A 70,092-nucleotide genomic window follows, 5' to 3' on the forward strand; every position below is an offset into this window, starting at 1 on the left:
CTTCTTAGTTGCCATGCTTTCTCCTGCTGTGTTGCTTATGGAATTTCCGAGTTCTTTTTATCAAGAACCGGGTTCTTTTGTTCCTTCAGAAGTTACCCTCCCTTTCTTCTTTGAGGATGGGTTGTTCTTGCAGTTATCTGATGGCTCCGCAGTAGTGCTGGATGGATAAGTCTGAAATCTGCCCATTGGATTGTACCGTTGTGTGGATTTGTGCCCTCCGTCGTTTTAGCTGCGTCGGTAAATGGACTGTTGCGTTCTCACACTGTGTTTTAACGGGCCTGGTGGGCCGTTTCTAACGCTGTAAAATTTATTTATAGACCCTTCGTCCTCTTTTTCTTTACTGCCTTTCTTTTGCCTTCAAACCCTAGCTCTTAATCATCCGCCGTCGCCATTGTCGCCGCCATCCTTAGCGCCGCCATCTAGGTTTTCTTTTTTCCTCTGATTTCTTTTTGCCTTCGTTAGTACATGGGCAAGAAGAAAACCGCCAGTAAGTCCCAGTCTTCTTTCATGGACGAGGAGTCTTCACTCTCCTTGATCAAGAATCAGGAGTTTGTTGCCACGAGGTTCGCCCAGAAGTTTTGGCCGGCTCTGACAACCACCAAAGCGTAGCTTCGTGAGCTTGTCAGCGACGGCTTGATCCAGGGCCAGGCTTTTGCTGAATGGAGAGTTCCAGGCGAGCATCGAGTTCCTGTTCTAGTTCCTGGTGAGATCGTTCTTTTTGTCTCATTCATTCACGCTGGACTTTGTCTTCCCGCCTCCACTTTTCTTCACCAATTTCTTGATTATTGTGGGATTTGCCTAAACCACCTTGCTCCTAATGCAGTTCTTCACCTTTCTATCTTTGTTCATCTTTGCGAAGCTTTCCTTGGAATTCCCTCTTCTCTTTCTCTGTTTCGTTACTTCTTTCACCTAAAACCCCAACCCCACTGCGAAGAAACCAGCGTTCTTGGCGGTTGCGGGATTCAGTTTCGCCAGGGTCTTAAGAGCAAGTTCTTTGACTATGACCTGGTTGATTCTGTAAAAGATTGGCATGCCGACTGGTTTTATGCTGCCAATTTGATCCCTTCCCTTGTCGTCCACTCTGGATCTGGTCCTGTGGTGAATGACCGATGGGACAAGAAACTTGAGTCACCTGCTGAGATTCAAGTGATCCAGCCATTCCTTGATAGGATTAGCATGCTGAAACAGCAGGGTTTAACCGGTTTCGGTATTGTTTCGAGTTTTCTTCATCACCGAGTTTAGCCTTTGAAAGAGCGGGAGCACCTTGGCTTCGAGTATTCTGGGGCCGAGGATCCTTCACGCATGGTCCCAGCTCTTGAGCTGACCGATGAGGAGGTACTCGAGCGTCTCCAGAAGATGCTGAAAGGAGTGAGCATTGTTCCTCTTGCTGTCTCCAAGTTCTCTGCCAACAACCCATCCCCAGCTGTGAGTTGTTTATCTCTTTGTTTGGGTACTTTATGTACTCTTGCTGCATCCATTTTTGCTTAGCTTTTCCTTGTCTTGCTATTTTATCCTTTTTCATAGGAGCTTGGGCGGAACTTTGTTGACCCGATCCCTCTTGATGTTCTCCCTGCCATGGCGGAGACTGGGGATAAACTTGCTGAAACTTCCGTAACTAGTAAGTTCCCATCCTCCACAGCGCTTCCTGGAGTTTTTTCCGGATTTGTTGATATATATGAAGAATATGTTCCTCGTCTAGTCCCTCGCGGTCCTCGTAGTGTCCCAAAGAGGGGGCGAATGGATGGGTCTTCATCTGGCCTGCCTGTCTCCAAGAAGTCTCGCAAACCAAGTAGTCTCTCAGGTACTCTAGTTGTTGCTAGCATGCTCTTAGGTGAGCATATTTAATACTCTTTGTTCCTTTGTTTTCCTGTTTCTCTCTTGAACCGAGTACTTTTTATTCTTTTTTTCAGCAGGTGCTCTGGTTTCCTTGGTTGAGGGAGAGGAGGATGACGAAGTACCCCTCATCATGTGGTGGTGAGTTGTTTTCATATTCCTGTTGCATTGAATTTCTCTTCTTTGTCTTGACTTTTAGTCTTGAACTTTTTGAAGTAACCGGACATCGGGTACGAGTTCTTCTGAGGCTCCCACGCCGACTTCTTCTGAAGCTCTAGTGTCGAGTTCTTTGGTAGCCTCGGTACCGAGCTCTACCGCTCCTCCAGTGCAGAGTTCTTCCACGGCTCCAGCCCCGGCTTCTTCTGTGGCTCCGGTATCTGCTATCCCGCTCCCGTCGTCGGGTGGCGGGGACATTTTCGTCGTCGTGGTCCCCCCTGCGAGGCCTTCTTTTGGCTTCGTGAAGAAGAAAGTGGCTGGGTGAGTAGATTCTGGCTTCATCCTTTTGCTTCTATCTTCCTTCTTTTGGTTCTCATCGATGATTTCTTTTATCAATTTTTCAGTCTTTCGTCTTCTCTCGTTTCTTCATCGACTTCTTCTCAGCCTTCCGCCATGCCATTGAGTTCCGAGCCTCAGGACTCGCAACATATTGTTGGTGAAGTTGCTGCGGGGGCTTCGGAGCTACCTGGCGAAGTTGCGGACTTGGCTGCCCCGGAGGTGACTGTGGCCGTCGCATCGGGTCCTTCTGAGGGATTGGCTTCGGCTTCCTGGGAGGTTGCTTTGGTCGTTCCTTCTTCGCCCCAGCCGGCCTCTCCTTCCCCTTCTCTTGCTTCTGGCGGTCCCTCTTTTACCGATGACGTGGTGCAACAGTTCGATGCCACCCATCGGCTATCGGAGTTGACCGCAGCCTAGGGGAGCTTGGCGTCCTCTGTGACTTCTTTTGGGGAGAAGCTTCACGTAAGTTTTTCTGAGATTCTTTCTTAGGCCATTTGTTTTGCCTTCGTCCTTACGCCTTATTTTTCTCTATCTTTAATTGTTTAGACTTTCTCTTGTGACCATACTGGCTTCTTCTTTTCGTCTGAAACCGAGAAGAAGTTGTCCTCTGAGGTAAGTTCTCTGAAGACTGACATTGACCTCCTTCGGGCCAAGTTGGAGACTGAGCGTAAGTCGCATCAAAAAGAGGAAAAGGCTCTCCGTGCCCGGGTGGTAGAGGTAGAGAAACAGAGAGATACTGTTGCCTAGGAGTTGGAGAAACAGAAAGATGCTGCTATCCGGGAGGCTTCAAAGAACTCAGAGGCCATAAAGAGCTTGGAAGCCGTGAAGAAACAATGTAAAGGTATTCTGGGTTCTCTCTATTTCTTTTAGTATTCAAACCTTTCCCTCCTGCTGACTTGTTGTTTGGTGTCTTGTCCAGCTCTCTGAGTTGAAGGAAAAAAGCTCTCGAAGGGCATTGATGAAATGAAGACTCTTGTTCGTACAAGTCATAACATGGCTGAGGAGGTATTTACTCATGCTGAAGAAGAACTTGCACTTGCTAAGTTGATCAGGCGTGGAGCTGATAAAGATCTTGTGCAGGCCCAAAAAACTATTGAAGACTTGTCTGGGAAGCTGGCGACGGCTATAGAAAATTAGAACATTTTGTGGAAATCCTTTCGTTCAGTAGCTGACGTTCTCCGGACTCCAGCGGATGACGGGCAATCTTGGGCTTAGTTCATTCCTCGGATTCCGACTCGTTTCCAAGAGTTCGCGAAGAAGTGCGCTCAAGTATGTACCAAGAATGTGCTGGCCCCGGTCTGGGTCCTTGCTCTAGAGGCGCCTCTATCCAAGATAGCAGAGGAAGCTGATAGCCAAGAATACCTTGATGCCATTGAGAGGATTGGAGCCTGAGGTCGAAGGTTTAGCCAGTAGGGTTGTAGACAGTCTTAATATTGATATTTCCCTTCCTGATGACAATGCCTGATCCAATTGACCAGCCTCTTGTAATACTACACTCCTCTTCAAATGAAGATTCTTTATTTTCATTGACGTATTCTTTGCCCGGGTGTGGTCGGAGTTACTTGACTTGCTGAGTACTTTGTCCCATTTTTCGTCTCTGCCCTATAAACAACTCTGTGCGTTATCCTGACGAAATCCCTCGATTTGTCGAGTACTTTTCTTTTCTTCCTCTTTTGTGATCCGTCGAGTGCTTTGTCCGCGCTATGACTTGTTAGATGTAGATCTTTGTGTTGACAACCTTTCGTCTGCGCTATGTAAAACGACTCAGCATAGAATGTTGCCTTGACAAACTTCGGCATCCGAGTGCTTTCTTGAGTGGCGCTTGTGCTTTTCTGAGGAAAAAGTATTCCTATCTGGATGTAGCCCCCGAGCCTCTTGCTTTTCGGAACGAAGAGCTAGAGGGTCTTTTTAAGCTTAATTTCGGTCGACTAGTTTTAGGTGTTAGCTTTTAGCTACCCTCATCGGCGGGCTCAAGCGTCTTTTCAGCTATTTTGCTCTCGGCCGGGATGCTCAGGCATGTTTTCAGCCATTTTGCTTTTTGTTTTGGGTGTTAGCTTTTAGCTACCTTCATCGGCGGGCTCAAGCGTCTTTTCAGCTATTTTGCTCTCGGCCGGGATGCTCAGGCATGTTTTCAGCCATTTTGCTTTTTGTTTTGGGTGTTAGCTTTTAGCTACCCTCATCGGCGGGCTCAAGCGTCTTTTCAGCTATTTTGCTCTCGGCCGGGATGCTCAGGCATGTTTTCAGCCATTTTGCTTTTTGTTTCGGGTGTTAGCTTTTAGCTACCCTCATCGGCGGGCTCAAGTGTCTTTTCAGCTATTTTGCTCTCGGCCGGGACGCTCAGGCATGTTTTCAGCCATTTTGCTTTTTGTTTCGGGTGTTAGCTTTTAGCTACCCTCATCGGCGGGCTCAAGCGTCTTTTCAGCTATTTTGCTCTCGGTCGGGATGCTTAGGCATGTTTTTAGCCATTTTGCTTTTTGTTTCGGGTGTTAGCTTTTAGCTACCCTCATCGGCGGGCTCAAGCGTCTTTTCAGCTATTTTGCTCTCGACCGGGATGCTCAGGCATGTTTTCAGCCATTTTGCTTTTTGTTTCGTGAAAACAACTCGTTGAAAGTCATGACAAGACATGCTATGGATGAATATCATCTTTATTGATCATGAATATAAACTAATACATATGTTGTCGAGGAATATTGTCCTTTGTCGATTGTGAACGTTGATCCCTTGTGGCTTGCATATCTGTTTTTTCTTGAGTTGTTTTTACGCGTAGAATCTTCTTAGCTGGCTGATGTGCCATGTATTGTTGACTTCTCTTCCATCTTCGGTTATTAACTTGTATGTGCCTGGTCTGGTGTCTTTTGTGACAATGAACGGACCTTCCCATGGACTGAGTAGCTTATGTCGTCCGTCAGTTTTTTGTATCCTTCTTAGCACTAAGTCTCCGACTTGTAATGATCGAGGATGGGTACTCTTGTTGTAGTGTCATCTTAAACCTTGTAGGTATCTGGCTGATTAGAGGGTAGCATTTACTCTGACTTCTTCTGAGCTGTCGAGTTCTAATCTTCTTGTGTGTTCTGCTTCTCCTTCATCGTATTGTTCTATCTTTGGTGATGTCCTAGATCAAATTGGCAGGCAGTACGGCTTCTGACCCGTAAACTAGGAAGAAGGGTGAGTAGCCTGTTGCTCTGCTTATTTGGGTTCGTAGCCCCCATACTACTTTAGGTAATTCTTCAATACATTTGGACCCATAGTCCACTAGTTCTTCGTATAACATTGGTTTTAATCTGGCTAGTATGAGTCCATTAGCCCTTTCTACTTGTCCGTTGGCTTCTAGATGTGCAACAGACGCGTAGTCTATACTGAAACCACAGTCTTGTGCCCAGCTTTTGAATTCTGTAGCTGTGAAGGGGGAGCCTAGATCTGTGATGATTCGATTGGGCATGCCGAAGCGGTGCATAATGTCTTGGATGAACTCGACTGCTTTGGCTGCGCTATATTTCACGAGTGGTTTGTATTCAATCCACTTGGTGAACTTGTCGATTGCTACAAAGATGTACTTGAAGCCGCCTTTTGCTTTCTTCAGAGGTCCTACTTGATCCAGCCCCCAGCAGGAAAAAGGCCAAGCAGGTGGGATGCAGATAAGATTGTGAGCTGGCACATGGGCTTGTCTTGCAAACATTTGGTAACCTTTGCATTTTCTGATAAGTTCTTCTGCGTCTTTCAAAGCGGTTGGCTAGTAGAATCCGGTGCGAAATGCTTTGCCAACCAGTGTTCTTGAAGCGGCATGATTTCCACAGCAACCTGAGTGTATTTCGTCTAGGATCTCTTTGCCTTCTTCAAATGAGACACATTTTAGGAGTACTCCTGATGATGCTGCTCTTCTGTAAAGTCTATCTCCTACTAGAACGTAGTTTTTGCTTCTGCGAACAACTTGGGTGGCTTCTGCTTTATCTGCTGGCAATTTATTTTCTTTGATATAGTCGATGAAAACTTGGCTCCATGAAGTGTTGATTACCAAGATCTGAACGCCTTTAGCCTGAATTTCATGGGTTGTCTCACCGGGTTGTTTGATAGAGGGAACTGATAGCTCTTCTATGAATACGCCAGGGTGGAACCTTCGCTCTGTCTGATCCGAGCTTGGCGAGGACATCTGCTGCAATGTTGGAATCATGCAGGACGTGTAGAATTTCTAATCCTTGGAAATGTTTTTCAAGTTTTCGTATTTCAGCACAGTAAGCACCCATGTTTTCTTTGGTGCAATCCCAATCTTTGTTGACTTGGTTGATGACTACTGCTGAATCGCCGTATACGAGTAATCTCTTTATTCCGAGGGTAATTGCCACTCGTAGCCCGTGGATGAGGGCTTCATATTCTGCTTCGTTATTTGTAGCTTGCCATAATATCTGAAGGACGTACTTGAGTTGTTTTCCTTCTGGAGAAATGAGGAGAACGCCTGCACTGGCTCCGCCTAGTTTGAGTGACCCATCAAAATACATCTTCCAGTGGTCAAATATGGTATTTGATATAGGTTGTTGGATCTCTGTCCACTCGGCAACAAAATCAGCAAGGGCTTGAGATTTGATTGCCTTGCGTGGGGTAAAATCGATATTGAGAGCACCAAGCTCGACTGCCCACTTAGATATGCGCCCTGTGGCATCTTTATTGTGTAGGATGTCTCCGAGTGGAAAATCTGTCACCACGGTAATCTTGTGGCTTTCGAAATAGTGGCGAAGCTTACGTGAGGTGATAAGTAGAGCGTAGAGTAGTTTTTGTACATGCGGGTACCAGATTTTGGATTCTGACAGTACTTCGCTGATGTAGTATACGGGACGTTGCACTTTATACACGCGCCCTTGTTCTTCTCTTTCTATGACTATCGCCGTGCTGATCATGGTAGAAGTCGTCGTAATATATAGCATCATATCTTTGTCTTTCTTTGGAGGTGTCAGGACAGGCGACGAGGTGAGGTATTCTTTAAGTTTTTTGAAAGCTTCGTCGGCCTCTTTTGTCCACTCGAACTTGTCTGTCTTCTTTAGTAGTTTAAAGAAAGGTAACCCCTTTTCGCCGAGTCTTGATATGAAATGGTTGAGGGCCGCCATGCATCCTATTAGTTTCTGCACATCTTTGATACTTCTAGGTGGGCCCATTTCTGTTATAGCTCGAATTTGCTTGGTGCTGGCTTCAATCCCGCGCTGACTGACCAAAAATCCGAGTAGTTGTTCTGAGGGAACTCCGAATACATATTTATTTGGGTTCAACTTCCATCTCCATCTTTTCAAGTTTTCGAAGGTTTGCTTTAAATCTTCAATCAGAGTGTCTGGGTTCTTTGTTTTCACCACTACATCATCCATGTATGCCTCCACATTTTCACCGATTTGATCCCCAAGGCAAGTTTGGATAGCCCTTTGGTATGTGGCGCCAGCGTTCTTTAGTCCAAACGACATGGTCTTGTAACAGTAAGCACCGAATGGAGTAATGAAAGACGTCTTGCTCTGGTCTTGTTCTTTTAATGCGATCTGGTGATACCCTGAATAGCAATCGAGAAAGGATAATAGTGCAGACCCTGCTGTTGAGTCAACTATCTGGTCAATGCGTGGTAGCCCAAACGGATCTTTTGGGCAATGTTTGTTGAGATCTGTGTAGTCAACGCACATGCGCCACTCGTCCGTGTTCTTCTTCTGCACAAGGACCGGGTTTGCTAGCCAGTCTGGATGAAGGATTTCTCTGATGAATCCGGCTGCCATCAGTTTTGTGATTTCCTTTTTAATCGCTGCCTTTTTGTCGGGTGAGAATCGTCGTAGCCGTTGTTTTACAGGCTTAGAGCCTTCATTGACATCGATTCCATGCTCAGCCAACTCCCTTGGGACACCTGGCATGTCGGCCGGTTTCCAAGCGAATATATCTTTGTTGTCCCGAAGAAAGTTGGTGAGCGCGAATTCCTATTTTACCGAGAGGTTGGTGCTGATGATTGCTGTTTTTGAGGCATCACCAGTGCCCAGGTCGATTTGTTTGACGTCGGCTTCTTTTGGTGGTACTAGGATGCCGGGCTTTTTAGCCGGTATCTCTAGCTCCTCTGGGTTTATTTCTGCAGCAACGGTGGCTATTTCTCTTCTACTTTGGTCATCTTGTGCTCTGGCTGCAATCTGGATTGCTTGAACATCGCAGTCAAAAGCGCGTTTCAAGTCACTTCGAAGGGAAAGTACTCCATTAGGTCCTGGCATCTTGAGCAGCAAATAGGGGTAATGTGGTATCGCCATGAATTTTGCTAGTGCCGGTCGTCCGAGAATTGTGTGGTATGATGACTCAAAGTCCGCCACCTCAAATTTGATGAATTCTGTACGGTAGTTCGAGGGTGTTCCAAAAGTGACTGGTAGAGTAATTTGTCCGAGCGGCATGGCTGCTTTGTCGGGTACTATTCCGTAAAAAGGTGTGCTTGTTGGTGTGATCATTCCGGCGAGTTGTAGTCCCATCTTCCTTAGTGTTTCTAAAAGATGATGTTGAGTCCAGCTCCTCCGTTAATTAGTACTTTGGTGACAGTCATACCGGCAATAGTTGGGTCTTGAACTAGTGGGTAATGGCCTACGTTCCCTATGCTAGTCCATTGGTCTTCTCTTAAAATTGGATTGGATATTGTGACCAATTGAGATATCTTGGAGTAGCCGGCTCTGCTGCCATGATGGTTCGTAAAGCTAACTTTTCTTGATGCTTGCTTCTGGAATCTAAGGCCCCAGCGAAAATCAGTGCTACCATCCCTCTGGATTTTTGGAATCCTTTGTCCTCAGGGTTTTCTTCTTCTTTTTTCTGACTGTCCTGTTTAGTGTCCTTTTTGCTATCTATCCCTGTGTATCGCTCTTTGAAGGTGTAGCAGTTTCCGATGGTGTGCTTTCCATTTGGGTGCAGGATGCAATGCATACTTTCAATGTCGTCATATCTCCTTGGCCTTGAAAATTTCTTTGATTTGTCAGCCGTTGCCACCATGTTGTCCGGTCCACGTTTTCTTTCCTGATGCCTATTGTTTCGATGATTTGTCTTGTCCGGGTTGTCTCGGTTGTTCCTTTCTGGGAACCTTTCTTGCGTCTTCTCTTCTGCAGTAATCATCTTTTCTACCGTTCATCTGAATTCTTCGTTGCTCCTTGGGTTTTCTTTGCAGAAGTCCTGAAATTGCCACCTGGCCATGATTCCGTGAGAAAAGGCTTCGATTACTTCTCGTTCGGTGATATCGTGTACTTGAGCACGTAGTTCGCCAAATCGTCGATAGTAATCCCTGAGGCTTTTGCCTCCTTTCTGCTTGAGTCCTTTTAGTTCTGCGTGGGTGATTGGGTGTGTGATGATACCCGCGAAATTTTCACAAAAAGCTCTTTGCAAGTCCTTCCAATTTCTGATCGACCCTGGGTTCAATTTATCAAACCATTGGAGGGGCATAGTTTCGAGGGCCATGGGAAAAAACAAAGTTTTGATGTTGTCATCTCCACCGGCTAGTTCAATCGATTGCGAGTATATTCTGAGCCATTGCCTTGGTTCAGTCTTGCCATCGTACTTGGAGTGATTGGATGGTTTGAATTTGTGAGGTAGTCGTATTGAAGCTAGTCTGCTTGCGAAACAGGGGAATCTATCGCGCGTCCTGGCTTCTTGGTATTCTGATTCAGCACCTCCTTCTTGCCAGCTATTGTCTTGGTGAGAATAGTTCTGCAAGGTTGTCTGTGCAGGTGCTCTGCTTATGGTCTTTCTTGGCTGTTCAACTCGGTGATTTTGGCTATAATCCCTTTTACTTTCTCTGTTGTGACTTCCACTTGGTCCAAGTCTCGTAAAAGCAGATTTCCTCTTGCTTTGACCTTCTTGCTCATGAGATGTTGACTTCGCAGGTGGTCTTGAGCGTGTTCTTCCGTCATGCGTCTTTTGAATCGCTGGCTGGAAAAAATTCCGGAGTTGTTCCTGCCTCTCGTCGGGATGCGTAGTCGCTCTAAGTTCTTCCAGTGCTTCTCGGATCCGATCGTAGGGCGTGTTCGCTGCACGCCTTTCTCCGACTTCTTGTTCAGATTTTCTTCTATTGTACTCGGCCAGGTCAGACTCGTATCTTACCCAAGCTTCCTTGCGCTGCCTGGCACAGTGTTGGCGCCCTTGTTTTAATTTATTTCTTCTTTCTCTGGCTTGTTTCTGACTTTCGGTCTCACCATCATACCCCTGGATAAATGGTGATACGTTGGATTCAGATTCGTCTGATGACCTGACGTTAGGTGCTTCTAGTGGGTCCAAAGGTGATTGCGGACGACGAACCCTGAACACCTCCCGCGTGTGAATTGCTTCGTCATAGGTGTTATTTCCCATGCTGTCACAGTTGTTGATAATTTCAGTAGATGCTTCATGATTACAGATCGAATCCCCTTCTTGATAGGGTAGGATTGCTGTTGTTGTTGTGCCGACTAGTTGGGTTCCGCTATCTTCAGGAATGGAACCTGGCCAGTGGATGATACAGTCTTGCGATGTTATCGTTAGCACGAGACCCTCCTGGGCTCCTGTCAGTGGTATCCCAAGCATTGGATTGAAGGATCTTTCGAACTGTCCCTGATAGGATTTTGCCATGTTGTCGAGCCCAAATGGAAACGAATTCGACTTCTTGAAAGAACTCTGAGTGTAATCCGAGTTGTTTTGGGTTGTGCTCTGGAATCCTGCCAAAAAAGAACTCGGTTTCTTGAAAGAACTCGGATAAAACTTCACCTTGGACACAGAACTTGAATTCGAGTTGGATGCGCGTAGCTGTGAAATCTGATTTGAATCGGATATTATGAGCTGCGCGAATCTTCTGGTGAGCTGATCCGTCGTAGTTGTCGAAATAGGAAATTCTTCATGATGATCCGGATCTTTGAGGAGATGGCCTTGAAGCTTACCATAGTTGTCCGCCTCGCAGATCCATGAGCCGAAGATAAAAGTTGATCCCGTCGGGAAGATCATGTTATCGAGGTCCATCGAGCTCCCGGATGCAAAGTCGTCGAAAGCCCCTACCTGGCGCGCCAGCTGTCGATGTTTTACCACCGATAGCCTGCCACGGGGGTACCCGAGGCAGTATGTTCGGGCTTCAGCATATGCAGAACTCAATGGTGAACGCAAGAGATAAACGACTTATCTTGGTTTGGACCCTCGATCGTTGATCGAGTAACAGTCCTACGTCCAGCTGGCGTTAGCCTCTACGTTGGATTGATTATGAAGTGTCGTACAATTATTGTTCTGTTGTCCCCTTCTCCAGGAGCTCTGCCCTCCTTTATATAGTCAGGAGGCCAGAGTCCTAGTCGGTTTACAATGAGAGTTCCTAGTAGGATTACTGAATAGTACTACTACTAAGATTACATGAGAAAAATCCTAGTTAGACTAGATCTTCTCTCTCCCTTGCGGGGTATCCTGTGGGTCCCGCATCGACAGACATGCTGTCAATATAGCCTCACCCTACTATTCCTTAGATAGTCCCACAGTCTCTAACATGGCATTAACCAAATCAGTTAGAGTGCGGTTCTTTCTCTCTGCAATCTCATTGGACTGTGGTGAGTATGGTGGCATCCTCTCATGAATAATTCCATGCACCGTGCAAAACTCAGAAAATTCATTTGAGAAATATTCTCCCCCGCGATCAGACCGCAAACGCTTGATTTTCTTCTCAAGATGATTTTCTACCTCAGCTTTATAGACTTTAAAATAATGCAACGCTTCATCTTTAGTTTTCAATAAATACACATAGCAAAATATAGTACAATCATCTATAAATGTCATGAAGTATCGTCTACCGCCTTTAGTCAATTCGCCATTCATTTCACATAAATTAGAATGAACGAGTTCTAATGGTGCCAAATTCCTAGCCTCAGCAGCCTTGTGAGGCTTGCGCAGTTGCTTTGATTGCACACACACCTGGCACATAGAATCTTTGACTAAGTTAAATTTTGGGATTAAATTCTGATTTGCAAGCCGCGTGAGACAACCAAAATTAATGTGATAAAGTCATGAATGTCATATATTCGACTCATCCGAAACATTAATATTGTTCACTACTTTGTTACACACATCATCAAGCAAAGATAAGCGGAACAAGCCTTCGCAATCATAACCTTTTTCAACAAATGTTCCATGTCTCGACACAACACATTTATTGGACTCAAGCACAATTTTAAAGCCATCGCGACATATCTAAGAACCGCTAACAAGATTCTTCTTGATGGAGGGGACATGCTGCACGTTCTTTAATAGTACCGTCTTTTCCGAAGTAAACTTTAGAACGACCGTACCAGCACCAAGAACACGCACCTGCTCTCCCGCTACTCCGTGCGCGCAGAGGTATAGGACGGAGAAGCCAGAGGGCTGCTGAGATGTGGTTTCTCTCGAGAGCGGTTGCAGAAGGAAGGACTAACGGAGGACTGCAGATATATGGCTACGACAGGAAGGGAGAAGGGCAGCGGAGAATCCCAGCACCAAGAACACGCACCTGCTCTCCCGCTACTTTGTGCGCGCAGAGGTACGGGACGGAGAAGTCAGAGGGCTGCTGAGATGTGGTTTCTCTCGAGAGCGGTTGTGGAAGGACGAAGGACTGACGGAGGACTGCGGATATATGGCTGCGACAGGGGGGAGAAAGGTACTGGAGAATCCCAGATGACGGAAAGCGAAAGGGACGGTAACTGGCGCAATCAGTTCGCCTCCACCATCAAGGAGAGAAAACTCCTGTAATTATGTGGATTAAGTGGTAAAAGACTGGCCATGCTCGCCCGCTCGACACCCGCCTGCCACGCCACGGCCTCGGCCCGGCCCGCGTCGGCGCGCGCGCGTGACACCCCTTTGTCATTTTCTCAGCTTTCCAATTAAGATGGATAATTTTCAACCATATAAGCTGAGTAAATGTTCAGTCAAAATCTCATACGGTATTAAACCATACAACGCTTAATGTTACGTACCATCGAGTTTTATTTGATTTATTAAATATTATACTGTCAAACCCATAATGGTTGCGTTCGCTGGTAGTTTCAGACCAACCAGCCGGCTGAAACCCCCTCACGCGTTACTGTTCACCAACCAGTCAAACAGTATTTTTCTCTCATAGCAAATCAGCCGAAACAGTGTTTTCAGCCAAGTTTCAGACCAGCAAACGGGGCCAATATATCCAACAAAAGGACGACCTTCGAACGATGCCCGAGGGATGACGCAAGAGAGTTCTCTGGAATCTCAATTGAAATCACCGATGAAACCCAAATCGATCGATCGCAAGCTTTCTCATCAAAATGAAGTTTCTCTATGGCACCGTTCGCGTGCCCTTAAAGCTAGCTTGATCTGTTTCTTTTTTTTTATCCGAAACAGTATTTTTTCTCTCATAAATTTCTTCAAATTCATTTAGATTTGTCTAAATTCCTCTAAAATTCGTCCGAGCGAACGGGTAACCGAGCCGAATCGTCGGTCTAAGCAAAAATTGCCCAGACCTACAACGCGTTCTGATTTCCATACGGCCTCCAGCCTCCGGCAGCAGAACGACGGGACGAGTATGACTGTACGAGGGCACCTGCGCGAGTGCGCTGCTGCCTGCTTGCCATTACGGTGATTGATCGATTGCTCGCCCTTGCAGCTTTCACGCAAAAAGCGTTGACGCAGAAAATGGCGTGCCTGCTCGTTGGGGCTGGGGCTGGGCAGGCTCAGGCTCTCTACTCCGCTTCTCGCTTGAAAAGTTCAAAACCAACCGGCGATCGCGCTGTGGCTGGCCTGTGCCACTCCCACTGTCCCACGGGCCCAGCACGGGCGACAGGGACAGCGATCGATGCAGATGCCGTGGTGCAAAGTCAACTAGAGACGGGACCACCGTCAACCAAGCCTCTCGTGCCTCGCCATGTTTGGCTTTTTTTTTTTTTTTTTGACAACACGCCATGTTTGGCTTTGGCACGGTGGCGCACGCAGCGAGATGTGGGATCCGAGTCCGAGAGGGATTTCGGGTGAAAAAGAACAGAGGGAATGGGACAACTGCCGGCCGCCGGGCAGGTGCAGTGCAGGGCAGGGCAGGTGCAGTGCAGGGACCATGTGAAAACACAGTACGGAACGGTGCGAGTGCGAGGCACTAGACGTTGTGCTCTTTTTTTAATTATTAATTAATTAATGAGCCTGAGCAAACAACAAAAGTGCAGCAGTGCCTGCCTGGCGAGACTCGTGAGAGAGGTTGGTGTGGGCCGCCGCGCCGGGCAGAGAGATTCCCTCCGGCATGGCATGTCTGTCCTAGCTTGGGTCCTGCACTTCGGTGCTGCTTCTGCCATGGGGTACTCTTTTTTCGTTTTCAACACGCCTTCATCGGGCCGTCCAGAAGCGCAAGTGAAATCCAGCGTTCCAGAGCCTTCCCAAAGGGATTTTAAAGTAAATTATATTATTAGTAAAAAAATACTCCCTTCATCCCAAAACAAGCGTACATCTCACACTTCGAGCAGTCAAACAAATCTCATGTTTATCTAGATCTATAGAAAATAGTATTAACATTTGTACCTCTAAATATGATTAATATAAAATATACTATTGATGTGATTAATCTAATAATAATTATTTGATACTATAAATCTTAGTATTTTTTATATAAATTCAGTCAAATATAAGCTTGTTTGGCTCCTCAAAGCACGGGATGTCGGGATGTTATCTATATCTAGTATTTATATCAATGGGCCCGATTGCTTCAGCTACATGAGGCTGTGGCTCAAGATCAAAACTGCATAATACCGTAACATCTACATCTACATTTATATTATATCTATATCTATATATTCTTAATATTAAGGTGAAGTGATTTTTTTCATCACTCTTTTTTACTTTCCACAATACCCATTTTGTCTTATTTGAGACCTGAACTCATGACTCATGCTCATATGAGTTCAAACCGCACACGTTTATGTGTTAAATGATGCTACGGAGTTCAATTCCAATCTATATTGGAACAAATAATATGGTTGTTAAATAAACCTCTGAGCCATAAATTAAATCACGTGACCACGTAATGACATGTACGTTCCTTTGCGAATATATTTGCTAATTTTTTTTTCATAAAAACTGCAAAACTAGCAGTCAGCCGTCCTGAGCTTATCATTGGTGAATGGTGATGAACACACGGTAGTTGCCAATATGTTGTTTGTTTTATAGTAGGTCTAAAATAAAGTTCCCAAGGATCTCCAAAAATCATGCAAATCTCTAAACAAGTGCTAAAAAAACGTACCTATTTTGCTAAGATCTGGCATCATAAAACTTGTGGTTTTGATTTTTTTTTTTGAAATACTATATTTGAGCTTTTGAAAGTTGGGTTTGGTCCTAAAATAGTTTCAAAAAATCTGAGCAAAAACATCTAACTTCATAGTTTGAAAATTAGTATATGCGATCAAGTGAAATCTACAGTTTCTTGACAAAGCAAATACCCAAAATTAGACAGTATAGATACTAAATTAAACGACAAAGTTCCAGAACAAAGCCCGTACGCTACAACATTACACGACAAAATATTGATTGAACCATGATTTCAAATTATTTTTTTCCAAATATTTTGGAAACCATTTTAAGGCCAAACAACTTAACCAAAAACTCAAATCTTGCATTGCAAGAAAAAAATTTAATTTTAAAAATACAAATTATAATACCCAATCTAAGCAAAATATATCCTGCTTGTTTTTTATTATCTACTTAAAATTTTTTTGTGACTTATAGAGATCCTAAGGTCTTTGGTTTTGGACCTATAACAAAATGGGAAACAGATCTAATGGGCAATTAAGCCGTGTTATTGGCAAATAGTAGGGCCGATAACTTGGCGATGACTCAACTATCGGCGGCCCAAATTTTTAGAATTCACTATCTTGTTTTGCAAATTTTTGTTAAAATAAAATACTACCATTTTGAAAAATGAGAATGGAAGTGCTCCCGCTCATCTCCCTCCCGTCCAGTCCTCACAAGTCACAACCGCGGCCACGGAGACGAGCGCAGCCCACACATTGTAACACGGTGGAGAACGCGGAGGAACGGCGTCGGCGTGGGCCGGCCGGCCCAACGGGTCCTTATCCTCTCCGCTCCTTGTATTCTTGCAAGCTGCAACCAACGACTACGTCCGTAACCACGTCAAGGTAAGGGTACTACGCTTCCATGCTTTCGTCGTTCTGTTGAACTCAATGCAATAACATGCGCGCACACTATCAATTCGACTGAATGCTTCAGAGGCTGAGAGTGTGCCATCGCGAATTGGGCTCCAATGATGGTTCCCGTGCCTCTGCCTCTGCTGGAGGGATCCTCCACGCTGAGGGCAACAACACGGCTTTCAGAGTTTCAGTGCCTGCCTCCTTACCACATCTAGCAGTAGCAGGCATACATTTCTTCAAATCGGTTCTTTCACTATCACACAGCCGTGTTTTCGTAAGATGACCAGCACCTCTTCTACCAGGGCGTCCTCTCATCCAACAGTGCCATCCACTGTTTGAGATCGTCTAAATTTCACAGACAAAATGGCCTTGCTGCTTCAGAGTTCAGACCTATATCTGATCTTCAGTGTTTGGACAAATTTTCAGATGACTGGTAATAAACTAATAACTTGTCTCTGTGTTCTCACTACTATATAGCTTTGATTTATATTTTGCAGTAAATTGGTCTTGGCAAATTGTTCTTTTCTGATACAGACCAAACATTTTTATGAAGAACAGATCAGTGAAAAGATTATATCGCCTTGTCTGTAACTGTTAGAAGTCTGGATTTACTAACAGTGACAAAATACAACATGGTTTCTTGCCTACCAGAGAGAAGGAAAAGTGGTGAGCCGAGGAGACTATGCGGCTGCAGCGATAAGCCATCAAAGTGAAACAATGAATAATACATGGTTATGTATATAAATTTAGGCTAATTGACAAGTCGCAGAACAAAGCTGCAAAGTGACAACTGAACACAAATAACTCTCTTTCTTTGACTCATCTATCGCTGACTCAAGAAAGGGGAACAGTGTATGGTTGATGTGTTTAGATTCTTGGGAATACTTATCCATCTCATTTGTGTGAACTTATAATCTATCAGAGTTGTAAATGCTTGAATGGGTATCTCGGTTCTGCGCTCATGTAAAATCAGTTTGATTTCTTAGTGCAGGTAGAAATAATTAGGTTCACATGGAGAGAAAAAATGTAGTGTGCAATTTTTTGTGATTATATTTATAGTGAAACTTTATTTGTATTGTAAAAACTGAAGTATCTGGCTTTGAAACTGTCCACTATGAAGAAATTCTTGTAGGAGGCATTATTGGTTAACATTTATGTTTCTTTTTAATCTTTCTAGAGATCAGTGAGTGTGCAGGAAGTTTCAGTACGCCCTTTCCGTGTCCTATCTGGTGTAGGCGTGTATACAATGGTTGGTGCAATGGTGCTAAACGTTTTCATGGTATGCTGAATGCCGTATGCATTTCACAAGTGAAGACCTGTATCCACCTCTAGATTGCTACACCTTTTTCATGATATACGACACATGTCTGTTGATATATGCAGTAATGAGCATTCAATCTTCTCTGAAGCACATCTTTGTTAGTATAAGCAGTAATGAGCCTTCGCTTATCTGAAGCACGTATGGAACTGACATTGGGTGTGTCTGATATGCTGAGAGAAAAATATGGGATTAATGTTTCTGATTTCAGCTATGCATTTGAGCACAGAGAAGGCTTTATGTAATGCAATGTACCTTAAACCGGAATGCAAAGGGCAACTGCTTGATGAGAGTTGCGGAATGTACAGTCTCTTGAAATCTGCCAAATCATGTCATTTGAGACTGAAAGTTATCCTCTCCCCCGCGTCGCTCCCCCACGCAGGGCGACACGGGCGGACCCCTGAGCCGCCGCCGCTCTCCCACCCCTCTCCTCCTCTCCCGCCGCGCCGCCACCAGAGCTGGCCGCCGGCATGGCCGTCCGGTCGGCCAGGAAGGTGGCGGCGGGGCTCTCCCGCCCTCGTGTGGGCGGCGCGCGCCGCAGAAGGCTGGCAGTCCTTCACCCCGCGAGCTGCGTGCAGCTTCGGTGGGGATGGTTGCCGCGGCTGTGGCGGCGTCGGCTCGTGCCTGCGTAGGCGCAGGGGATGGTGGCGGAGCCTTCCTTTCTCCTTCGCTCATCCCCTCCTCCATCAAGACGACGGCGGCGGCGCCGGCCGGGGCCGCATGTCTGGTGCCCGGGCTGCCGGATCCGGTGCCCGGATGGCCGGTCCCGGACCCTAGGCGGCCGGATCTGCCTTGCCGGCCAGTGGCAGGTGAAGTGGCGGCCGGCGGCGGTTCGGGCGGCGGCGGCAGTTGTCGGGGCTCGTGCAGGCGCTTGGGGCGGCGCTCTCTTCTCTGCCTGCCTCTCCCCGCACGGCCTTGGCTGCTGCTGCGGCGACCAGCCGGGGCTGCTACGGCGGCGACCGAGCCTCTTCTTGGGCTGGTTGTGGCGGTCTGGCGGTCTGGGCGACGGTGACGACAACGGCGACAGACCGGCTCTAGGCGGTGCCGCGGTTGTGGTCAAGTTGGAGGCGGCGGCGGCGACGGCTGGGGTCGCCCGGTTCGGGGCCTGGCGTCCGGACCCGGTGACCTCGGGGCAGGGGGCGGCGCCCGAGATGGTGGCAGCACAAGCCCTGTGGCTGTTGGCAGCTTTGTCGGCAGCGACATTGGCGGGTGCCTGAGCCGACGACGACGATGGCCATTGGCGGTCTCGGCGTGCGGCGGTGTGACGCGAGCGGCAGAGTTTGGTCCGGCTCTATGTGGCCCGGTCAGAGGGGGTGGCCGTCGACGCAGCTGTGCGACTGCAGTGTGCAGTCAGCGCGTCGATGCCCCTCTGAAGGGGCTTCCGTGGGCCCGCGGGAAAGCGGCGTTAGCGGTGTTGGCTGGCAGGGGGTTTGGCTTCGTGACTCGGCATTTGTGCTAGAGGGTTCATGGGCGAAAGCCTTGGCGACGGCGACGCCGTTGGGCGTCGTTTCCCTGTGTGGGGGCGTCGTGTTTAACCCTCTAGTATATCTTCCAAGGGTGAAAACCCGATCCACTTTGGACGTGCGATGGTGGTGTCATCGGCGTTGCTCCCTTCCTAAAGGCGTCGCATCTGGATTATCGTCGTGTTTTCGTTGCGAGTTGACGGTTCGTGCTTGGAAGTCGGAGCTGCTCTTCGTTCGAGCTTGGCAACGATGACCGGTGGTGACCGTTAGCTTCGGACCCGTCGGGGAGTGACTAGTGGGTGGACTGCCATGGGAAGTCGGAGCTGCTGGCAGCTTGGCTTCCATGCTCGGCAACGATGACCCATGGCGGTGTGTCGTGTTTGTGCTCAACCGCGTCGCGTGGGGTGGTTAGTCCCTCGGGGGCCTTTTGGCATCTCGTTTGACTAACCTTCTTGTACATAATACTCTTTCGTCTTAATTGAGCGGCAAAGCTCCCGCCTTTGTTTCAAAAAAAAAATCTGCCAAATGTATAGTTTCTGAAGAAATCTTCTGAATTAAATTTGGATGAAGACATAACATTGAGTGGGCAATTGATTTTCGTTTGATGTCAACTTTGGTTATTGCACAATTGATGATACAGGTGTACATTACTGAAATTTAGATATTTTTTTCTTTGCAAACACCAGCTTACTATAAATTGTGCATCATATACACTTGATCGATTCAGCATGTCAGTTTGGCGTAGACAGAGATGCCCTTGAAGATGGTTTCCAAGAACAAGACAGAGGTCTTTCCCCTGTAATCGATATGTTTTCTTACTCACAAAATGTGATGTTTGAAAACTTGGAACCAGTGTTATGGTTTTACATTAAAGCAGAGGAAGACAAGATTCTCGGTGGGTAAATAATCATGTACTTCATATAGCATTGCCTCAGAGCCTTTGGACCTACTCGCATGAGGCCATGAGCTTCTGATTGGAGTGGCTCTGATGTCCCACGCACCAGGACCATCCGCCCTGTTCGCCGGGTTTATAAGGAGTATTTTTTCAACCAACAAATAATATTTTTCTCTCATAAAAAATAAGCCAACAATATTTTCAACCATGACTAATCAGGCATGCAAACGGGGCAATCAACCTCGACGCTCTTGACCTGCACCCGCGTGATCTTACTGCCTTAGAACTTGCCTTCACAGAGGCGGAGGTTTCGAAAATACTAATCTGCTACAACCCGCGGCACGTACCCACCCTACTTGCAGGCGTCCGATGCTGAGATGAGATTCGTGCCCTGGCCCCATTCTCTAGTTACGATTCAGCAATTAGAAACAGTCTTTAACACATACGGAGTAGGATGCTGACTGGACTGAAACGTTCAAACTATTTAATGTGGTAGCTGGGTTGCGTACTGACTTGTAGCTGGTAGCCAGGTACTTTTGCACTGTTCTCTGAGCGGGGCTGTTCATTTTTCCACACTCTTCCTAGGCCTCGTTTAGATTGAAAGTTTTTTTTAACCTGATAAATAGTATTATTTTCGTCTTATTTAACAAATATTGTCCAATCGTGGACCAGCTAGGCTCAAAAGATTCATCTCGTGATTTCCAACTAAACTATGTAATTAGTTATTTTTTTACCTACATTTAATACTCCATGTAAGCGGCTAAAAATTGATGTGATGAAGGGACTGAAAAAACTTGGAATTTGGAGATGATGTAAACAAGGCCTTATTGTTCGCCGGCACGGCCGGGTGGCCCGATGGACCCTTCCGTGCAGTGCCCTATCGGGCCATGCCGTGCCGGACCGGGCACTTGACCTGCTGTGTGCATGCGTTGACATGGACATGGAGTGTCCACCACCATGGCACACCGTCCTTTGCCTCCACCTCCCCTTCTGCATCCGTATTGTAGATCCTATGCTATGGCTGTGTTCGCTTGAGCTTATCAGCCAAAATGAGCCAGTCAGAAAACAGTATTTTCTCTCACAATAAATCAGCCATACAAATCAGTCGGAGCCAAAATAAGTCCTGCCGAATAGAGCCTATATTGGTAATTTTCTCTCACATCCTCTAGCCAAGCACCATGAAAGCTGCACCGGTTGTTGTTTATAGAGATGAATACAAAAGATATGATAGTATAACATACGCACGCACTTTCACCCTATGAACGCACGCACGTAAACTCTACCCCTATGAATATCTTTGAAGACTAAGCCGACAAATCCTTGAGATTGACACCATTGAAAACGCAACGCTATTAAATCGTGGAATATTTGCTCCCACCAGTAGTCAAACCCAAGACATGCTACCGAGGCTCTCGGCTACATGCTCTTTCGCAAGACTTCATCCAGAAATGATTTGTGAGGTGATTGTTTGGTCACTTGCAGTGTCGATTGTTTTGTGCACCTCTAAAAATTCGTTTTACGCGTCTGTATAAAAAAACTTTTTTTTAACTTTGCAAATATCTTCTATGTTTGTGAAATGACTTCTTGTAATTGTATATTTGTTTTAATAGAACCTACTCATATTGTGAAACAGTACTTGCATAACGATAAGAACGCGTCTTTTTTGGGAAAAGAAAGAAAGGAAGGAAGGAAGGAAAGAGAGAAAAAAAAGGGAAAACGTGTTAGGGGAAAAAAGGGGGACTGGTAGCCAAAGCGTGTTAGGAGAAAACGTCCACACCTTATCATACTGATGATGATCATCATATTGTTGCCTGCCCTGCACCAAGGATATTCTCAGTTCAGTCTTCTCTTTAGTTCTTGACTTCTTGCCCAGACCGCGCAAGTCAACGGCGCAAATCGGCTCAACATCGATCGGGACCGGAGGTTGTTGGCCTCTGCAGATCACTAGTTGCTGGCGGCGCCGGCATGGAGGGTTGGAATGGTGGCCGCGGGTCTTCTTGGAGCTACCGCCAGCAGATTGGATCCAATGTCAGCAGCTCCTCAGGTACCATAGGCTCTAGAATCTCTACTGCCTACACGTCTAGCGGCTCTCGCTTCTCAACGGAGGCGATGGCGATGCACTTTGACTCCTTGGGGATCCACGAGGAACACGACGGCAACAACATGGATGACTGGGAAGAAGCAGAGGAGGAGAAGGAGGAGGAGGAAACGAGGGAGGAGCGCATTAGAAGCCTGGTCCAGGAATTCTTCAGTGCGCAGTCGGCGAATTGCAGCATCAACCGCGATGACATCAGTGTCGTGGAGAGGTGGGTCATTCTCAGCCTCGAAGATGGTGCATCTGCAAGGAAGGAACTAGGATCGTGATGCACGGAGCTGGATCCGGGCTCTCGATCAAATCGCGCAAACCATCTGCCTCACGAGGCCGCTCTTTCCGGATGGCGCAAACCTGCCCAGTATTTGTGAGGAGCAAGGAAAAAATGTGGGTGTCAGGTCTATTCCGGATCGATACCGTTTGGCACTGGTTATCCAAGAAACCATGTTGAAGATCCTCACTTTTGTTGACATTGTAGTTGCTTGGGATCCCAACACGACACAAGAGTTTCTTTCTATGGATCAGATTATGCCGCCACCACCATACAATAAGCTCATTAGCCTGCTGGGTGTGCACGACGCTCTGTCTCAAGCCTCATACAAGATCCTAACGCAAATTCAAAGGTCAACCTCTGTAGAAGTTAGAAGGATAGAGAACGAAATGACCATGCTTCTATCAGCATATAAGAACAAGTTGGGTGAGGCGATGAGGAGCACAATGGAGAAGATTAGGACCAAGTCGATGGAGGATGGTGATGACTCGTCAAGTCCACAAGGATCATCAGACATTCACAAGGTCACTCGGTCCGTAATGACGTACATCAGGTTCCTGTGCTCTAATTACTCGTCGGTGGATGCAGCTATATGTGGTAATGAGTATGTGCCTCATATTGAAAACATACCATCGTTGCACAGCATGACCATAGAGATGGTGTCTTGTCTACAAGAAAAGCTTGCCAACATAGCAGAATCATTTTCAGATCAAGCCCTCAGGTTCTTATTCTTGCTCAACAACTCATACTTCATCCAGGAGTTCCAGTATTTCTATTGTTTCAAACAGCCCATGCTACCTGTCGATTTCAATCACCAAATCGAGGATCATATGGAGAGATATCTACAAGTGTCATGGGCACCGCTGCTGTCATGCTTATCCAATTCTACGTCTCTTTGTTTGGGGAAAAATTACTCTCCATTGTCCAAGTTCGAGTCTGAATTTGAGAAAACCTACACCACCCAAAAGCAGTGGAAGGTCCCAGATCCTGAGCTCAGGAGAAGGCTGCGTGAAGTTATTACCGAGAAAATCATTCCAGACTATAAAGAATACATAGAGGATATCAAAGCTTCCAACCCAAAAATCAGTCCCCTGGAGTTGGAGGTGATGCTGCAAGAGCTATTCGAAGGATGATGAATACTCACAACAAAAGCCACCATATATAGATTTCCATTTGTGTTGCCTTCCGGATGAAATGTTGTTGTACCTTCAAATGACTTGATCGTGGTTGAAAATCTGAAGCATTGTAATAAGCTAGACTTCATCTGGCAACTTATATCTTTCCCAGTTCTCACACTCCCTCGCTGCCTCATATACTTCGAACAGCCGAGAGTTGTATGTACCTTTTCCCTTGCAGGCTTGGATAGGAGAACACAGCAGCCCCCATTGTAACACGGTGGAGAGCGCGGAGGAACGGCGTCGGCCGGCCGGCCCAACGGGTCCGTATCCTCACCGTTCCTTGCAACCAACGAGGCAACGACTACGTCCGTAACCACGTAAGGTAAGCGTACTACCTATTACGCATCCATGTCTTCGTCGTTCTGTTGAACCCAATGCAATAACATGCGAGCACAGTGTCTGTTCTACGGAATGCTTCAAAGGCTGTGGTGCTTGTTTATTTCCAAAAAAGTGCTACAGTAGCCATCACATCGAATCTTGCGATACGTGCATGGAGCATTAAATGTAGACGAAAAAAAAATAATTGCACAGTTTGGTTGGAAATTACGGGACGAACGTTTTAAGCCTAATTAGTCCATGATTGAACACTAATTAAACACGCACTCAGGCAAATTGGACTCCCGGTGGTGCCCGTGCCTCTGCTGGAGCTGGAGGATCCCCCACGCTGAGGGCAACAACACGGCTTGCAGAGTTTCAGTGCCTCCCTTCTTACCACATCTAGCAGTACCAGGCATACCTTTCTTCAAGTAGGTTCTTTCGCTATCCCTGAGCCATATTTTCGTAAGATGGTCAGCACCTCTTCTCCCAGGGCGTTCTCTCATCCAACAGCGCCGTCCACTGTTTGAGATCGTCTAAATTTCACTATTTCAGACAAAATGGCCTTGCTGCTTTCAGAGTTCAGACCTACATCTGATCTTCAGTGTTTGGACATTTTTTCGAATGACCAGTAATAAACTATTAACTTGTCTCTGTGTTGTCACTACTATATTGCCTTGATTTGTATTTTGTACGTAGTAATTGGTCTTAGCAAATTGTTCTTTGCTGTTAGCAGACCAAATATTTTGATGAAGAGCAGATCAGTGGAAAAAATTATATATCCTGATCTGTAATTGTTGGAAATCTGAATTTACTAACCATGGCAAACTACAACATGGTTTCTTGCCTACCACAGAGAAGGAAAAGTGGTGAGCCGAGGAGACACTATGCAGTTGCAGCGATGAGCCATCAAAGTGAAACTAGGAATAATATGCGTTTATGTATATAAATTTATGTGAATTGACAAGTCACAGAACAAAGCTGCAAAGTGCCAACTGAACACAAATAACTCGCTTTCTTTGGCTCATCTATCACTGAATCAAGGAGGGGAACGATGTATGGTTGATGTGTTTAGATTCTTTGGAATGTTGATCCATCTCATTTGTGTGAACTTATAATCTACTAGAGTTGTAAATGCTTGAATGGGTATCTCGGTGCTGAACTCATGTAAAATTAGTTTAATTCCTTAGTGCAGGTATAAATAATTAGGTTCACATGGAGAAAAAATGTAGTGTGCAATTTTTTGTGATTATATATTTACAGTGAAATTTTATTTGTATTGTAAAAAATGAAGTATCTGGCTTTTGAAACTGTCCACACATGAAGAAATTCTTGTAGGAGGCATTACTGGTTAACATTTATGTTCCTTTTTAATCTTTGTAGAGATCAGTGACTCAGTGAGTATACAGAAATTTCAGTATGCCCTTTCCGTGTCGTATCTGGTGTACGTAGACGTGTAGTTACTAGGGATGAAAACGGATCGGATACGGACGGATATCACCGATATTACATTTGTTTTCATATTTCTGTCCGGATTTGGATTCGAATACGGATAGTGTCAACTATGTCGGATAGGATACGATTGGATATCGACATCATAAATATGCGATTTGAATATTCGGATACGGATACGGTATCAGATGTTAGATATCCGGACTCGGATACGGACAGATCTCAACCTCTCTAAACGGATTCGGTTTCGAATACGGTCGGAAAATATCCGTACCGTTTTCATCCCTAGTAGTTACAAAGGTTGGTGCAGTATAATGGTGCTAAATGTTTTCCTGGTATGCTGAATGCCGTATGCATTTCACAAGTCAAGATTCTAAAGTGAAGACCTATATCCACCTCTAGATTGGTACGCTTTTTTCGTGATATCCGACACATGTCTCTTAATATATGCAGTAATGAGCATTCAATCTTCTCTGAAGCACATCTTTGTTAGTATATGCAGTAATGAGCATTGGCTTATCTGAAGCACGTATGGAACTGACATTGGGTGTGTCTGATACGCTGACAGAAAAATATGGGATTAATGTTTCTGATTTCAGCTATGCATTTGACCTCAGAGAAGGCTTTATGTAATGCAATGTACCTTAAACCGGAAGGCCAAGTGTTGATGAGAGTTGCAGAATGTATAGTCTCCTGAAATCTGTCAAATGTATAGTTTCTGAAAAATCTCCTGAACTGAATTTGGATGAAGACATAACATTGAGTGGGCAATTGATTTTTGTCTGATGTCAACTTCGGTTAATGCACAATTGATGATACAGGTGTACATTACTGAAATTTATGTTCTTTTTTTATTTTTTTTCTTTGCAAACACCAGCTTATTATAAATTGTGCATCATATACACTTGATCAAATCAGCATGTCAGTTTGGTGTAGACAGAGATGTCCTTGAAGATGGTTTCCAAGAACAAGACAGGTCTTTCCATGTAATCGCTATGCTCTATTACGCAGAAAATGTGATGTTTGAAAACTTGGAACCAGTGTTATGGTTTTACATTGAAGCAGAGCGAGACAAGATTCTCGGTGGGTAAATAATACTTCATATAGCATTGCCTCAGAGCCTTTGAAGCAGAGCGAGACAAGATTCTCGGTGGGTAAATAATACTTCATATAGCATTGCCCCGTTCGCTGGTCTGAAACTTGGCTGAAACTGGCTGAAAAACATTGTTACGGCTGAATTGTTATGAGAGAAAAACGCTGTTACAGCTGAAAAAGGAAGCCGAACAAGCCATTTTTAAAGACAAGCGAACGGAGAGTACTGAATTTGATCGAAGCTGAAGGCTTGGGTATCATGAAGAATCTGATGAGTGCTACTCTTTGTGTAATTATTTATCATTGGATTATTATTTCTATAGTAGAATAATCACTGGATTTAATATATTTTCCACAATTTATGATAGGATCTGTTTTGTTTAAAAAATCATTGTAGGGTAAAGTCAAGCAGTATATCTGATGTTTTGTAGGAAGAGGAATTGTCGAGACTTTTTTTGGGTGTCAGGAGATGCACAACCTAACCTAAATCTGAATATCCTCTCTTCTGGAGACTCATTTGCAGAAATAGTTCTTTTTGGTCTTGTTATTGGAGAAAACAAAAAATGGGTAGGAAACCCTTTGACTGTAGCGCTATCCCAAATATGGAATGAGTATCTGTATTTTAGGTGGCAGGTGTTGGAGAGCCTTTACAACACTATTATGTGGCAGGAGCTTAAGGGAAGTTAAGTCCGTTTTATTGCCCTGGTGGAACTTGGCCCAAGCGCTTACGGACGTATTGACTGGCCACAAGCACCGATGCCCCTGGCCTGCCCCAAAAGTGCTGAACGATTACTACTCCATCCGTATGTTCAGCGTTGTGGTAGATGAGCGCCAAAATAGGTTGCTGAGGTTTCAAACTCATTAAGGGTTTATAAGAAACATTTCCATTGTAGATCAGTAGATGCTTGATGATGTAGGATATATTCTGTCTTTACGAATCTATCTAAGCCACTTTGTCCATGCCCTTAGACTTCACACGGTCAGAAAGGACAAAATAGCTAAAGAAATCCTGGAACGATAGAAAAAACAAGAATTAGGACTGATTGATATGACAAGCAGGGACAAATTCATTTCATGTACCTTCATGTGATTTATCTTCTGAACAATATCCTCGTCATCTTCTGAAAAAAATTCAATGGCGCCATTTGCTGCTCTAGTGGGTTTGAAAGAGTCGAAGAAATCCTACAACAAAACAGTCGTTTAGGAATCACGCAAGCAGTTTCGAATCAGAGGTCCAAGAGTGTACAGAATTTGGGGTTTAAGAAGAGGAGCTTTTTAGCGGTCCCCACCCCTAAGTAGATAATAGATTTCTAGAAACCTACTCACAGGTAATATGTAGAGCAGTTTTAGTGTGTGTATATGCCACATATATGTACCTTGGCAACATCCAACATTTTTACATTTCCCTGATGATCGGCGTCAAGCTGATGTATGACCCGCTCCAACCTTGCTATTTTCTGTGTCATTCCTTGAGTCTTCTCTACAAGCTGTTGGATTAGCATGCGTTGCTTAACAATCAGGTCATCCGATGACTCAGTATCCTTGGAGCAAGAAGCATCTGTGGTCGCTGCATGCTTGACTAATGTTGTTCCCTTGCTGGTCTCCAACATGGTCCTGAAACCATATTTGTCTTCCACTTCTCCTGAAATTCCTAAATGACTAATACAAACAAATAAACATGTTAAGAAAAATCATAAGCTACCTGAAAAAATGATCAGCAATATGCATTATGAACACTAACCTTGTAGCACGGTTCTGCTGCAACACTGCATCCTCGGTGTGATGGTGTCCCCGATGCACACAATGGGACCATCTTGCCCGCCCACTGCACCAAAATGACAGAACAATGACCTTGAAATTTTGCTGAAACTTATATAATTGTCTTGTAGGTGTAGTATTTATTCAATACCTCGTTCCTCCCGATGACGGAACGAAGTGTGAAGGTTAACCTACAGCTTGCTTAATAAAGTTCTGCAGGGCCATCCTGAGACAAGCGTGCTGGACGCCGGCCGGTCCCTGCAGCCCCGTAGGCCCGACGCCCGTACCCTACACCGGTACACACAAGCGCGCTGCGGCGTTGGGACCGCCCCGCACCCTGCACCCCACGGAGTTGCTGCCCTCGCCGCCTTGCGCTCGGAGCCTCGCAGCCTCGGAGTCGTAGGTTGCAGAGCCCCGCGTCCCTGCGGCGCCCCCGGCCCCTGCGCACGCTGCTCGCCGCCCGTCGACGCCGGAGCCAGAGTCCGCCCTCTGCCTGCAGCCGCCCAGGCGAGCCGCGGCACCGACCCGCTAGGGTTTGGGGAAAACGGGAGAGAGCAGAGAAGGAGCGTCTGAGCGGGCCGGGGCCGATGTGTAGTGCGGATGTTCCTGGACGCCTGATGGGGGAGAAGTTGGGCCGTTATTGGATCGCAGGGTGGGGAGAAAAATTAGTAGGAGAATGTATGTTTTGAGCTGAATTCTTAACAGGATATTCATCATATTAGCTTTCCTCTAAAAAAAATATTAGCTTTAGTTTTTTTTTCTCTCTCTCTAAAAGACAATACATGTATACACTCGGAGTGTAGGAGAAGGTCTGTGTGTTGATCCTTGCTTCCCCCGCATCACAGTTTCGTATTTCCACCCCCACCCCCAAAATTTAACATCGACCGATTTTTGTTGCATCAGGTTGTTGGTATGGCATTATAAAATGTTGTTGCCTTTCTGCACACCAGTCACGAAATTGAATGTCTTTTTCAAGAAATTGTGATTATCTCACACTTGATCAAGCCACAATACAGTGTAGATTTGCACAATTGCTCCGTACTGTTTGTCTAATATTGGGTACTCGCTAGACTCGATTGTTTGTGGATCAGGGAAAGTTCGAGCCTGTACATACCCATGTTACAAATAACAAACTTGGTGAGCCTCCTTGCATTCCTTTCGTGGAAAGCTAGTATTATTTAGGCCTCGTTCGGCTTACCTAGAAAATGACACTATTTAGCTTATTTTTTCAGTCACATCCGTGTTTTTCTCTTACAAGAATTCTACCAGAACAGTGTTTTCAGCCAATTTCAACAACAATTCAGCAAGCCGGGGCCTTAGTAGTAAATAATAGAAAGGATGGTTGCTTTCTTTCTTTCTTTCTTTAGCCTTTAGGAACCTTTTTAACTATATGTATACTTTTAGGTGTCGCGTTATCTAATGGGTTGCAACAGGAGATACTATCAAAGAAAAGGGCAAAGTTCGTTAGCTGCAAAGAGGATAAGAAAAGTGCAAAAGGAGGAGAAGCCCTTCAAACAAAAGGGATCGACACCCCCCAATTTGCTTTGTTCACCAAAATGTTACCATCAAATTGGTGCGTGTTTTCGCACAACGAATTTGAGACAAATGTTTGGGTGGCTCATGTCTAAAGAAGTCTATTTTCATTGCATCTATATTTTTAATGCAAACTGGGGAAAATCATTGAAGTGTCTTGTGTTTTGAATGCAAATTGCGGTTGTATTTGTTGTACCATCATCAATTATGTGCATGGATTGGAGAAAAAATTACATCATAGGAATTTAAACTTTTGAATTCATGATTATTCCTCTGTTATATATGAAATTTATAATTCTTTATTAGATGATATGTTTTTTATAAACACGTGTGTCGCAAGTGCACGACTACTAGTGTATAGCAATAATATACAGTAGGTAGTCCATGTCTTAGATCATAAGCTAGATTTCAGTAAGTGCCTGGTACTAGTATTATTGACAACACAAGAGTAACAGATTATTGATTAAATGAACTTTAGTTGCTTCACTAGAAACTTTAGTTGCATGACAACACTGCCAACTCCACAATTTCTTTGACTTAATGAATTTCTGTGGTGCAGCTTATAAAGGCTACTTTTTTCATAGACACCTAAGTCTCCTTGCATCCCTTTTGTGGAAAATCAGTATGATTTAGTAAATAATAGAAAGCGCGGTTTCTTTCTTTCTTTAACCTTTAGGAATCTTTAACTATCTATATACTTTTAGGCGTCACATTGTCTGATGGGTTCTAACCTAACTGTTTCAAACATATCAGTGTTGCAACAGGAGATACTATCAAAGAAAAGTGCAAAGTTAAGAAAGGTGCAAAAAGAGGAGAAGCCCTTCAAAGAGAAGGAATTTAAGATGGTTCTTTTCATGAAATTTTGGCCCCATAATGTGTGAGGCAGAAACTTCAGAAATGATAATTTAGCTATTGACCTTGGCTGATACAACAAATAACTTGCTAAAATGCTTAACAAGTTTTGCAACTGGTTCTGTCATTTGGCATCCCGATTGCGTTGTTCACCAAAATGTTACCCTCCAACTGGTGCTTGGTACCAGTAGTATTGACAACACAAGAGTAACATATCAGTGATTGAAGAAATAAACTTTATTTGTTCCACTAAAAACTGTATACCATGGTCTGACCATGGAGATTAGGCGGCGGAGACTCCGGTGGTCCCTACAAACCAAAGACAGCCAGCACGACCACAAGTGCCAGCGAGGAGTGGCACCTGGGCATGCCACGTGTGCACTCGGCATCACCATAGCCCCAAGTCACCAATGGGAGGAGACCCCTTATCCGCTGCTCTTATCCTCCGTCTGTGGCCTCCGCTCAGCTGCGCGTAGATAACGAACTCTCCCGCCCTCACAAAACGCCCTTCACGACACGCACCCACCAGAGGGAAAAAAGGCAACACCGCCGCGACGACGACGACGATGGCAGCCTCGCTCCAAGCCGCGGCCACCTTGATGCAGCCGGCCAAGATCGGCGGCCGGGCGCCCTCCGCCTCGCTGCCGTCCCGCCCGTCCTCGCACCTCGCCAGGGCGTTCGGCGTCGACGCCGGCGCCGCCAGGATCACGTGCTCCCTGCAGTCCGACTTCAGGGACGTCGCCAGCAAGTGCGTCGACGCCGCCAAGCTCGCTGGCTTCGCGCTCGCCACCTCGGCGCTCCTCGTCTCGGTAAGCACGCATTATCAGCAAGCTTGCCAGCTGCCTGCTCCTAAGATCGATCGAAGTTGACGACACGTGTGCTGTGTGCTGTGTGCTGTGTGCAGGGCGCGAGCGCGGAGGGCACGCCCAAGAGGCTGACCTACGACGAGATCCAGAGCAAGACGTACATGGAGGTGAAGGGAACCGGCACGGCGAACCAGTGCCCGACCATCGACGGCGGCGTGGAGGCGTTCCCGTTCAAGGTCGGCAAGTACCAGATGAAGAAGCTATGCCTGGAGCCGACGTCCTTCACCGTCAAGGCGGAGGGCATCGCCAAGAACGCGCCGCCCGAGTTTCAGAAGACCAAGCTCATGACCCGCCTCACCTACACGCTGGACGAGATCGAGGGCCCGCTCGAGGTTGGCTCCGACGGCACCCTCAAGTTCGAGGAGAAGGACGGCATCGACTACGCCGCCGTCACCGTGCAGCTCCCGGGCGGCGAGCGCGTGCCGTTCCTCTTCACCGTCAAGCAGCTCGTCGCCACCGGCAAGCCCGAGAGCTTCGGCGGGCCCTTCCTCGTGCCCAGCTACCGTGGCTCCTCCTTCCTCGACCCCAAGGGCCGTGGTGGCTCCACCGGGTACGACAACGCCGTCGCGCTCCCCGCCGGAGGCAGAGGCGACGAGGAGGAGCTCCAGAAGGAGAACATCAAGAACGCCGCCTCGTCGACCGGCAACATCACGTTTAGCGTCACCAAGAGCAACCCGGAGACCGGCGAGGTCATCGGCGTCTTCGAGAGCGTGCAGCCGTCGGACACCGACCTCGGCGCCAAGGCGCCCAAGGATGTCAAGATCCAGGGGATCTGGTACGCGCAGCTCGAGTGATTGGTTCGTTCTAACTGCTAGGCGTCGGACCGTCATGGATCGGACCTTGGGAAAGTGTACCATGGAGAACTTTTGAGAGCAGGGGAGGAGGGATCGTGTATGTACCTATTAATGCAAATTCGGGCTGTTGGTTTTTTTATTTCAGTTTGGGTTTCTTCTTTCTTGTGTTCTCATGAACTCCCTTGTGCAAACACAGAACTAAGAGGCTGTTTGATGATACCAGAGATTAATTGTTAGTTATAAAAAATAGTCATAGAAAAAGTTAGCTAATAAGCTCGCACTAGCTTAGCACAAGAGCTAATAGTCCATTGCTATAAACGTATGAACCTATTAGCCAAGTATCTAAACACACATGGGCTGATAGTCAGCTATCTAAACACACATAGGCATTTAGCTGATCTAAACATGCACTTAAGCCTAAAGCACCAATAAATTCAACCGCAAAGACCTAACCGCTTGAGCCTAAGGTCCTGTAATCTGATTGGGATCCAAACAAGTTGGATTATATGGTAGATTATTATAGTCAAAACCCAAGATTTAGACGTTCTTCTCCGCACAAAACATTTAGATGTTCTTCTTGACAAAACATTTAGATGTTCTTCTTGACAACCGGCAGGAGCATATTTTTTAGATAAAGGGAGTTTATATCATCAAGCAAATGAAAAAAAGTCTCGGTCTCTACATTAGACGATGTAATGCGATAGTCATCAAGGGCCTTTGTTTTTCCTTCTCAAAAGGTTAGTCTATCCCTAATGAGGACCCAAAAGAAAAACTTGTGTTTGCTCAAATTGCTTGAGGACCATAACCAAGAGAAAATGGGGTGAGGCTTCCATGGTCCCTAACGGCAGGGAGTAAGCTTTTTTGCTACTAAATTGAGCTGATCCCCAAGAGTATTGCCAGACATCAGACACTTTCTCATCCCATTGTCTTTCTTGGATAATGGACCATACTTCTAGTTGACTGGCAGCCTGTGTGGAAAGGGGCAGACTAAAAGTCATGTTGTGATCTAGAAAATACCCTGACAGAGCAATTTGGTTTTCTAGCAAAGGAGAAGAGCTAGGGGAAGGTGACTTCTAGGGAGGAACCAGTCCACTGATCTTACAAAAAAAAAAAAGGATTGAGGTGCCTTTATTTGGAACGCGGGTTCTGAAACCCTGGAATTTGCCAAAAAGTTTCATGATATCCTTTCACCAAAAGGATCCAATTGGGCTCGTGGCTTGTGGTGAGGTTTGGTTGTTGGCATACAACTTTGACCAAGTTCGTTTCACCCAAGGAATATCTGCATTGTTATAGAATTTATCCAAGAATTTGAGTAAAAGGCGCTGCTTTGACTTGTCATGTCTATAGTCCCCAAGCCCCCTTCATTTTTTGTCTACAGGCATATTCCCAAGCAGCCAAACAGGAACCTCTTCTGTTAATGTCTCCCCCACTCCAAAGGCAATGCTTGCAGTATTTTTTCTATTTGCATGATGATTTGGGAGGGCAATTGGCAGGGCTGAGAACACAAAGTTCACAAGGATGAGCATTACATGGTAGGATAAGAACTTGCTTATACCAACCCACTTTCCTTCTATCCTGGACAGTAAAGGAGTGAAGTCTTACAGGGCGGGCTTTGTAGTGCAAAGAGGGAGTCCCAGGTAGGTAAAAGGCATAGCACCAACTTTGCAGCGAAAGGTATTATCTAGGTGGAGAGGTCTCTGGTCTGTTAGGTTGATGGGAACCAAAAAGGACTTCTCAAAGTTGACATGAAGCCCAATTGAGTCTGAGAAAGATCTTAGCAGCCCTTTCAGATTGAAAAACACACTAGCACCAACTAAAGTTGCTTTAACTGAAGCTGAAAAAGGTCCCTAAAACCAATCATTTTTCCTAATTGACAAAGAAACAACCCGATAATTTTAACTAAGTGAAGCACCCATGTATATTGCATGAATTGCAGCTTGCTATGCCAAACATTCGAAAGATCACTACTACATAAATTCTAGCTACTTGAAACATACATTTTTTTTAAAGATCTAAAACATACATGTTATTAACATATTCACTGCATGAAAGGACAAAATTCTTTTTGAACATAAACATTTTTTGTTTTGAAAGATGAGGAAGGGCGATCTGAAAGGAAATTTTCTCTCTTCCAAAAGTCAGTTCGAAGTACTTACGGCAGACCAGGTACTTACGACCAACAGCATGTAGGCGGAGTCCAATATTATCGTATACTTGCAACCGCTGATACAGTAATACCTGGAGAACGTAGAGAGAGAAAAACTCGATTATAAAAGAATAATAACTCAACTATGCTGCAAGGATAGCAAATCGGACGAGGGTGGATGCTTACCTCATGGACTCCCCCAGGAGTCCAGAACGTCGTGGATCTCAAAGCAGGAGGAACCCAAACGTGGCCTAACACGAGGGCTTTATAGAATGATGAAATATCCATTAATAATCTCAAGAAAATGGAGTGTTGCACGTGAGGCTATGAGAAGGAAGGGCAGCAGCACGGAAGGAATCTCCAAGGCTGAGACACAAAACGTAGAAAATTTGTCCCTTAGGGCCCGTTCGGTTGGAGATGAATGTGGCCAGGAATCATTCCAGTTAATAAAAGCTTGTATAAATTAACTATCAATCCTGGCCGGAATTTTTCTTGGTAGTCATTCCGTGTGAAACGAACGGGCCTTTAAGGGTATGTGTTCCTTAGGGGCAAAAATAACTTTCCCGACAGCACAATCAATTATTTACAGCTCAAACGGAAGGGGTCAAGACGTGAATACCGATGATGTACAGAGTCAACGGAGACGGGCCCAACGTCAGCCATCAACGGCGATTGCAGGGTAGTGTAGGTGCCAGGGGAGATGTGCGTGAGAAGGAACGGCGCGAGGCACCGGGGAAGTCGTTGAGCAAAACAACGAAAAGGATGCGGTGACTACGAGTGACCAGTGAGGGCGCCATGCGAGAAAGAGGGGAAAAAAGTGGAGGTCGGTGGTCGGTCGTCGGTGCTGGGTGTTACCGTGTGGGTGTGGGCGTGGGCCAGCTGCCACGCCGGGCAGCGCTGCGCAGAGATTCCCTCCGGCGACCGGCATGGCATGGGCATGGCTGGTCGTATCGTATGCATGCGCCGTCTGAGCGCGCGGGCCGGCAGCAGCGCGTCCAGGGCAGGCCGTGCCCGTGCCCGTGCGCACACGGCTAGGGAGGGGGGTGCGTAGGTGAAGGTGTAAGGTCAGCTAACCTACCAGGCGTCCAGGCCATCTGCCTGCCATCGCGGCCAGCCAGTCCCGGGCCTGGGTGTCCACCTACACCACCGGCACCGGGCATCGGGCAAGCCGGTAAGCCCACGCACGCGTTTGGTGGTGGAACGTGGGGGGAGGGACTGAGGGAGAGGCCGTCACATTCGGCTTCGGGGTGGGATGTTGCAAGGTGCAAAGCTAGTGCCGGCGCTGCATCTGCACTTGCACATATGTGGCCGGTGTTGGTGACCATCATCCACTCACTCACCTTGCCAGGTCCCAACTCCCAAGCGGCTAACCACTTGCCCCTCCCTCTCTCTGGGTTTGATGCGAGTAGCAAGTTCCTTCTTTCAGAATTCAGATGCATGCTCTGTAGTGCACGAGCACGACTCAGACTGAAAAGGGATGCACGTTGCAACGGTGGAGGGTGGTCAACGTTTTTTTTTTTTTTTGAGAAACGGAGGGTGGTCACCTGAACCTAAGACTTTCTTTAGAGCCCAGCCCAGGCCCATGACGAGGCCCAGGCTTTTTCCTTTCTCCCTTGTCACGACAACAGCTGGGAACTTTCTAATTTAACACAAGAGTCACCCTTCCTCTAAAACTCGCTGAAAATTTTCTACTTGAAGAAAAAGGCTGCTCTGGTTATTACTACACGCACAAGTTGTACTAGGGCCTAGTTTAGATTGCGAAAAAAAGTGAACCCGATGAATAGTACCACTTTCGTCTTATTTGACAAATATTGTCCAATCATGAACCAACTAGGCTCAAAAGATTCATCTCGTGATTTTCAACTAAACTGTGTAATTAGTTATTTTTTTTACCTATATTTAATACTCCATGCAAGCGGTTAAAAATTGATGTGATGGAGAGAGAGTGAAAAAACTTAGAATTTGGATGGCATCTAAACAAGGCCTAGCGGCAAAAGGGATCCACAAAAAGGTGCAGAGCAGATCCAGAAAAAGGTCTCGCCTCGCCAAAAGTTCAGCCGCCTCTGCCTGCCTGACAGACAGGAGTATAGCAGATTCGGCACAGAGCGTAGCGGATTCTTCTTCTCTGCCAAATGGCAGTAAGCCAGTCGTACGACATAGGATGAAAAGCAGATCCTAAACCTTCCGAATCAGAACCAATCACGGTGCAATAGAGTCACAGCAAAATACAGTACTTTACTAAATTTCCAGAGTCACAGCAAAATTATAATCTTCTTAATTTCCAGTCACAACAAAACAATCTAATGAATTTCCATAGCTAAAGTCCACCGGGGCTTTCGCTATTAGTTTTTTTTTCCAGCCACAGCTGACTAGTATATAGACATGTAGTACTAGTATACTACTAGTATTCAACACAGCAAGAATTTTCCTCCCGTTGGTTTGATCAAACGCCTCCCTTTCAACCAAGAACAATCAAGAAGAGTGCAACGGTATCAGAATTAGGAAACCAAAAGCCAGATCATCCATCAACCTTAGATAGCATCAGGAAATCAAGCAATGATATATCAGCATTGTACAGTTCAACTTGACATCTAGCTTGGAGATGAAAGTGAGTTAATCAAACAAACAGATAGCATCCTATTTTTACACTTGCAATGAAGGAGGGGTAATCATGCACAAGGAGAAGGAGCTGCACATCACCTTACACATCAGAATGGGACATCCTGGAAGAAATAATAACCATTGCCACGAGCAAGCAATTAATTAAGCAAAACACCTCGTCATCTACCATCATTCGCTGTCCAAGAAGAGGCTTCAAGAATTTGTTTCAGGGTCACAACACAGTCTTCAAGAATTGGCTTCAAGGTCACGGGATATGATCAATGGGATCAGTCGCTGGCTTATGACATGATCAATGGGATCAGTCACTGTTAAGCCAATGCTTACAAGAAATAGCAAAACCAATAGAAATCAGCCGGCTTGAGGTAAGAAGCACTGCAAAAATATAATCCAAGCATTGCCTTAGAATATTCAGATAATTTTAACAAACCCAAGTATTAGAATAGAACTTTGTTGTTGTTGTTGTTGTTGTTGCAAGTATTAGAATAGAACTTTCAGATGACACTACCAATTGCAATTGCAAATTGCCAATTGTAACTTGCAATTCATCTACTGATACTTGATTTGCACATCAGTAGATGAACCAGTTCGTACATTAGTATAAGCTAATCATGTTCAGCTCAATCGAGCCCTGACATGGTAAAGCAGCAGCAAATGATCTGTATAAATAATTTCTCTTGATTTCTTCCATTATCTTTCCAACAAATGAAAGGGCAGCATCAGCAATATCACTGGAAACACCAGAGAAAGATAAGGAAAAGCTCAGATTTCCTTCCTCACAGCTTACATGGACATAACTGAATTATTCACATAATATCGAATCATCATCATCATGGTGGTAAGAAAAGAAAAAAGAGAGAGAGAAGTAAAAAAGAAGGGGAAAAAGGCAAGAATTATCCATCTAGCGAGAGAACACCACCGGATCAGCAGCCGAAGAAGGACAAGGGGTGTCGATCCTTCCTCTGATTTGTCGTGGCCGTTCTCGCGAGCTAGAGGCGGTGTAGCGTGTCGTAGCGGGCACCCATCTGATCGGCCTCGGCAGCCGCGTCAAGGGGCGGCGGCAGGTTCAGATCGAACGGCAGGGGTGCGCGGGACGCGGCCGCGTCGTCGCCGCAGGCGTCTTCGCAGAGGACGGACGACGAGGATCCGCAGTAGCTGTGGCAGTCCTCGTCGTCGTCCTCCTCCCAGGGCGCGGCGGCGCTCCGCGGCAGGGCGGCGGCGCGGGGTGCGCCGCCGCTCCACGACTCGACTGTGCTGCTGTGGCTGGACGTGGCCGCCGCCGCGGGGGCGGCGGAGGCAGAGGGGGCCCTGTGCCGCGGGACAGGGGCCGCGGCGCTGGGGAAGTTGGTGCGTGCGGTGGGCCCGCGGAGGGATCGGGCGGCGGCGTCGTAGGCGCGCGCGGCGGCCTCGGCGGAGTCGAAGGTGCCGAGCCAGATCGGGGTCTTCTTGGCCGGGTCCCGGATCTCGGCGGCGTAGCGCCCCGACGGCCGCCTCCGCACGCCGCGGTACCGGATCTCCGGCGACGGCGAGGGCTGCGGCGGCTTCGCCCGGCGCATCGCGGACCGGAGGGGAGGGGGGCGGGCGGCGGAGAGCGCACGCGGGGCGTGGCGGGGCGCGGCAGGCTAGGGTTTGGCCACTAGTTTATTTTTCCTCCCCTGCTCTGGGGCTGGGCGGCTGGGCTCCTCCCCCACCCTGGTTTCTCCTTGGTTTTTTGGTCTTTTTTGCGCTTCGGTTTCTCCTCCGGCCCCGTCTGCCGTGCAGCCGTGCTCCTGTGCCCCGTGCTCTCTTGGTTGGGGATGGCGGATGGCCGGGTGGGTGGGTCGCTCCGGTTTCTCTGGCTGGAGACGTTGCCCCACCGCGCGCCCCCGCCACAATTTGGTTGGCGCGCTAGCCGCTAGCGTTCCCCGGCGGGTGCGGGTCGGGGTCGTCGGGTCGGCCTGCGCCTACCCCGTCCGTGGCCTTTTCTGCTCGGGGCATGTGCCTACGCCAGCTGAAGTCGGCCCGGCATACTGGGGCCCGCATAAATGTTGGCCGATACGACTTGCTCCGGTTAACCGATATAAAAGAATGCAATTATTATTTAGAATCAAATGCTTCCAAATTTAACTAAATTTATACAAAAGAATACTAAAATTTATGATATATAAACTAAGTACTATTAGATTAATTACGGAATATATTTTCGTATTAAACTGATTTTATTAGAGACAAAAATATGAACTATCACTCAAAAATTTAGTCAAACTTGAATTACTTTAACGGACACAGATACTATAGTTGCGTTTTTTTTACGGATGTAGTACATATGATCAAAGTAAAAAAAATGAACTAAATTTATAGAAAATAGTATCATTAATTATGATTCTAAATAAATGCAGCCTCCGTTCTGAAAAAAAGGTAAAGTATCCAAACATTTTTATGACTAAAAAAAGGAGTTTGTTAAAACACTAACTTGACTCTTACTGATTAGTTAGTTTGGTTAGCAATTTGCTCAAATTTTCTAGTAACGCATAGTATCGGGTTCATAAACCCGGGGTCTCTCATGGACCGGCTTCCCAACAAAGGCTCGGCCCAACGAACAACGTTGCGAGCAACGCGCAACTCATGGGCCGGCCCAAATACCTAAGACGACAAGCCAGAAGGACGATCCAATCTCCGACCGAAAGGCCTGGCCAAGGAGGAACGACACCTGCTTCCGACTCCGGCCTGCCTCTCTGACCGGAGCGCTCGCTTCAGTCTCCAGCCCACCTCCGGACGGCCTCTCCGACCGGAAGGCCTAGCCAAAGCACTACTTCCGACTCCGACCCACGTCTCCGACCGGGGATACGCCGAACCCCTGCTTACAAGCTCCTTTCCAACTCGCGTAGTCAGAGCCGACTGGGGCCAACCGACCGGGGACGCCCGCTCGGTAAGGACCAGAAAACAGACGGAGAAAGTAAGGCAGGGCGCACAAGTCAAAACGCAATACCAGGGACCGTACCCTATGCACCTGCGAGGCAGTACCCCGCGACCCTCCTGGCACGACAGAACTCAAGCAGTGTTGTAGGCGCCGATATTTTCCCCTACAGTGTTGTGGGCGCCATTAACTCCCTTACCAGATAAATATGGTAAGGCTCCCCCCACATGCCTCTAGGCATCGACAGTGTTGTGGCGCCAACATTTACCGTACCAGGGGAACATGGTAAAACCCCTTGAAATGCCTCCGGATATCAACAGTGTGGCAGACGCCGACGTCTGCCATACCCGAAGAAGACAACACAACCTTCCACGTGTATCTGACGTTCAACAATATTGTGGGCGCCTACCATCATCCTGTACCCACCGGCGTGGGCAACAAGACTTAGTAGCATACGTACTCTCTCCCTTTCACTTGTAAGGCCATCCCCTTCATCTATAAAAGGGGATGCGCTCTCTCCAACACAACCAGATTCAATCAGATCAATCAAGTTCACATAGCACATAGCGGAGCTCCCATCACTCTCGGCCCCTCAGACCAGAGTCCGACCGGACCTCTTGTACACCCCATCTTTCTCCCTTCCATTTGTAACACCACTACAAACTTCGAGCACTTGGGCTCAGGAATAAAGTCACCGACCGACTCAAACTGGACGTTGGGCACGTTGCCTGAACTAGTATAAATCATGTGTCATTGAGTGCTAGGCCACCACCGATCACAACGTACGGTAAAACTACAAATATTTACGTGTTGGTCATTTTCTGCACCGACAGTTGGTGCCGTCTGTGGAGAAGACGTTGTACGTTCAACGCCTTTTTGGTTATCGGATGGCCCACTTTTCCACCACCATCGCCATGGCGGGCTCAAGCGATATGACTCGCTTCGGCTCACCGGAGTTTCCCGCGCTCCCACTGTTGGGATGTGGGTTCCACCCGTCTTCGAGCCATCCCAAGCCTTCCTCTTCGGAAGCCTAGACTTCGTCGCCGACCGGCTCAGCGTACTACACCTCCACAAGGTGGCACTCGTTTCGGCGCTCGTCGGAGGGGTGCCCTCCATCAGCTCCGGGACGCACGATGACTTCAACGACGAGGCACCTGCGCTTTATTCCAAGCAAACTCTCTGCTCAAACCTCGCTGTAAGTAATGCACATGCTGTTATTTACTTACTATTCACTATCTTCCGTCGATTATCCGAAGGGACCCCGTTGTCCCTACCACGACCATCGCATGACCGGTTCCCCTACGGCCTCGGGTCCCCCACGGATGCGTACGCCCGGGGGCTCCGAAGGATGCCGACTCCACCCCCTCTCACATCCGAATTCATGGGGATGGCGAGCTATGCTCCCACCTATTTCTTCGACCTCATGGATGACAATGTTGAGAGTGACGGCTCTAGCATCGGTGACGTGGCACCTAGCCACCGTCCGTCCTGGGAGTGCGCTATGGTGGACGCTCTAGGACAGCCACTAGTGGAAGCGGAGTCCTTGCAGACTCACACCCCTTTGGACCCTCATGTGGGAACCCTCGCGCTCACACAAGAGCACGGCGAGGAGCTACGACGATGGTGGCAGAACCAGCCGCCACCTACGCCGGCACGCTCGGCGCACCACGCTACGCCCCGTGCGCGTTAACTGGCGAGCGGCACCCGGGGTCTTGCCCGCCAGGTCCAGCGCAACATCATGTATGGGGGGAACGATCCCCCATAGTTCGCTCGGGCTGACCAGAACATCGCCGCTGCGGCGATACTTCTACGCGGCCTTCTTGAGCCGAACGATCCTAAGGAATAGGCGATCCACCGGAACCTTCGGGCACTGGTGGAAACCGTCGCCGTTCAACAGGCAAAGAGTTCTGCATTGCGACACCGACTCGCGGCCTCTCTCCCCACCAGGGGAGTGGGGACGCACCAGACGAATTGCTTCACCTGCTCACCGCTACAGCTGCTAAGCGTGGCACAGGAGGCCACATTTGCGCCTCGGCTTGACTTGGCGCCCGCTCCGCACCGACCGCCTGTACGCGAGCGGCTCAGGCCAAACAAAGACGCTTGTTTCAATGGAGGTCGAGGCAAAGGTAAGGCCAAGCGCGAGGATCAGGAGGAGGGCCCCTCCATGCAGAGGGGCAAAAAGAACAGAAAAGATCACCACCAACCGGCCAACTCTGTGTTGGTCACCATGGCTGATCAGACAGACCAGCAGCCCCAGCAGGACCTTCCGAATCACTTCAACGAGCTCATGGAGAGCCCATGCACCAACCACGCCTACCCCGTTAAACACCTCTACAAGGACTACGAGCTCCTCAGGCGCCTTCTACGATAGGCCGGTGGGCCAAAGGAAGGAAAAGGCAAAGAAGCAGCGGTCAAGAAAGGGGGCATAGCGGGCAAGGATCCAAACGACTGAAGTTCCCTATACGATGACCGAGGTGATCCAACTAGACGCCTAATGTTGGTGCAGAAAGTGACCAACAAGTAAATATTTGTAGTTTTATCGTACGTTGTGATCGGAGGTGGCCTAGCACTCAATGACATAGGGTTTATAATGGTTCAGGCAACATGCCCTACGTCCAGTTTGAGTCAGTCGGTGACTTTATTCTTGAGCCTAGGTGCTCAAAGTTTGCAGTGGGGTTACAAACGAGAAGGAGACAGATGGGGTGCACGAGAGGTCCGGTTGGCTTCGGTCGGAAGGGCCGAGAGCGACAGGAGCTCCTCTATGAGCTAAGTGTTCAACTGTATGCTTGAGGTCCAAACCTAGCGGTTCTATGGTTGTGAGCTAGTGAACTTGATCGATCTAGATTGACTTGGATGAACTTGAATCAACTGAGTTTCTTGGGAGAGAGCGCATCCCCTTTTATAGATGAAGGGGATGGCCTTACAGGTGAGAGGGAAGGAGTATGTTTGCTTCTAAGCCTTGCTGCCCACGCTGGCGGGTACAGGATGATGGTAGGCGCCCATAATACTATTGGTTGTTAGATGCACATGGGAGGTTACGTCGTCTTTGTTCGGGTATGGCAGATGTCGGTACCTGCAATACTGCTGATGCGCGAAGGCATGTGAGGGCTTTTACCATGTTCTCCTGGTATGGTAAATGTCGGCGCCCGCAACACTATCGATGCCTAGAGGCATGTGGGGGGCCTTACCGTATGGGAGTTAATGGCGCCCACAATATTGTAGGAAAATATCGGCGCCTACAACACTATTTGTGTCAGGGCGGTTGTAGAGTACTATTCCTATAGGTGTATAGAGTATGATCCTTTGTATCGTGGTTTGACTTGTACGCCTTGCCTTACTTTCTCTGTTTGTTCCCTGGTCCCTTCCGAGCGGGTGCCCCGGTCGGTTGGTCCCAGCCGGCTCTGGTTGCGCCAGTCAGAGAAGAACAGCGAGCAGGGTCTTTGCATACCCCGGTTAGAGACGTGGGGTCAGAGTCAGAGGTAGTGCTTTTGCTAGCCTTCCGGTCGGAGAGACCGTCCAAAGGCGGCTGGAGACCGATGTGAGCGCTCCGGTCGGAGAGGTAGGCCGGAGTCGATAAGCGAGCGCTGCTCCTCCTTTGCCAGACCTTCCGGTCGATGACTGGATCGTCCTTTTGGCCTGTTCATTTAGACTCTTGGGCCAGCCCATGAGTTGCGCGCTGTTTGCTTGGGCCAAGCCTTTATGGGGAAGCCGGTCCGTGAGGGACCCCAGGTTTATGAACCTGACACCTAATGACTGAAGGACGACAATGGCAACGTTCCCACCAACACTTGGAATAGCAAATAGCTACGTCGTTTCTTCCCCTAAAATTCAGTCTTATCATTTTTACTTAAACGTTCGCTCCTGTAAAGTGCCCCGACCCGAACACTTTCGGCCCGGGTCGCTCAGGGGCCCCACGGGGATGCAATGTCACCCCTCTTTTTTCTTTCACATGATAAATACATTTTCCCCGAATGAAAGGGCAGTCCATTCCTTCAATTTCTTACGTAACTTTGGTTAGAATATTCCGACCGATCGCGCCCCGCCTCTACCTATGGTTACGAGTGACTTAGCCTCGCGGGCCACGCCCAGGCTCTTAAAGTTGCAGCCTACGGTGCGAACGGGCAGGTGCGAAAAAGAAGAGAATAAAAAACAAAGTTATTCTAAGGTAAACATAAGGAACGGACGGAACAAGCCTCCCCAAACGAAGTAGTTTCATCACAAAAACAAAGTTACTGATTCATTGAGTACACAAAAAACATTTGCACGGGGGCTCCCCCATGAATTTAACTTTTTACATCTACTTCTACTCTAGAAATTCTACTACGGCTCCCCGGCAACATCGGCTGTCGGCGCGACCGGCAAGGGCATGGGCTGCTCGCTCTCTGGTGGGACGACATTCGGCTCTGTCAGAAGTGCAGCGACGTTTATCTCTGACCTAGGCCCCACTCTATCTGCAGGATGGGCGATGTCCTCTTGACGCGCGCAATCGGCTAGGTCCACACGGTAGGCATCCATCACCCACTGCGCGGAGACTTGCTCTGCCACCAACTTTGCGTGCGGCAGCAAGCTCTCCCCGAGCGATTGGATGTCCTGCGTGCTCAAACCGTCGGTATACCCACTGTAGATAGTGGCGAAGTCTAGGTCCAGGTGGTACGTCGCCACCAAAGTCAACACCCTCGATGCTCTGTAGAATAGCCCATCTATGATGAGGGCCCGAACCTCATCCGGAACCTCTGCCAGCCGGATGGCGGGAGCACTAGTACTTGGCGCCGACCCGAAGACCTCCGAGACGACAAGCTGGGCAACATTGCGGATCTGGTCAAGTTCCCCCTCAAGGGCACGTCGCTCTTCAAGGGACTTGACCAGAGCCTCCACATTCTAGCCAAAAGTTGCATTGGTCGTCTCCAGATCCTGCTCCAACGATTCCACCTTCCCACCCATCTCTGGAAGAAGGGCGACAAGCTCAGAAGCAAGCTAAAGGAAGAAACTAACACGATGAAAAATAGAAAAGGTACGTACTGAGGTGGAAGTTCTTGAGGGCGGAAGTCCCTTCGCCTACTGGGCCACCTGCTCGCACAGCGAGGCGTTCGCCTCCTCCGTCCCCATCACCCGGTCCCGCAGCGCGAGCACTTCCTGGTCGGCCTCCGACCGGGCCTTCCGCTCCGACGCCAGGGCACTTCGCTCCGCCTCCAAGGTCTCTAGGGTACCTTGGAGTGCCGCCTCGATGTCCGTCAAGGACTTCTGGAGCATCGCCTCGGTCTTCGCCTGGTGGGCCTTCGCCGCCTCAAGCCCCCGCTCGGCGGCGGTCGCCTACTTCACCATGAGCTGCTCTGTCGCCCTCACCTTGAACACCTCCACCGCCCGGTCCTGGGACTCACGGCGGGTGGACTCCAGCTGACGCTCAAGCTCAGCCATCCAGGCATGCTCCATCCAGAGGAAGTGGGACTTGCAGCACGACATCTCCTGCAGACCCTATGAAAACAAGAAGCAAGCATACTGAGGCAACCAACAAGAGACTAAGAGGTCAAGGACAAGCGAGGGAAACTCACCTTCGCAGCGAGCTACGGGTCGACCTTGACCAACTACTAGACAGACTTAACCTGCTCCTAGGCATCCTCAAGCTTCACTAACAACTTGGCGAGATCGGGCTCCATGGTGAGTCCTCTCCCCCAAGGATGTCCCAGAGCTAACACTCCTACAAATCCTGAAGGATGAAACGAATCATGGTCGGGTCCTTAGGGTAGGGCCACTCTAGGTCAGTCTCCTCTGGCCTGCTGGAGGGCCTAGCCTCCGACCGGACCACCGCCAGCTCCCGCGACGGCGCCGATAGCTCCACCACATCATCTGCTTCATCATAAAAAAGGATCTCCACCACCTCGGTTTCATGAGCCATCGATGGGCGTTCCGACTCCATCCCGGCCACATCTCCCTCCGGTGCCTTTGGCTCCGACCGCGAGGGTGAGCCGTGCAGCCCTCCGCCCGGTGAGGCAGGAAGCCCGGTCTCCCTCTCCTCTTCCGCTGCAACCGGTGGAGGAGAGGCCACAAGGGACACCTCCGACGCAGCCTCCACCATCACCACTAGGATCGCCACCAGCACCGTCGCCGCCGCTGCCGCCGTACTAGCAACCGACCCAAGGAGTGCCACCCCTGGAAGGGAATGACTCATCGCCACCACCTTGTTCCCCCCACCGCTCGCCACGGCGCTCTGTAGGGTGGGCCTCAAAACCTCCTGCAAGGGAGTTGGGGCGATACTCAACCCCATCACCGTCTGACCACTGACAAAAAGTATGGGTCAGTCATACTCCCAAAAGACTCAACAGCAAGATTGAAAAGAAACAAAAAAGCATACCGAGATGTAAGCGGTACGACTTTGAAACCTGACGGGCCCACAGGGTGAGGACCGCTCCCGGGCTGCGACCCATGCCCCCTCACTTCGACCGAGGGCGGAGTCGACTCAACTAGCTCCTGCCTAGCCCGTGAGTCACCATGCCCTTTGCCTTGGGGCACTCCGACCGGAGCAGCAGACGGGGCATCCTCCCATTGTGAGTCACACATTGGCGCCAGCTCGGCGACGTGCAGGTGCGGGCCTACTCCTATGACCGCCTGGCTTGCTCAGCCATGTCCACGGCAAGCGGGTCTGAGACCGGCGACGCCATCGAAGGCCACGGTGATCGCGTCCGCTTCGCCTCCCATTCACCGATGACGTCCACGCTCGTAGCACGCTTCCTCGGCACAAGGACATTGTCACACCTCTCTGCCTCTCACTCACCACCAGCGGACACAGCCGTGGGATCGCGACGCTCCACCGAGGTCATAATGACCTCCCAACTCTCCTCCTCCTTGGAGAAGATCATGTCATCCCCCACCTCTGTAGGGTCCTCCGACTCAAGCTCCTTCTCATACTTCCGCCGAGACTCCTTGGCTTTCTTCTTCTTCCTGGCATCCTTCAGAAGGTGTGGCCGGGACTTGTAAGCGTCAAGTCCCTACAGAATAGGTGACTCAAAATCAAGAAAGTAGGAAAGCAAAGGGGAAAGAACATGGAGTAAAGAGAGGGAAGCATACCAGTTTCTACACCACTGAGGCGTTGAGAGGTCCGGGCTTTCCATCAACCTTCTCTTTGGGCTTTAGCTGCAGCACCCGGTCGAGGTGATTCCAGACCTCATCGTTCGGCAGCTCCTCCGACAATGCGTAATCAGGGTCTGTCGGGCCGCCGTACTTCCACATCGGCCGTACCCTCTCTACCAACGGAGCAACCCAATAGCGGTAGAGGGTGTGGAACACCCGCACCCCACCAAGGCCTATCCACATGAGCTTCTGGAGCTCCGCCTCGATGATCTCCACCTTCTTCTCCCGATGGGAATGGCCCCACGACCAAGTTTCCAGCCTCTCCGGCCTTCTACCGGTGAACGCCGGGAACGACGCCTCCATTGGGTTCCTGATATAGAACCACTCCCTGTGCCACCCCTGGTTGGAGTTGCAGGGGATGTACATGGGATACAAGCCCCCCGTTCTTGGGTTTTTCTACAGGGCAAAGCCCCCCACTAGCGTGGCCTTGGGTAGATCCCCCACAGACAAAGTTTGCCTAGAGAACAACCGCTGGAAGAAGTCTGTGTGCGGCTCCATCCCAAGGAAGGCCTCGCAGACGGTGAGGAAGCCAGCGATATGCAGCACCCAGTCGGATTAAGGTGCTATAACTCCAAACCCCACTTATTAAGGAGCCCACGCAGGAACCAGTGCGCGGGGTACCCTAACCCGCCCTCGTGGAAGGCGACGAAGGAAACCACCTCATGGGCCAAGGTTACGGGAAATCCTCCCTCCAGTGCGCCACCTCCTTCGGCAGCAGAAACCCCTTCACGACGAAGGCCTCCAGCATCGACTCCCTCACAGTGGATGATCTCCAGCCCGACATTTCACTCTGAGTTCATGAATGGATTTGTGAGTTTCCCCCTCTCCCTCGCTCTCTCCCTGTTCTCTCCTAGGAACTGTCGCGGCACTCAAACGCTCTTGGCGAGAAGGAAGAAAGAGAAGAGACGACAGATGAGGAATAGGCAAAGGAACGAGGCGAAAGCCCTCTCCCTTCTCCTACTTAAAGAAAAGGCGTAGCAGTTCAGAAAGGCGCGGCGATCAGGGAAAGGCGAAACGACAGAGGCGAAAAATCCTCTCCCTTCCCCATTTAATGCAGATGGGATACGATGGGATGCGCCCTAACCGATGAGACACACCCTGCCCGACGGAACAGCACCTGATCAGATAGGACGTGGCCTAGGTATGGCCCACCACTACCGCACGTCGGGTGCAAGAACCAAAGCATCACCACGCGCAGGCGGCTCTCCGTCTCCCCAGGCGGGACTTAGAAAAGGCCCAAACTATGGGATCTCCGCCAGGAGAGACCAATGGGCTTCCTGAGTCTGATCGAACGGCTCAGGCAAACACCGAGAGATAGGTAAGGAGCAATGGGACACCCCATGTAGGCCATGCCGACTCCATCACGAACGATGAGCACAGGTCCCGGTCGGACCTTTTCGATTGGAGCTCTTCAAACCCCATCACTTGAGTCATCAAGGTAACACTACCGACCCCTACTATTTCTTTATAGTCATTCATACGTCCATACATGCATTCATTCCATACGCCCGTGCCCCCGGACGATTTGGGCCCTAAATCGCCTAGGGGCTCAAGAACTAAAGCATCACACGTGCGGCGAAATGCATCACAATGCTCCATGTTGCGCCACGAAGCGGTAGTTGCCTCATTCAACATGAGCAATGACCGACTAGGGTTCGAAGGCCGGCCCACAGAGGGCTCGAGGCCGCCTCACATCAAACAGAGCCAGGGGAGAAAACATAGATGAGACCTGTGTGGCCCTCGCTCGGCCTGCCCTGAAGCGAACGGGGTCATCTCAACCTTCTCATTCGATCCTAAACCTCTCGCTAAACCCACATAATCTTCATCGAGGGGAGGCCAGCGGGCCACCCGGGTCGGTCTCCGGACCGACCCAGGCATCTGCTGGGTTGCAAGTAAAGGAGCAGTGAAATGTCACAAGAGGGCTATGCCGACCCCGTCACGAACGATGGACCTAGATTCTACTCGATCATACCCGTTAGCGAGTTCACTGAGTGCGTCACTAGAGCCCAAGCGATCGAGGCAAGCGACAAAGCTTAGCCCCTCCGGTTGCGAGAAACCGAGGATGGGGTAACGCACACAACTCAAACCAACCCCTACCAAGCCCACGGGGCTCGGGGGATCAAGACACCTAAAAAACCTGGGTCTACGACCCCGAACTTGCCCCATCCTTCGGCCCCACCTCGACTGCACACCAAACGCCTGGGTCTACAACCTTGAACTCGCCCTATCCTTCGGCTCTGCCTCGACTGCACACCAAACGCCTAGGTCTATGACCCAAACTCGCCCCATCCCTTGGCTATGCCTCGACTACACACCAAATGTTTGGGTCTGCGACCTCGAACTCGCCCCATCAGGATCCATGACTCCGACTCGCCCGATCCCACGACGCGCATCGATGTCAGGATCCACGAGCTTCATCTCGTCCGATCCCTAAACTAACTAACTAACTGCCTTGGCTGCCTAGGCTGCACCGACGCCAGGATTCATGACTCTGACTCGCCTAATCCCACGGCGTGCACCGACGCCAGGATCCGCGAGCTCTGTCTCGTCCAAATCCCTAAAAACCAAACCACCTCGGCTGCGCAACGACGCCTTGGTTGACGACTCCATCTCAACTAAAAAATACACACACATGCCTGACTGACAAAACCCCCTAGGCTATCCTATTCGAATCGCCCGGGGGCTCGGGGCTACACCCATGGGTGTCCTCATGCACACCCGCTGACAGAACAGAACCTCTGAAAGGTCCTTGTGTGGTTTTGGTAATTGAGTGATAACCTAGGTGGACTAATTGTGTTTATGTGAGATACACATGTGATTAGTCCATAGGTACATATGTGTGAGTAACATATGCCATGAAGGTGAAAATGGATTAGAGATGTTGCAAAGCTCACACATGTGATGATGAAGGAGCTCATTGCACATGAGACATGACATTGAGTCATGTGATCAAGGTGGAGAAGATCAAGACATGACTTGACTTGATGGATCGGTTGCAAGCGTGAAGGGCAAGTCGGAGGCTTTGGAGCGATGGACCGTGTGGCGGTGAAGCTTGAGCAAGATTTGGTGCCGATGGACGAAGGCAACGGTGAAAAGCAAGTGAAGTCAAGATCGATGAACCAATATGATCACGTGATGATATGAAGTGGATCATATCATTGTTGATCATGTTGGTGCATGTGTTGTGTCATGGAACTGACCAATTTATAAGAGCACAAGTACAAAAACAATCATCGAAATGATCAAATTCTCGCACTTGAGCCCATATAAACCCGGTAGTCAACTGAAACACTGAAGGATTTCAAACCAACTTGCATACAACCAAGATCACAGTAATTCAACATAACATATCGTATGCTACAACATTTTATAGACGGTTTGCAAATAGGTTAGAACACCTTAGAGTCATCGTTATTACAAAACAAGTCTTGTAAAGTACGTGGAAGCAAATAGTTTAACTTACACACCCGAGTTCAAATACAAATACCAGTTTGCTGATCACAACCCGCAAAAGCATTCGGATAAGAGAAACAGAGATCATGCCCATGATCTAGTCTTCGTCACTCACCGGGTGGAGACAATACTTACAGAAGCCCTGATATAGAAGGTCATTTGCAACAAGAGGGAATAAACCCTGAGTACGAGAATGTACTCAGCTAGACTTACCCGTCGGAAACCAAAACAAATGACACCAAGGATCATGCAAAGCTTAATTTAGTGGATCTGGCTGACACTTTCTTTTTGCGGAAGAGCATAAGTAATAATGATCAACTCTTAACCTGAGCTAGCCGTGACTTTTAGCCATTAACCTGTCATCTATATTAGCACCTGTACTAAGCAGTCATTTGATTAAGATGCAAACATTAATAACCATAGCAGGTATAAATCGTGGCAACATTCTCATCATCATCCATTTAACCATATCGTTAAATTAATTGAATCTACGCTGCCGCTACTCAGTCAAGTTCTCACTATCCAGGAGAGATGACGATTCGAATCGATTCCTATCCAGCTGGAGGGGTATTCCTAAACACAAACCCTGCTTCCCCCGTCAGGGTCGCAAACAAGTCACCTTTGGCACGATTCAGGAGTCGCGAGTCCAAACAGATCGACATTCTTAGAGAACCACTCTGCCAAGGTTGCTCGGGACTCTAACCCGCCTTGGGCTTATGTCAATGGCTCTCCGCACATCCTTACTACCTCCAGAATGCACGCCACTGCTCGCGTCCCTGGCCTGAGTCGAGCTACTAGGCTTCGCGGTCGGAACGACTTATCCGACCAGCTAAGTGTTAGGCTACGTTCAACATGACATGATGACGTATAGTGTATCAGTCCTTAAATGACACAGACAGAGTCACTATGTCCAACCCTGCATAAGACTCCGCCCGGTCTTAATTCATTATTAACATGGTTCTTTTCCACGATAGCAAATATAGCCAACCGTGATCCATCTCATCCTAAAGCTCGTAGGTGACAGGAAATCACCTGACTTCTACCGCACTAAGCATGGCTAAGCATTTAACCCGTTCCTGAACTTAAATAGGATTCCAGTGCGATATCTGGACAAGGATGGATATCTAATGCAATAATTGGTTCCAACCAATTCCTATACTTAATGCATCATCAATGAATAAAAGATACTCAAGGTATTTGTAAAAACATGGGAGACTTAATATGCTCCACGGCTTGCCTTTCAGGAAAGAGGAAGGACGGTGGTCAGGGCACTCGGGCAACTCCTCCTCGGCGGCTGCTTCGTCGATTTCCTGCACCTCGGGCTCCTCCTCCTGGTTGGCTCCCTCAAATTCCAGTAGCGTCACTCCCTTCGATACACCTATTACATGAATGCGCAAGATAAATATCATGGATGCACATGAACGAAGTTAGGGATGCTCGGGGAATGCACATGCTTACTGCAGTCTGCATTTTCCGACTTAGGCTCTATTCAAATCACTTTAACTTACCAAGTTTATATAATCTAATGTACAATTGCTCATCTTCAGTTAAGGACCTAGCACCTGCACCTAAGCATGTTCTCAAGTTAGGCTAGCACCTAAACAATCAACCAGAACATTGCAACAAAGCATGCACACAAACATTCATATTTTAGCGAAACAGAGACTATACAGCGGTACGATAAACTGACCATAACTGAAGATCTACAATTCCAAATGACATGAAATAAGACAATTTGGAAAGCTTATGAAATTACCTACAATTCATTTTCAGACCACAAGGCATGATTCCAACTTTTGCCAGGTCGAATTTACAGAATTACATGATCAGGTCCAAACAAGACAGAGAACAAGCAACTCTGTGATCCAACTTTCCACGACTGTAACTCCTAAACTACTAGGCGAAATGCCACCAAATTTTGACAGGAGCTAGATACATAAGTTATCTACAACTTTTGTATTCACCACATTCCCAGCAAACCAAAATATCATGGGGAACTTTGTAAAGTCTCGAGAACTGTCCAGAAAGACATAATGCCAGGAAATATTTATTAACTTATGTTGCAAACAAATAATTGGATAAAACCAACTCTACTCACTTATCACACATGTCACAAGAACACCAGAAAATAAAGTGTTCACCACCAATTCATTTCTTTTAATGCCTTTCTTAATTTATTTAATTTATTAGAGGAAATGGTAAACATATTTGAAAACTGCACCATTTAATCTACAAAAATTACAGAAGCTACCACATGCTCCAAGTAGACTACTATAAAAATTTCACATCATTTGAACAAGTATAACATCCTATACAAAAATGACAAGGCATAAAGGCTTAAAATGACATAATTAGGAAACCCTAGTGAAAAGTGTTAAGCAACATATTTTATATTTTTCCTAGCATCCTTAAGGTACTAGAACATTCTCAACAAAATTTTATGGTCATTGGATTCATAGATAATTTACAAAAATTCACACAAGGATCATTCAATGATAAAAGGAAAGTTTATAACTCAAAAACCATACATGCAATGACTCTCAAATTTTTACCAGAGCTTCTACTAAGCAAGAATAGCTCACCAACAAAATTTCATAATTTTTAGAGCATAGGAACTCAAGATATAATTAAAACAAGTTTGTATGCATTTAAAAACACATTTCAAGTTCCTATTTAATTCATCAAAAAATTCCACTACAAGTGTTCATTTTATATTTTTCCTAAATACTACACTTCACTATGATCCTAACAAAATTGGAACCACCCAATTTGGATTTACAAAACTGGAGATACAAATTTTACAAAACAGCATTCAAATCTGAATTATTTGAACTATCCTTTTGACACGCAGTCACTGGCAGGCGGGGTCCACCTGTCGGCTGGGCCCGCGCGTCAGTGACACGAAAACAGGGGAAGCGGCTTGCTCGACGCGGAACCGGCGGAGCTCACCGACTGTGGCATCACCGATGACGAGGAGGGTACCTCCGTGTTCGCCATGACCTCCCGCACCGATTGACATCCTAACCTTAAACCCTACCGGCCCCTAAGTACCCCGACCACAGAGCTTAGCGGCTCGGCCATGGCGCACGGCGGCGTGCGGCCGTGTTTCAGCTTGGCTGGACCGGCGTTGAAGGTGACATCTTCACCCGAGCATCTGTGCGTGATGGAGAAGGCTAGATGAGAGCTAGGGAAGGAGGAGAGAAGCTGTGCTGTTGTTGACACCGTTTTTTGCACGTGTCAAAATAATCGGAGTGGACTAATTGGCAAGGGGAAAGTTATTGAATACTTTGATAACCGATGAAAGCCAGCTTGTAAAGATGGTTGCCGATAGCTGGTGATGGTCGATGGAAAGGTTGATTTGGACTCGGACGTTGCCGATGAGGTTGGAGGTGTTGTTGTCAATGCCGATGAAGGGAGGCTGGAAGACTACTGGCGATGAAACAGGGAATATGCCGATGAAGGAAGGCTGGAAGACTACTGCCGATGAAATAGGGAATATGCCGATGAAGGAAGGCTTGAAGACTACTGCCGATGAAATAGGGAGTATGCCGATGGGAAGGAGGACAGTGAGGTTTCCATCGTAATTGAGGCGGACAGGGAAATAGATAGAAGTTGATTTCCTTTTCTATATTAGTTAGAGTATGATTCATGTAAGAGTCACGTGTTTCCTTAGATATGGGATTGGTGTCCTAGTTGTGTTTGGTTGTGTCTCTTTAGATCAGGGTATAAATATGGAGTAAGGGGCAATGTAAGAGATATATCAATCAACATCAAAACCAACTTTTACTCCTATTTGCATCTACTTACTTTTCGGCGACTTCGTCAATTTGCATACTTTTTTCTTTTTTACGAGTTCTCATTGAATCGGCGAGCTGCATCGTTTCAGTGCGACCTTCGGTGATTCTCGAGTTCCGCGTGAGCACCTCTTGGCCGTGACTTCCGGGCGTATCGCTGTTGTCAGGACTAAAGTGTTCGTATCTTCATCCTTGTCGATTAACAGGTCAAATCGACTGGCACGCTTTGGATATCGATTCGGGTATTAGCCCTTTGTGTTTGCAGATCCACTTTTGCATCAACACATCTTTTGGCACGCTCGGTGGGACAAATCAATCAATATGTTCAATTCCGAGATCGATTCAGGGAACATTATCGCAGTATCAGAAGAAGATCTCAAGGAAGAACAGAGGCAGGCTATGGAAAAGGCTGTAGAAGAATACAAGCAGCTTTGTCTGAGATCATTTAGCTTGAACAAGAGTGGACAAGTCATCCAGAAGCAAGATTTGCCGTTGCCTCGGCAGGTTACCTTTGACTCCAATCCTGGTAAACTTCAAGAGATGGTTAATTCTGCAGTAAATCATGCTTTGATTAATCACTCCAGTGTGCTGTCCAATACTGTTCATAATGCTGTGGTTCGAACTCTCAAAGAAGGACAAGCGGCACCACATTACGTTGGGCCTGCCTATCATCAACCAGAGCCAGCATCTGTCAAAACTCCATCGGCTCCTTCGGCCGTTGTGGGTACAGAAGTTACTTCCCCTCCAGTATTGGCAGGGCTCACCTAATGTTCAATCTACACCAATACAATCAGAATCAGGTATTACCAGGAGGGCGAGTTCAGCTTAATACAGATCTATCGGCATCAGCTATGTCAGGCCCTGTGTCTCAGAATAGCCAGACTTCCTACTAATTGGTGGGGATATGGCATGCCTCTAGAGTCATCTGCTTTCAATCCTAGATTACCTCAAGGTGTTTGATGCAGTAGGGAGAGCGCCTATACCATCGGCCGTTTCGCCGATGGCTCAAGTGCCTCAATATGCCGCAACTACTTCTGTGCAACCAACTTCAGGAGGTTTCCAGATGCCTATGGTTCAAACATTCAATTCAAGTCCATCGGCGAGCTTACTGCCGATGCAGCAGAAAGTCCCCTGCTATGAGTCAAACTGGGAGTTCAGTTCATGCCTCAAACCGGTTTTAATTATCCAACAATATCAGCAAATTACCAGCCATCGGTAAGTTTTGTACCGATGAGTTCTAATAATGATTGGTCAGGACAGTTACCTGTTCAACATACAGTTCAGCGAAATCAGCAGGTTGCAGGGATTCAACAAGGTCATATGCAAGCTGGTTTCCAGAATCAAGCATCGGCAGCCTAGCCGATGAATCCTTTCCAACAGGCTAATGGACCACAAGTAACGGCAAATATGCCGATTGCTGGAGATCGTGGGCCACAAAGATATGTGGAGGGATGTCAGCAGGCACCTGTAGAAATTCAACCGGTTCGTCAGCAGGAGGCTGATGCTTTTTGGGCCGATAAGATAGCAGAAATTATGAAGGATCAGTTTGGGATAAAGCCCAAGGTCAATACTTATTCTTATCAGACTCCATACCCTCCTGCATACGATTTAATTCCTCTCCCAAATCGGTACAAGGTACCGGATTTCACTAAATTCTCTGGGCAAGATGATACATCAACAATGGAACATGTCAATCGCTTCATTATTCAATGTGGAGAAGCAGCTAACAGAGATGAATTAAGAGTTCGATTATTTTCATCATCTTTGTCTGGATCAGCATTTACATGGTTCATTTCATTGCCACCAAATTCTATTATTACTTGGGTTGATCTAGAAAAACAATTCCATAAGTATTTCTTTGCTGGAATCCATGAAAAGAAGCTTACCGATTTAGTAAAATTGAGACAGCGTAATGATGAATCGGTAGAGAGCTTTGTGCAAAGGCTACGAGATGTAAAAAATAAGTGCTACAGCCTGGTGTTGGATGATCGGCAGCTTGCCGATCTGGCTTTCCAAGGGTTATTGCCACATCTTAAAGACAGATATGCTTCTCAGGAGTTTGAAAGCCTCAGTCATCTTGTGCAAAGGATCTCTGATCAAGATACTAGGGTTTTTGAACCTAAAAAGAGTTGGAGTAAAAAGGTATCATTTGTTGAAGAAGTAGGAGATTCTGACTCTGATGAAGAACCAGTTATCGGCTTAGCTGAGTGGGTTAAGAATAAAAAGCCAATATCATGTCCCTTTGGTCAAAAAGAGCCAGAAAAGTTTACCTTTGATATCACCAAGGCCGATAAAATATTTGATCTTTTGCTTCAAGAGGGCCAAATTAAGCTATCACCTAATCATGTGATCCCATCGGCAGAAGAGTTGAAGAAGATCTTGTACTGCAAATGGCACAATGCAACTTCACACAGTACAAATGAGTGCAAGGTATTCAGGCAACAGTTACAATCGGCTATTGAATCTGGGAGGATTAAGTTTGGTACTTCCAAAGCCCAGAAGCCGATGAAAATTGATCAACACCCTTTTCCAGCAAATATGTTGGATGCCAAAGGAAAGACCAAGGTTTTGACGTCAGAGGCTGCTGAGAAAAACGCGTCAGTGGACCCCCAACATCGGATAACTACCGATGATGCAAAAAGTAAGGGTTTGCTAGGAGAAAGCAGTAGTTCCAAAAATCCTCCTCGATCTGGCATTGTGATTACTCATCGGAGGCAGCAGGAGGGTTGGCGTCAACGTAATGACCGATATCGACAACAGCAAGAAGTGAGACGTCGGGAGGAATGGAATCGACATAAAGATCATTGGAGATGTCCGTTTTTCATCCATTGCTGGGAAGAAGGTATTAAATTGCCAACTGTTGAAAATTGCCCTGAGTGTAATGGTTATTACGGAGTCAATCGCTCAGAAAGGAGGTTTCAACTTGGTAATCAGGGTTCGTCTGTCAATGAGCCGATCAGAGGCAGAGCATCAATGCATGATCAGCTGGGGGGCAGACTTAGTGTACATGAGAGGCTTGGTAAACGCGTTGGATATTTTCCAAGGAATCAAGAGGAGCTTGAGGAGATGGCAAACGCAAGAGTTCCCGATGAGGAAATATTCTACAGGGACCCTAATATACGTCGTGTAGAATCAACTAGGACTTGTTATCAGCCGGTTTGGAAAACCAAGTTTCCTCGATGGTGCCCAGAGGGTCTGACAAAGACGCAGAGGAGGAGGATGCAACGTGAGCGTCAGGAGGATTTATACCAAGAGGAAAATTCCTCCAATGAAAAGCCTGGTCGTCAGCAGTGGCAGGTAAAACACAAAAATAAGGGTCCATCGGCAGATGTTAATATGGTATTCATGTTGCCGATAGAGTTTTTGGCACTATCTGATAATGAGGAAGAAGTTGTTCTCTCTGATCAAGTAGCTCAGTTAACACTAGATCCAATGATGGCTGTTTTCGAGAAACCTACCGATGACGAGAGACAGCATCTTAAGGCTTTGTTTGTGAAGGGCAGAGTTGATGGGCAGCCTGTGTCTAAGGTACTTATTGATGGAGGGGCTGCGATTAATATTATGCCTTATGTGATGTATCGGAAACTTGGTAAGGGGGATCAAGACTTGACCAAAACCGATATGATGTTGAAAGATTTTGAAGGCAATGTGTCACCGGCTAAAGGGGCAGTGTGCGTGGAATTAACCATCGGCAGCAAAACCTTGCCAACGACGTTCTTTGTTATCAACGGCAAGGGTGCATATAATCTGCTTCTAGGGAGGGATTGGATTCATGCTAATTGTTGTGTTCCTTCTACAATGCATCAATGCCTCGTACAGTGGATTGGGGATAAGATTGAGGTCGTCCCTGGTGATTCTTCTTACATCATCGCATCGGCAGAATCAGATACTTATGAGCGAACTAAATGCATATCAGGAGAAGCTTGGGAAAAAGAGTTCCTTAGAGTTGCTGATTATGAAATTCCACCGATCCAAGCAGTCGGTTCTGAAGAGGAGTTTTAATGGATAGGTTTGCCGATGATGGAAAATTAGGTCAAGGGTTCACATCGGCAGATGATTTAGTAGAAGTAGATATTGGTGATGGTGATAGGTCAAGACCTACTTTTATTAGTGCTAAGTTAGATTCCAAGTGTAAGCAGCGAGTAACAGATTTGTTAAAAGAATATAAAGATTGTTTTGCTTGGGATTATACTGAGATGCCTGGATTAGACCGATCGATAGTTGAACATCGGTTACCTATCAAATCTGGATTTCGGCCACATCAGCAGCCAGCGCGCCGATGCAACCCTAATGTACTTCCTGACATTAAGGCCGAAATAACTAAATTAATTGAAGCAAAGTTTATTCGGCAATGTCGATACGCAGAGTGGATCTCTAATGTGGTTCCTGTTTATAAGAAAAATGGAAAACTTCGTGTTTGTATTGATTTCAGGAATCTCAACAAAGCCACACCAATGGATGGCTATCCAATGCCGATTGCTGATTTGTTGATTGATGCTGCGGCTGGACATCAAATTATCAGCTTCATGGATGGTAATGCAGGTTACAATCAAATATTCATGGCTGAGGAAGATATTCCCAAGACTGCTTTCAGATGTCCAGGTCATGTGGGGTTGTACGAGTGGATAGTCATGACGTTTGGTTTGAAAAATGCCGGTGCTACTTATCAAAGAGCTATGAACTTTATTTTTCATGAATACATCGGCACATTAGTGGAGATCTACATTGATGATGTAGTGATTAAGTCTGGAGATATCATAGCGCATTTAGCCGATCTGCGAAAGATACTGGAGTGCACAAGGAAGCATGGATTGAAGATGAATCCTAATAAATGTGCATTTGGTGTATCGGCAGGACAATTCTTGGGTTTTATGGTGCATCAGCGAGGCATTGAAATCAGTAGGAAGTCTATTGATGCAATTAACAAGGTGATTGCTCCTGCTAATAAGACTGAATTGCAATCTTTGATCGGTAAGATTAATTTCATTAGAAGATTCATATCTAATCTGTCGGGTAAGATCAAGGCTTTCAGTCCACTACTTAAATTAAAAGCTGATCAGGAATTCGTATGGGGAGTTGAACAGCAATTAGCCCTTGATGAAATTAAGAAATATTTATCAAATCCTCCAGTGTTAGTTCCACCTCAACATGGGAAGCCTTTCAGGTTATATTTGTCAACTGATGATACAGTTATCGGTTCAGCTCTTATTCAAGAATTTGAAGGGAAAGAACGTGTTATTTATTATTTGAGCAGAAGGTTAGTGGATGCTGAGACGAGGTATTCGGCCATCGAAAAATTGTGTCTGTGTTTATACTTTTCTTGTGTCAAATTAAGGCATTATTTGTTAACTGCCGAATGTACGGTCATATGCAAAGACGATGTGGTCAAGTATATGCTGTCGATGCCGATGTTAAGTGGTAGAATCGGCAAATGGATTTTGGCATTATCAGAATTTGAACTACGTTACGAATCAACTAAGGCAGTTAAAGGGCAAGTGATGGCTGATTTTGTCACTCAGCATTGTAATACAGTGGACTTTCTGGGGATTGCTCCCTGGACACTTTTCTTCGATGGGTCCACATGTGGTGAAGGAGCAGGTATCGGCATTGTGTTAATTTCACCTCTAGGGAGGAAGTATGAGTTTTCATTGCCGATTGTTGCTACAGCAACAAACAATCAAGCTGAATATCAAGCCTTGATAAAAGGGTTAGAATTGCTGAAGGAGATACGTGCCGATGTTGTTGAAATCTTTGGTGATTCTATGCTAGTTATAAATCAATTGACTGGAAGTTATGAATGCCGAAGTGAAGCTTTGATTTCGTATTATGAAAGATGTTTGCAATTGTTGAAAGGATTTAGAGGTTTTCGTCTTGAACATATCTCTCGATTGCATAATGAGGAAGCTAATCGACTAGCTCAGCATGCTTCAGGGTATCAGCCTATTCAGGAAGTGCTAACATCGGCAGTTGATACCGATGACTGGAGGAAAGAGATTGTCGATTATTTAAAGGATCCACATAGAAAGGTTGAGAGACGTATAAGGTTCCAAGCTACCAAATATGTGCTCCTCGATGATGAATTATATTATCGAACTATAGATGGAGTTTTACTTAGATGTGTTAGCAATGATGAATCGAAAAGCTTGATGGGTGAAATTCATGAAGGAGTATGTGGGGCACATCAATCGGCTTTCAAGATGAAATGGATGATCAGAAGGAATAGATACTATTGGCCGACTATTCTTGAAGATTGTTTTAAGTATTTTAAAGGATGCCAGGAGTGTCAAAAGTTTGGTAATATTCAAAGAGCGCCTGCATCGGCTATGAATCCTATAATCAAACCGTGGCCGTTCCGGGGATGGGCTATTGATCTCATTGGTCAGATTTATCCGCCATCGAGTAAAGGACATAAATTTATCCTGGTTGCTACCGATTATTTTACAAAGTGGGTTGAGGCAATTCCTTTAAAAAAGGTGACATCGGTCAATATGATTGATTTTGTGAAAGAGCATATTGTTTACCGATTTGGTATTCCTCAGACTATCACTACCGATCAGGGCACTATGTTTACATCAGGAGAATTTGATGAGTTTGCTGTAGGTATGGGAATTAAAATTTTAAATTCTTCTCCATATTATGCTCAAGCTAATGGTCAAGCTGAGGCTTCTAACAAAGGGATCATCAAACTCATTAAGCGCAAAATTGAAGAAAATCCTAGGAGGTGGCATACAGTATTAAATGAAGCCTTGTGGTCATATCGGATGTCATGTCATGGTGCAACCAAAGTAACGCCTTATCAGTTAGTATATGGACACGATGCAGTATTGCCTTGGGAAATTAAGGTTGGCTCTAGACGAATACGTTCTCAAGATCAGCTGACAGCCGATGATTATAATACTCTTATGAAGGATGAGTTGGAAGATGTGGTGGGTCATCGGTTAAGGGCTTTAGTTAGTATCGAAGAAAATAAGAAAAGAGTAGCTAGATGGTATAACAAGAAGGTGAGAGTAAAAGAGTTTGCCGATGGAGATCTGGTCTGGAAATTGATTTTACCGATTGGGACTAAGAGTTCAAGGTTTGGAAAGTGGTCTCCTAATTGGGAAGGTCCATATCGGATAAATCAGTCTGTTCCTGGTAATGCATATATTTTAGAAACCCTCGAAGGGGTTGTGTTTCCCAGAGCGATAAATGGAAAATATTTAAAGAAATATTACCCTAGTATCTGGATAGATGCATAAAAGTATAAAGTGCCGATACAATAAATAAGATTACACGTTCAACAAGGATTGGATAGCTAATATCGCACGCAGGCGAATCTGGTCGGCTTCCTCCATTTCCTTGATATCGTCATCGGCGGCACCCTCCACAGGCTTGAGTTTTTTCTTCATGGCTAAAGCTTTGCGAGCTTGGATATCTCTTTCTTGCTGAAGGGTCTTGATGGCATCGGGTAGCTGGCTTTCTTCTTGTTGGGCATGAGTTAAGGCTGCCTCAACTTCTTTCAGTTCAGCCAATAGAGCCATCTTCCTTGCTGATAAATCTAAGATTTTCTGCTTAAGTTCAGCGCCCGAAGTCTGCAAGTTGCCGATGCCCTTGTGCTTCTCATCGGCAATCTGTTTCAGTTGTAGCATCTCTTCTTTGAGTTGAGCCTGAGCTGCTCTATCGGCAATGCGCTGAGCGGCCCGTTGATATTGCAGTTGGCGGCTTTCTAGGTGAGCTGCTGGGAAGAGTACTTCTTCAACATCGGCAGGGACCTGGCCCCGAATTGTTTTGAAGATTGCCTTTGCGGGGTCCGAGTCATCTACCAGTTGGGCGGTACCTTGTTGTAGCAAGTTCAGGAGGGTTTCCAACTTGGATTTAGTCTCTGCCGATATTGTTCCCAGTGCAAGGGAAGAACTTGTCTCCTCTCCATCGTCGTCAGAAATATCAATGGCAAAGGAAAATAGGCTGTTCGGGGAGTCTTGTTCCTGAGAGAGAGAGAGGGAGATCAGTTAGGGGTAAGTATGAGTATTGTAAATCAACTAGGCTGATCGGTTTACCTGTTTCAAGGCAATTTCTTGTGCTTGACTGGAGGAAGCAACCTGGAGTATGTCGTGTGGGGGATCGGCTGAGCTTGCCGATGGGATATCCTCTGTGACTTCATCGATGGTGGGCTCTTGAGGTATGACGGCCGATGACATTGGGGCAGATGTAGGGATCGGCATAGACCTTTGTCGTTTTGGCTGTGCTTCAGTATCTGTTGAAGCTTTGCGTTTTGCTTGGGCATCGGCAACGATGGGCTGGGGGGCATCGACACTTGTTGGTTGTGAAGCTTGGACATCTGGTACGTTTGCCGATGTACCCAATTGTTGCTGCAAAACAAGTATAAGAGATGATATTTAACAAGTAAAATGTAAAGTCAAGAAGCTACCTCTGAAGGTTCATCGAAGGAAGTGGTGCTTGATATCGGCGGAATTGCCGATGACGATCCAGTAGTAGCTCTTACCCCCTGATGATTAAGGTTAATACAGTTTGTGATCGGCATAAGTAAAAATAAACGAGGTTGTTACCTTAAATGCTTTGACCAAGGTTGTAGCAGCAGCCGATGGAGTAGCCCTGGATGTAGCCAATTTGGACTTGGAAGTGATGGTCTTGGTACGAATCTTCTGGTGGGTCAAAGCGGCTAAGGTGGGAGCGTTGTAGCCGATCAGCGAAAGTAGAAAATGAGGGTTCCGGAGAAATCTATTTATAAGCCGCCCGGAGTAAGGGTATTTTGGACTTATCTCTATATCGCGCGCATATAGGTCGAGACGGTTCAGAAGGATATGGTAACTGTTCGCACGATAATCAGGGGATTGTACAGATGAGTTGATGACAAGTAATCATGACTTGGAAGGGATATCAATACAGGATATTTTAATTCTGAAAATGGCAGCATTATCATGTTAAGATCTTGCCGATGGGTTATTGCTTCGGTATCTTAACCATAATCAGGGCAAGAGTGGTTGGCGATTGTGCGATATTTACTGAAGTGCGTGAATCAAGATTAGATTTGATTGGATTTGATAACAAATCAAGTTTTGGCTTGGAGAATGAGTTACGGTAATCGGGCGAAGGCAAGCGTTATCTGGAGTAAATTTCGGAGCATTAATGGTTTTATACTCCGAAATTGGGGGGCATGTGTTGACACCGTTTTTTGCACGTGTCAAAATAATCGGAGTGGACTAATCGGCAAGGGGAAAGTTATTGAATACTTTGATAACCGATGAAAGCCAGCTTGTAAAGATGGTTGCCGATAGCTGGTGATGGTCGATGGAAAGGTTGATTTGGACTCGGACGTTGCCGATGAGGTTGGAGGTGTTGTTGTCAATGCCGATGAAGGGAGGCTGGAAGACTACTGCCGATGAAACAGGGAATATGCCGATGAAGGAAGGCTGGAAGACTACTGCCGATGAAACAGGGAATATGCCGATGAAGGAAGGCTTGAAGACTACTGCCGATGAAATAGGGAGTATGCCGATGGGAAGGAGGACAGTGAGGTTTCCATCGTAATTGAGGCGGACAGGGAAATAGATAGAAGTTGATTTCCTTTTCTATATTAGTTAGAGTATGATTCATGTAAGAGTCACGTGTTTCCTTAGATATGGGATTGGTGTCCTAGTTGTGTTTGGTTGTGTCTCTTTAGATCAGGGTATAAATATGGAGTAAGGGGCAATGTAAGAGATATATCAATCAACATCAAAACCAACTTTTACTCCTATTTGCATCTACTTACTTTTCGGCGACTTCGTCAATTTGCATACTTTTTCTTTTTTACGAGTTCTCATTGAATCGGCGAGCTGCATCGTTTCAGTGCGACCTTCGGTGATTCTCGAGTTCCGCGTGAGCACCTCTTGGCCGTGACTTCCGGGCGTATCGCTGTTGTCAGGACTAAAGTGTTCGTATCTTCATCCTTGTCGATTAACAGGTCAAATCGACTGGCACGCTTTGGATATCGATTCGGGTATTAGCCCTTTGTGTTTGCAGATCCACTTTTGCATCAACAGCTGTGCTGGCCACGGAGAGCGCAACTCCGGCGAGGTCCGAACGGCGGCGGAAATGGAAATGTGGCCACTACCGTGGTTCTTCGGCTCAACGGCGAGGTGGCCGAGCTAGAGGAGGCTATGGTGGAGTTGAGGGTTAGCCGGAGGTAGTGTTTTCGTGGTGGCGAGGGAGCTAGGCGACGGCGCGTGCTCGGCGTCAATGGCGGAGACGGTGGCTGTTGTCACGGGTGCAGCGCTGAAGCGAAGGAAAAGCGAAATGCACTAGGGCGCTGGGAGGCTCACGGGCGCGTGCTAGGGGCTTGATGTGGCGCTCACTGGCCCATCGTGGCCTGACCGAGTAGGTCGGCGGCGACGCGTAGCGCCACGCAGCGTTCAAGCCCTAAACGCGGTCGGGTACTATAGCAGCCGATTCAGACTTCGATCGGATGACTGACAGCACGACTTGGCAATGAAATTTCTCCAAATCCGTTGATCATTAGTGAAAACCATCTAAATGAAAGTTGTACATCTACATACCAGCTTCAACTTCTATTAAAATACCAAGGCCTAATTCTCAACCGATGCCGAGAAAAATCATGCCAAAGTGGAGTACCTGAAACTATTTTTCAAATTAACACTTAGAAATATTTTTCTCTCTGAAATTAGGGATACATTTCATGTTGGGACCCAATTTTGAGCATGTTCTGCACATTTTCATGACTTGGCCTCTAAACAAAGTTTGTTTCTCATATAATTTGCTACAACTTTGCTTTAGGTTGCTCATACATGCAAACACTCTAAGCTATACTTTTTTAAACAGTCAAACCAAGGAGTTCTAGGGTCAGCACAAGTCAGACTATCACTAGGAAACTTAATTAGGCACAATGATCAACATGAACATTGTTCCTAATGACATTATAAGTGTAGCTAAGTTGTTTAAGAGTATAATTAGCCACACCACATATTGATCACACCAAAAACAAGCATCACATGCATTGAAACAAGGAAAAACAAGCGACTTGTTACTTCTGTTTCAAAACCATGTTTCATATGTTTCATGATTTTGTTGCATAGTACTAACTAACCATGTTTCACTAAAGTGAGTTGCACATGTTGCACTTGAGTGTTGCACATTATTCATTTCATAAAACAAACACACATAAAATATAACAATATGTTGCAATGTTTCAAAAACATGTTTCATGCAATATAAGCTCATGAATGGATGAATGATGCTCATGTTTATGAAATGCAAGTGCAAATGTGGAAGCCAAACACCTAGGGTGTTACATGTTGCATCGACATTGGAGGAGATGGAATGGAATGCGCAAGGCAAAGGTATAACCTAGGGCATTTTATTTTACCGGTCATAGGTGTGTAGAGAAGTTGATGACCGAGTTTAGGATAGATGGCCATACTATCAAGAGGGGCAAACTTGTTTGCATATCGGTCATCTAGTGCCACTCGAGTGATCTAACTTTGCATCGTCGCTAGGATTGAGTGGCGTGGCAAGTTGTGTGGCAAATCCTTTGGAAAATGATTATGAAAATACTAACACACATACACATGGTGGTGTACACTTGGTGGTGTTGGCACATTTGCAAAGGAGAAGAAGTTGGAGTTGATGTGGATCAACTCGGCGATGTAACGGAGGCGAGAGGGGTTCAGAACTCCATCGGCAGAGTGTCTGCCTGTAGAGTGCGGACAGTCCAACGGTGCCACCAGCGCCCTATATAGAAAAGATAGGGTCTCATAGAGTGGACAGACACTGGTCACGTGGTGACCGGATGCTGGGGTCCTGCGTCCGGTCAGTGGTGGCAGAGAGCGTGTAGGCGTCGGTCTTCGACCGGACGCTGGCGCTGGAAGTGACCGGACTCTGGCAGGGTGTGTCCGGTCAGGCTGACGTATGGTGACATAGGCGACACAGAGAAGTTGGAGAAGGACTGGACGCTGGTGCTGCGTCCGATCGTGACCGATCGGTTGTGTTCGGTCGCGACTGGTACCTACTAGAAATGACCGGACGCTGGGGTTGCTACGTCCGGTCAGTTTGAGCAGTTGCGTCTAGTCATCACTTGACTGTTGAGATCAAGCGACTGAGGTTGAATGGAGGTGACACGTGGTGAGCATCCGTTGACCGGACGCTGAGGTCCTGTGTCTGGTCGATACGATCGGAGCGTCCGGTCGTCCCGAGTTTTGCCCAGTGAAGGGGTAACAGCTAGTTTAACCCATGGGGCTATATAAATAGAAGGTGGTCTCAGCCATGGTTGGTGTTGAGCACCTCGAGGGACTTTGTGTCCATGCTTGTGAGTGCTTGGGAGCCCTCCATCTCACATATATTTGATAGTGATCATTCGATTGTGTGAGAGAGCGATTCTGGTGCGATTGCATCATGAGGTTGCATTGAGTGGCACTAGGTGATCGAGTTGCAAGCTAGTGGTGCTTGTTACTCTTGGAGGTTTGCCACCTCCTAGATGGCTTGGTGGTGGTCTCTGTCGAAGCCCACAAGAAGCTTATGCGGTGCTCCGGAGAAGAGCTTTGTGAGGGGCATTGTGCTCGCCCCGCAGGAGCCGGGAAGAGCTACTCTAGTTGAGCGTGTCATTGAGCTACCCTCACTTTTGGGGTAGGTTCTTGCGGTGCCCGACGTGCGGGCTTGGCGAGTGATGCTAATTAGCCGCTGAACCACCAAGTGAGCGGTCGATACAACGGGGACTAGCGTGTTGGCAAACACGTGAACCTCGGGAGAAAAATCACCGTGTCAACCTTGTTCTTCCCGTTGGTTTGCATCCTCATTACACAAGCTTGTAATTACTTTTGCATACATTGTGCTTATGTAGTTGTTCTTATAATTAGTTAGCTTGTGTAGCTTACTAGTTACCTTCTTGCTTGTGTAGCATAGAAGTAGCTCCCTTGCGTGGCTAATTTGGTTTGTGTGACCTTGTTAGTCACATTGCTTAGTTTGTGTAGCTAAGTAATTGCGCTCTCTAATTTGGCATTGGTTGCCTTGTTATTGAGCATTGTTAGTGAGCATTAGGTGGCTTTGTGTTTTTGCTTACTAGCATGTGTAGGAGCTCCCTTGTTGCTTAATTAGTATCTTTGGAAGGTGCTAGAGAATATAGATAGAGGGGTGTTGTTGGGTTCATAAACCCGAGGTCCCTCGGGGACCGGCTTTCGCGCCAAGGCTCAAGAGTCTAAATACAATAGGCCAGAAGGACGGCCCAGTCGCTGACCAGAAGGTCTGGACCAAAAGGAGCGGCGCCCGCTCATCGACCCCTTTGGCCCACCACTCTGATCGGAGCACTCACTTCGGCCTCCAGTCGCCTCCGGACGCCCTCTCCAATCAGAAGGCTTGGCCTAAAGCGCTACTTCCGACTCTGACCCCGCGTCCCTCCGACCGGGGCTCATAGGAACCCTGCTCACCGCTCTTCTCTGACCGGCGCACTTAGAGCCGACTGGAGCCATCCGACTAGGGATGCCCGCTAGGTAGGAACCAGGAGACGTGTGGAGAAAAGCAAGGCAAGGCTCACAAGTCAAAACCACTGTACCGGGGACCATACCCTGCACGGAATAATACTCTACAACCACCCTGACACAAATAGTATTGTAGACATCGATATCTCCCTCTACAGTATTGTAGGCGCCGCTAAAACTACCATACGGTAAGGCCCCCCCCCACGTGGCTCTGGGCATCGATAGCGTTATGGGCACCAGGATTTACCGTACCGGGTGAACGTGATGAGACTCCTCACATGCCTCTAGGCATCGAACAGTATTTACAAGTATCGACATCTACCACTCCAGAAGAAAGCAACGCAACCTCCCACATGCATCTAACATACTACAGTGACGTCAACAGTATTGTGGGCGCCTACCATTATTTTGTACTCACCAGCGTGGGCAGCAAGGCTCGGTAACATACGCACCCTTTCCCTCTCACTTGTAAAGCCGTCCCCTTCATCTATAAAAGGGGGTGCGCTTCCTCCAACAAAGAGGACCGATTCTAGTTGATCAGAGTTCCTTAGATCGATAGCTCACAACCACAGAACCGCCAGGTTCGGACCTCAAGCACCCGCTTGAACACTTAGCTCATAGCAAAGTTCCTGTCACTCTCGGCCTTTCCGACTAGAACTGACCGGACCTCTTGTACACCCCATCTTTCTCCTTCTCGTTTGTAACCCCACTACAAACTTCGAGCATCTGGGCTCAGGAATAAAGTCATCGACCAACCCTGACTGGACGTAGGGCACATTGCCTAAACCAGTATAAATCCTGTGTCATTGAGTGCTAGGCCACCTCCGATCACAACGTACAGCAAAACTACAAATATTCACTAGTTGGTCACTTTCTGCACCGACAGTTGGCGCCGTCCGTGGGGAAGACGTTGTACGTTCAACACTTTTTTGTCATCGGATGACCCATTTTTCTGCCACCCCTGCCGTGGCGGGCTCGGGCAATATGATTCGTTTCGGCTCGTTGGAGTTTCCCGCACCCTCACCCACCGGGATGCGGGTTCCACCCGTCTTCGAGCCATCCCAGGCCTTCCTCTTCGGAAGCCTAGACTTCGTCGCCGACCGACTTGGCGTACTACACCTCCACGAGAAGGCTCGCGACCCGGCACCCATCAGAGGGACGTCCTCCATCGACTCCGGGAAGTGCGGATTCAATGACGCGGCATCTGCGCTTCATTCTGAGCAAACTCTCTGCTCAAACCCTGCTGTGAGTAATATACATGCCGTTATTTACTTACTACATTCTATCTTTCACCAAATACCTGGAGGGCTGCCGTTGTCCCTGTCACGGCCACCGTACGGCCGGTTCCCCTATGGCCTCGTGTCTCCCGCGGACGCATATGCCTGGGGACTCCAAAATATGCCGGCGCCGCACCCTCTCACGTCTCAGTTCGTGGGGATGGCGAGCTATGCTCCCACCTATTTTCTCGACATCATGGATGACAACGTCGGGAGTGATGGCTCTAGCATCGGCGATGTGGCGCCTAGCCACCGTCTATCCCAGGAGTACGCTATGGTGGACACTCTGGAATAGCCGCCAGGGGTAACGGAGTCCTTCCGGACCCATGCCCCTCTGGGCCCTCATGTGGGGACCCCCGAGCTCACACTTGAGCATGGGGAAGGACAATGACGACAGTGGCCGCATCAGCCACCAACTGCCCCAGCACGCTCTGTGCACCACACTACGCTCGGGGTCATGCCCGTCAGGTCCAGCACAACGCCATGGACAGGGGGACCAATCCCCCGCAGTTCGCTCGGGTGGATCATAACATTGCTGCCACAGCAATGCTCTTGCGTGGCCTGTCCGAACCGAACGACCCTCGTGAATAGGCAATCCACCGGAACCTCCATGCACTAGTGGAGACCGCCACCATTCAACAAGCGGAGTGCTCCGCATCACGACGCCGGCTCGTGGCCTCGCTCCCCATCAGGGGAGGAAGGACACAACAGATGGGTCGCTCCACCTGATTACCGCCACAGCCACCGAGTGTGACATAGGAAGCCGCAATGGCACCTTACCTTGACTTAATGACCACTCCGTGCTGACTGCCTATCTACGCGTGGCTCGGGCCGAACCGAGACATGCGTAGCTTCGACTGGAGCCCCAGCCTTGATAGCCTAGGACCACGGACCTTTATCCAACACCTCCAGCAAGCGCCGTTCCCACCGCGCTTCAACGAAGGCCGCGGCAAAGGTAAGGCCAAGCACCAGGGTCAAGATAAGGGCCCCTCCATGTAGAGGGG

At 47.4% G+C, this 70,092-nt stretch overlaps 5 protein-coding genes across 7 annotated transcripts; 2 read left to right on the top strand and 3 right to left on the bottom strand.

Annotated features, from left to right (window-relative positions):
* The first annotated feature begins 21,926 nt into the window (after positions 1–21,926).
* LOC136522508 (exocyst complex component EXO70A1-like) lies at positions 21,927–24,849 on the top strand. Of its 2 annotated transcripts, none has more exons than XM_066516319.1 (2): positions 21,927–23,972; positions 24,822–24,849. In XM_066516319.1, exon 1 carries the CDS (start codon positions 22,646–22,648, stop codon positions 23,603–23,605), a length of 960 nt encoding a protein of 319 aa, XP_066372416.1. In that variant the 5' UTR covers positions 21,927–22,645; the 3' UTR covers positions 23,606–23,972; positions 24,822–24,849. The 2 variants fall into 2 exon arrangements, with proteins under 2 accessions (XP_066372416.1, XP_066372415.1); XM_066516318.1 differs by lacking the exon at positions 24,822–24,849 and adding an exon at positions 24,258–24,443.
* A 2,428-nt stretch (positions 24,850–27,277) lies between these two features.
* On the bottom strand, positions 27,278–30,780 carry LOC136524550 (uncharacterized). The gene is made up of 6 exons (XM_066517875.1): positions 30,718–30,780; positions 28,463–28,881; positions 28,251–28,334; positions 27,886–28,168; positions 27,590–27,691; positions 27,278–27,518 (listed from the first exon to the last, which is right to left on the bottom strand). The coding sequence occupies exons 1-6, from the start codon at positions 30,778–30,780 to the stop codon at positions 27,453–27,455; spliced, it is 1,017 nt and encodes a 338-aa protein (XP_066373972.1). The 3' UTR covers positions 27,278–27,452.
* A 365-nt stretch (positions 30,781–31,145) lies between these two features.
* Positions 31,146–32,529, top strand: LOC136520724 (oxygen-evolving enhancer protein 1, chloroplastic). The gene is made up of 2 exons (XM_066514371.1): positions 31,146–31,461; positions 31,557–32,529. The coding sequence occupies exons 1-2, from the start codon at positions 31,219–31,221 to the stop codon at positions 32,310–32,312; spliced, it is 999 nt and encodes a 332-aa protein (XP_066370468.1). The 5' UTR covers positions 31,146–31,218; the 3' UTR covers positions 32,313–32,529.
* A 3,981-nt stretch (positions 32,530–36,510) lies between these two features.
* On the bottom strand, positions 36,511–38,968 carry LOC136520526 (ethylene-responsive transcription factor 3-like). Of its 2 annotated transcripts, none has more exons than XM_066514076.1 (2): positions 37,159–38,968; positions 36,511–36,988 (listed from the first exon to the last, which is right to left on the bottom strand). In XM_066514076.1, exon 1 carries the CDS (start codon positions 38,631–38,633, stop codon positions 38,067–38,069), a length of 567 nt encoding a protein of 188 aa, XP_066370173.1. In that variant the 5' UTR covers positions 38,634–38,968; the 3' UTR covers positions 36,511–36,988; positions 37,159–38,066. The 2 variants fall into 2 exon arrangements, with proteins under 2 accessions (XP_066370173.1, XP_066370174.1); XM_066514077.1 differs by having other exon boundaries at positions 36,513–36,913.
* A 22,643-nt stretch (positions 38,969–61,611) lies between these two features.
* Positions 61,612–62,877, bottom strand: LOC136519943 (uncharacterized). Its single transcript, XM_066513324.1, has 3 exons — positions 62,753–62,877; positions 62,382–62,693; positions 61,612–62,309 (listed from the first exon to the last, which is right to left on the bottom strand). The coding sequence occupies exons 1-3, from the start codon at positions 62,864–62,866 to the stop codon at positions 61,614–61,616; spliced, it is 1,122 nt and encodes a 373-aa protein (XP_066369421.1). The 5' UTR covers positions 62,867–62,877; the 3' UTR covers positions 61,612–61,613.
* Positions 62,878–70,092: the final 7,215 nt, after the last annotated feature.

Source organism: Miscanthus floridulus, chromosome 18, assembly GCF_019320115.1.
Source record: "Miscanthus floridulus cultivar M001 chromosome 18, ASM1932011v1, whole genome shotgun sequence".
Lineage (NCBI taxonomy): Eukaryota > Viridiplantae > Streptophyta > Magnoliopsida > Poales > Poaceae > Miscanthus > Miscanthus floridulus.

What these genes read in the sequence shown, in the direction of transcription:
- LOC136522508 (XM_066516319.1), top strand. Translation starts at nt 22,646, where the DNA reads ATGTTGAAGATCCTCACTTTTGTTGACATTGTAGTTGCTTGGGATCCC.
- LOC136524550 (XM_066517875.1), bottom strand. Translation starts at nt 30,780, where the DNA reads ATGACAGAACCAGTTGCAAAACTTGTTAAGCATTTTAGCAAGTTATTT. An exon ending in TATTTGTTGTATCAGCCAAG is followed by an intron (nt 28,882 to 30,717) that starts GTCAATAGCTAA and finishes CTCCCCCATCAG; the next exon opens with GCGTCCAGGAACATCCGCAC. An exon ending in AGAACTTTATTAAGCAAGCT is followed by an intron (nt 28,335 to 28,462) that starts GTAGGTTAACCT and finishes ATTTTGGTGCAG; the next exon opens with TGGGCGGGCAAGATGGTCCC.
- LOC136520724 (XM_066514371.1), top strand. Translation starts at nt 31,219, where the DNA reads ATGGCAGCCTCGCTCCAAGCCGCGGCCACCTTGATGCAGCCGGCCAAG. An exon ending in CCTCGGCGCTCCTCGTCTCG is followed by an intron (nt 31,462 to 31,556) that starts GTAAGCACGCAT and finishes TGCTGTGTGCAG; the next exon opens with GGCGCGAGCGCGGAGGGCAC.
- LOC136520526 (XM_066514076.1), bottom strand. Translation starts at nt 38,633, where the DNA reads ATGCGCCGGGCGAAGCCGCCGCAGCCCTCGCCGTCGCCGGAGATCCGG.
- LOC136519943 (XM_066513324.1), bottom strand. Translation starts at nt 62,866, where the DNA reads ATGCCGATCACAAACTGTATTAACCTTAATCATCAGGGGGTAAGAGCT. An exon ending in CCTTCGATGAACCTTCAGAG is followed by an intron (nt 62,694 to 62,752) that starts GTAGCTTCTTGA and finishes CTTGTTTTGCAG; the next exon opens with CAACAATTGGGTACATCGGC. An exon ending in AAGAAATTGCCTTGAAACAG is followed by an intron (nt 62,310 to 62,381) that starts GTAAACCGATCA and finishes TCTCTCTCTCAG; the next exon opens with GAACAAGACTCCCCGAACAG.